This window comes from Balaenoptera ricei, chromosome 20, assembly GCF_028023285.1.
Source record: "Balaenoptera ricei isolate mBalRic1 chromosome 20, mBalRic1.hap2, whole genome shotgun sequence".
NCBI lineage: Eukaryota > Metazoa > Chordata > Mammalia > Artiodactyla > Balaenopteridae > Balaenoptera > Balaenoptera ricei.
Genome location: NC_082658.1, coordinates 21,470,604 through 21,537,357, shown reverse-complemented (window position 1 = coordinate 21,537,357; position 66,754 = coordinate 21,470,604). Strand labels below are relative to the sequence as shown.

Here is a 66,754-nt window from a genome sequence, read left to right as displayed (position 1 = left end):
AGAAGCTGGAAAGAAGGAGAAGAGGAGGGATTATCATGCAGGCGCAGGGAGGGGGGCCTAGAGAAGAGCTCATAGATTATCTCCCTCCCAAAAAATGCAACCAGGATCATCCACAAAGTATCGGCTCAGAAACATGCAGGGGAAGAAGAAAGGAATCAGCGTTGGGGGGTTGGAGCGGAAGGAGCCAGGCTGTCCAGAGTGTATCCTGTGAAGGCTGCGAGGAGCAGATAAGGGCAGCCCCAGACAGGCGGTGAGGAGAGCAGGGCAGGGTGAGGGGGAGCTGCAGATCTACCCGCAGAACCTGAGAGAGAATGGGGCTCACCGGCCAGGGACTGTGGGAGCTTGCTTATCAAGGGCTGTAAAATGGCTGAGCCAGAGGCCCCTGTACCGTACTTCAGGGATGCCTAGCTCCCTCCAACAGGCTTTAAATCTGCCCATACCAAGGAGAAAATTAAAGAAATGGATCTGGGCAAATAGAAAATTAAGGAGAACTGTGGAGAGCAGGGATTGGGGAGGTACAGGAGGAAGCAGATCCTGAAATGAGTCTCAACGATCAGGAAAATCTAAGTAATGGTTTGAGGGGCTGGAAGAAATGGAAAAACAGGAGAGACTCCCTGCACGTTATGGGGGCCAGCAAACAAGAGCTCTGGAGACCTAGTTTCAGGGGCCCAGAATGATAAGGCAGTTTAACGTGCAGGTTAGGACAGTGATTCTCAAACCATGGTCCCCTGATGGGGAATGGGGTGGGGGGTGGGGGGGGCAGGCAAAACCTGTTAGATATGCAGATTCCAGGGCCTCACTCCAGACCTACTGAATCACAACTAGGGGAAGAGCCCAGCAGTCTGTGATTCTGAAGCAAGCTCAGGTTTGAGAACCACTGGCTTTAGTGTAAGGGGCTGCTAATTGGTATAAAATGTTACCTACGGTCTATTCTTTTGTCTCTAGGAAGATCTTGGGCCTGTTAAGGAAAACTAAGGTTCCCATGCTGGTGAGTGGTTCTTATCTACAAAGTTGTAGCAGCTAGCTCCAGTTGACTCCAGAATGGCTCTTTAAACAAATACAAAGCAAAGGACAAAGACTAAATTATATTAGCAACCTAGGAGCAGAAGAGCCAGACTGCTTAAAACAACAGCTAGAGGTTTAGGAGGTTTTATTAATATTTAAATTGCAGTGAAACCACAGCTGCAGCTTTTGACTCCAGCATAGAGATATGCAAATGTGGCTTTCCAAAGAAAGGCAATTTCAGACAGCCCTCCAGGTAATGAGAACAAGTAAAACAAATGATTTTGTAATTTACCTTTATTGACTGATGGAGATCAAGGTACAGACAATCTTTACTCAGCGAGAGTCGAGTCGAGTCGGCCACCCGGCGGGCCCTGTGAGGGGAGAAGAGAAAGCTGGCCTGGAGGGAGAAAAGCAGGGAGACACAGAGTGATGACAGGAAAGGCCCAAGGAGGGCAAAACAGGAGGCAGGTGGGAGATGACTCAATTAAAAAGGAAGAGAAATGGGGTCTGTGGACCATCGATCTTGCCAGCTCTCAGGAGCAACAACAATAATAATAAGCGACTGTCATGTGCCACACTCCTAAGTGCCAGGCGCTATTCCCAACTTACCAATGAGGAAAATGGCACTTTGAGAGGTCAAGCAACTTGCCCAAGATCACACCACAATAGGAGGTGGCAAAACTTTGATGCAAACAAAGATTTGTGTGAGGCTCAACTGTGCTGGGAACCAGTCCTAGGAGGTGATAACAAGGTTAATGACTGAGGGGGCGACTACGTGCCCAGTTTCGTGCCCAGTTTCGTAGTGGACTCTGTGTATGCTAGGGTGTGGAAGGGAGGGAGGAGGCGCTTGCTATTCAATGGGTGGAGCAAGGAGGCCACCGATAACCCTTGCAGAATTGTGTCTTCTGGTTCAGAAGCCCCTTGTGGGCTGTGTGGTGGGCTCTGCCTGCTGTGGAGGCACCTCACGCCTCCCCATGGGGGCCAACAAACAAGAGCTTTGAGACTTAGTGTCGGCACCCAGAGTGCTAAGGCAGTTTGACATGCAGCTTAATGCAGTGATTCTCAAAGCATGGTCCCCTGATGGGGAATGGGAGTGGGGGCTAACGACGTAGTCTAGGAACTTGTTAGCGAGTTCCAGGGCCTCACTTCAGACCTACTGAATCAGAAACCGGACAGGGGGCCAGCAATCTGTGATTCTGAAACAAGCTCAAGTTTGAGAACCACTGGCTTAGTATAAGGGGCAAAGCCTCTCAAGCTGGCTCTTGGGTAGGATTTGGCCAGGTGAAAAGCCAGGAGATTCCAGAAGTCCCAGTTAAGCGCCCCCAACTAGCAGAATTAGGGGGAGGATCCAGAAGAAGATTTGGGAGAATCTTTTAAGGATCTATTTCTCTGACCCACCCAGTCTCCTCAGGCTGTCCCTTCTAAGCCAAAATCCATCCTCACCAGTGCCTCACAGTGCTGTTTCCTTTCAGGCACCCTGGCCACCAAATATGGGGACCCACAGATTTTGCTCACACTCTGGCTTGTCCTCAGTGAGTCCTGCTCTGCCATCTCTGCAGGCCCCAATACTGCCCACCCCACCTCCTCCACAGAGCCCTCCCCACTTCCAGGCCAGAATCTCCCCGCTCTGAGCATCCCAGAAGCTTTGCTTTATTTATGATACTTTCTTCCCTCAGTAAGTTATTTCATACATACTCTATTGTCTCTATTTGACTAGAAGGTCCTTATGGGTAGGATTAGTATCATTTTATCTTTGTTATAACCCAGCTCTGTTCCTGGCAGACACCTTGTTGGGTACTCAATGAATATTTGCTGAATTCAAGAGTTAAAGAATGAATGAATGGACGCATTGAGTAAAGGCCTTATCCAGCTGCTAGCCCCACCCTCAAGAACTTTAGTCCTGGAAAACAAGCCATGTTCTGCCACTGAGAGTGCTAATTCCTTTCAATCCCTCCCACCCGTTTTTCTAGTACCCAAATTTACTCCAAAACCAGTACCAGAGATCTAAACGTCCAAGAATCACTCTTCCTCTTCTAAGCCCACACCTACAGATTTCCTCCTTGATTCTCTTTTGCCTATCATGAAGCCTACTGCTTTGTGATGAATCAAACCAACACCCACGCAGACAGAGAAGGTGTTTCCCCTCTCCATGTGTCCTCCAGCAGGGCCTCCTCCAGGCTAGATACTCAAGATAGATAAACTGCTATGTCGCCATCACTGGAGAAATAATTAGGATGCTCATGATAATCTCTTTGCAAGTTCAAAGCCCTGGCACAACCATTATTTCTCTCTCCTTGCTTGTTCCCTAGGAGGCCACTAGGGTAGAGATTGTTATCCCCACTTTATAGGTAATAAGACTGAGGTCCACGGGAATTCCCTGGCGGTCCAGTTGTTGGGACTTGGCATGCTTTCCACCGCCGACGGCCTGGGTCCAGTTCCTGTTTGGGGAACTAAGATCCCGTGAGCCAAGCCGCACAGCAAAAAAAACAAAAGCAAAAACAAAACAGGTCCAGGACCTGGTCAAAGGTCACCCAGTGAATTGATGGCAGACCTGGAGCTGACTAGCCCAGGACTCCCTATTCATTAGAACACAAGATGAAAATGCTCTCATTATGGTGTCTGGGCTGTGTCTTGTCTGAGAGAGGGAGTGTGGACTCCAGTTGAGTGGGGGTAGGGGCCAGAGAAGATAAAAGAAAGTTTGTGACCCTGTAAAGTTTTTTCTCTGCTATTCTGCAGCAGTTGGCACTGGTTACTTCCAGAAGAGTTTTTGTGGGTTTTTTTGTTTGTTTGTTTAAAGCATTACTACATGTCCCAAATTAGGGAGGAGGGAAAAAGAGGTGAATCCAAAGGTAACACAGACACACAGGTAAGCAGATGTTTGCCATCTTTTGAAAACAATCTAAGACCAAATGGCAAGAGAAACTCAAATTACAACTTATGTGGGTCTTCCCAGTTGTTAGGCTATAGGACTTCTGCAATAAACTAGTGCCAAGTGGGTAGAAAATCTTCCCTTGGTGAAGCCTGGGGCTTGGTGAGGAGAGGTCTCTCCTGGAGGCAAAGGGCTTTGGGGGCTGTCTCATGGCGCTCCACAGCTGCCAAGGTGAGACGCCTGCTGGTGGGGCCATCCCTAAGTGCACAGAGACTCTGAAAGCCATGGAAGCCAAGATTTGTGCTGGAACCTCCTCTGGTTTCCAACCAAATGTCAGAAAAATTAAGGAAAAAAAATCTCTACAGCAATTCAAGAGGCCATTTCCTAAAGATGTGGCCCCAGGGCTGTGCTGGGGAAAGCAGTGATGATCTTTCCCTTCCCACCAAAGCCCGAGCTTTCTCCCTGGGCTCCATCCTAAAGAGCAGGCCTTGTCCTCTTCACAGGCCAGCTCTGGGCTTTTCTCAGCCTTTAGCCCAACACCAACCTCCATTACTCCTCGACCCTTTGCTGAGGCCTCCGCAGCTTCCCCGTGCCACTGGAGCTTGTAGGGTGTGGAGACGGGCAGAGGGGCATGATGCCCACGCCCAAAGGGGTGGTGGTTGCACAACAGTGTGGATGCACTAAATGCCACAGAATTGTACACCTTAAAATGGTTCATTTTATGTTATGTGAATTTCACCTTAATTAAAAACAAAAACTGAGGGGGCTTCCCTGGTGGCGCAGTGGTTAAGAATCCGCCTGCCAATGCAGGGGACACGGGTTCGAGCCCTGGTCCGGGAAGATCCCACATGCCGCGAAGCAACTACGCCCATGCGCCACAACTACTGAGGCTGCACTCTAGAGCCCGCGAGCCACAACTACTGAAGCCCGTGTGCCACAACTACTGAAGCCCGCGCGCCTAGAGCTTGTGCTCTGCAACAAGAGAAGCCACCACAATGAGAAGCCTGCGCCCCGCAACAAAGAGTAGCCCCCACTCACTGCAACTAGAGAAAGCCCGCGTGCAGCAGCGAAGACCCAATGCAGCCAAAAATTAAATAAATGAATAAATAAATTATTAAAAAAAAACAAAACAAACAAAAAAAACAAAACAAAAACTGAGCTGCCCTGGGAGCTCTTTGTGGGTGGGGAGAGAAGCTGGGCCTCAAGGAAGCTGTGAGGGTAGAGCCCCCTTGCCGGGAGTGGCAATGAACGACAATGGGAAGGGCAGTCTGGGCCTGCCCCCTCCTCCTCCAGGACCAGATGGGAACTGGGGCTGAGGAGAAAGGCCCAACTGGGGCAGCGCTGAAGAGAGGCACTCAGTGAAAGCGAGGAGGCCGCAGCCGCCGCTCATTTGCATCATAAGTGATTGGTTTTCCCTGCTCGTCCCTCATTAGGACACAATGGACAGTTGTTTGCTGGCGCAGCAGATCTATTTACCAAGGGAGGGAGGACACAGAGCAAGAGTGACTGATGGGCCATAGTAAGTTGCTGGGGGGGGGGGTGGCGGGGGCGATCCTGCCTCCTCTCCCCTGCTCCCCCCACCAACCCGCTGCCACTGGGACTCCTGTTCTCACACAGTGAGAAGGGACCCAGAGAGCAAATCAACCCCTCATTTTACAGATGAGGAGACTAAGATGCTAAGAGGGGATGAGACTTGCTAAGGTCAAACAGCGAGCATGGCAGAGCCAGGGCTTCTGGAATCTACAGTGTAGATTCTAGACTCTCATTCCAGGGCTCATTCCACTGGCTTGCAGTACCTTCTCCAGTCCCAGCTTGCGGCTCTGTATCTCTGTGGTCTCTCCTTCTGTTCCAGGCCTTGGGTTCCATCACTTCTCTCTCCTGTGTCTATCTAATCTCTTTCTCTGTTCCTGCTCCTCTCTGTATTTTTACCCCCAGGTTTCTAAGCAGCCAGGATAATTACTAAACTTCTAATTCGCCCCTTCGCTAACGAGCGTGTGTCTGGCAGGAGAGGCAGCAATTTTGAAACTGTCTTGGTGTGTTTTGGGGATAGGTGGGGAGAAAACAAATATGTGTGGGGGCCTATTGTAAACCAGGCACTAAGACAGACACATGACACATTTTATCTCATTTCTTCCTTTCAGTCTTGCCAGGTGGTGTTCTTGGAGACGGGAAAATGAGAAGCTCAGAGAGGTTGGGTAATTTGCACAAGAGCACCCAGCTGGCAGATGGCAGCTATCTGACTCAAAAATCTCCACCTCACACCCAGGCACAGGGGCTAAGCAGGGTAAGGGCGCCCTGATTCCAGGCTCATGGGAGGTAACAACCTTGCTGAAGGAGGCCACTGCTTTGTTGCTCCTCTCTGGGCAGCACCTGCCTCCCCCCTCCCTACCTTCAGGCTCCCACCTTCCTCTGGGCCCCTTCTGCATGGTGGTGAAATCTCACAAATGCAAGCTTTTGCCCCTGGTGGGAGTGGGGGACTGGGGAGATAGCAGTCAAGAGGGAGAAACCTGACAGACCCAGACGGTGGCAGTCTCCCTCCTGCTGACGCCCCCTCCCACTTCCCTGTCTGCCCCTCCCCTTTGTGGTTCAAGCTTGCCAGCAACTGCCTCTGTCTCATTGTGCTCTGGGGGAAGGGGAGAGTCAGTGAGTGGGTGTCTGTGTGCATGAACATAAGGCCTCTGGGTTCATTCTGACACTGAATGAAAAACTCACCAATTATTCGTCCAATCTCATTAATATGCAGACAGACATCTGTTATTTAGGAGTCAACAGCAGAGGCATTTTCTTGGGGGGAGGGGCACTTATGTACATGTCCCTCTTGTCTCTTTGGCTGCTGGCCGGGGTAGCTGCTTGGGAATCACCCCACATGCCTGGACCTGGAGCCTCCCCTCTCTCTGACCCTCACCCCCAGCCTTGAGGAGAGGGAGTAGGGGATTGGCTAGAAATGGAGAGAGACCTGGGAACCCAGCTGGAAGGGGGAAAGGGGGGAGAGGGGCTGCACTGTGTAGAAGAAACTCCTTTGTTGGCAGAGAGGGAGGGGGGGATACTCAGAAGAGCTGAACCCCTTTCCTGGGGAAGAGAGAGTAGTGTAGGGGACGACTGTACCAGGACTGCCTGCCAGGGTCCTGGTGTCCACCGGGAACCTGCGGGACATGACCCCTTCCCCCCACCTCCCTCAGCCTGCAGGACCAGTCTGCGTGTATCGGGACTGGGGTCACTATGGCAGCCTGGTGCCCTCACCCAGACTTCAGAAAAGGTAATGGGGGGAGTTCAGAAAAATGGGGAACAGAGGACATCCTTTGGAGGAGTCGCTAGACCTCTCTCTCTAGCCCTCAGGATAGGTATGGGGACGAGACCCCTGACCTGCCCCTTCCTGTCTTCTGGCCTTCCTCCACTCTGAATCCCAGCACAAGAGGCCCTCTCCAAGAAGCCTTTCCTTATTCCATCAGGCCTAGTTCAGAGGCACTCAAGCCTGGATGTGCACGTTGTAAAGAATAAAGGTCAATATCAGTTCAGCCCCCTTTAAAGGGTCAAACAACTTTTCGACATCCTTTTTCCTCTCTGAATCCTCCTCAGCAACACAGTGAGGCAGATGTGGCAATCAGCTCCCTTTTCCAAGTGTGAAAACTGAGGTTCAGACGCCTGCAGGGCCTCACTAAAGGCTCCCCAGGGAGGAAGCAGCAGAGCTAGGACCCAGGCCCTCGGACCTCTGCCTCCAAATATCAAGCGCTTTTCATGACTGTCCCTCCTGGAAAGGCTGGAGTCATAAGGGGATGACCCTCTGTCAGCTGAAGCATTTCAGGTGTTTGTTAGACCAAGACCCCAACCCCTAACCCATTCCTTCCTTCCCCCTCCTCCCTCCAGGGCAGGCTGATTGCTGAGGTTAAGAAACACTGGCAGCATCACAATGTGATTAGTTGTTTATTTCATTAAATGATTAACGAGGCTACATTGTTTCCCAAAGGGGTGTCCAATTTGTGGGGGAAACAGCTGCAGAGGAGGAAGCTGGGTCTGACTCCTGCATCTGGGATGGGGTGGCGGAAGGTCCCCTCCTTCCAGCCTGCAGGGGCCTTTGAAGATCTAGGAACAGCCCCATTCCCTCCTCTCACCCTTTGGGCTCCTCAGCCCAGAGGCACAGCCCGCTCTGTGGAAATAAAACGTCTGGCAACCCAGACCTGCAGAGGGGACCAAAATCTGTTCCCGGTGGTACTGGAAATGTATTAAACTTTGGGGGTTCCTCCAGCTGATTTATCTTCCTAATTATGTTTGTTTTAGGCAAATATTTAAATGTGTTTGCATTCCCTGAGCATGGCAGGAGAGGGAGGTTGGGAGAAGAGAGGGGGTGCAAACACTCCGTACTTTGAGCCTGGTTTGTACCAAAGTCCAAAGTGGAGATGAGAAGCCACAGACAAAAATCCCAAGACAGTGGTATGTCAGGCCCCTGTGGGGGAAGGGTCAGGCCTCTGGGACCAGACTGAGATCCACCTAGCTGAGCCCCAGCGCTCTCCAGCACCCTCAATCCAGGACTCAGTATCCTTGCAGGGGATCTTGGAGTCAGCCCCTAACCAGGTCTCAGTTTAAAAGGGTAGGGTGCCCGGTGCCCTTGAAGCTGTCCCAGAATCCTTGAGGAGATTGGCTGAGATGGACCAGGACAGGGTCTTGGAGGAAGAGGGAGGATAAGGAGTGTTTGATGAGCCAGGAGTGGGTGGGGATTTCCTTTCCTCTCAAGACTGGGCCCTGGCATAGGGAAGAGAGAAGCTATTTTATTTATTTATTTTTTGGCCACACTGCCTGGCATGCAGGATCTTAGTTACCTGACCAGGGACTGAACCCGTGCCCCCTGCAGTGGAAGCGCAGAGTCTTAACCACTGAACCGCCAGGGAAGTCCCGAGGGAGAAGCTATTTTAAATGACACATCACAGAGCCAAACCCCCTAGACGCCCTCCCTGCGCCCCCCACCCCACCCCCACCCCAGCCCCCCATCACCTCATCCAGATAACCATCTATCCAAAAACCAAATCTGGTCCCTTCATTCTCTGCTTGAAATCCCTCATGCTGCCTCACATCCTCAGAATGAAGCCCTGGTTCCTTTGTGGGCCCTGCAGCGGCCCCCCTGTACCTTCCTAGCCTTGTCTTCCGCTCTCCCTGCCATGGCAGCCCCAGTCGTGCCATGCTCTTCCTCATCTCCACGTGTTTGCACATGCTGTACCCTCTGCTCAGAGTGCCTTTCCTACCCCTTCCCTGCCTGGCAAACTCCTCTTCAACCCTCAAGGACCTGGTTCAGAGGATGGGCTTCTGAGGCTGTAAGGAGCTTCCACAACCAAGGAACCATCACACCTGGGGTACCTCTCTTCCCCACCGGGCTGGCCTCCAGAGCACAGAGACTGGTCCTTTCAGAATCCCAAGCCAGTGTCTGGCACACAGTTGGTGCTCAGTATACATTTGCTGAATGAATGAGGGAAAGATGGGCTGTGAATTAGGTGGGGATCCCAGCAGATGGGAGGGTAAGGTCTGTGCTCTCTCCCAGAGTGTGTCTGAAGAACTGGCTGGGGCTGGGGGAGGGGAGAGCCATGGATGGTTCCTGGGGGAGAATGTCACCGAAAAGAGGCCAGTGGGATCAGAGCCAGGGAGGGAATACAGGACAATGTGAAACCAGACTCCGGAGAAAACAGACCAGCACTGTCTTTCCTGACAACAAGTGCTCTGGCTGGCCCCTCCACCGTCTTTCCTTCTGTAGGGGGTTGGGGAGGTGTGACCCTCAACTCACATCTTGTGCTCCCTCCAAAATCATCAAGGCGCTCAGGATGGAAAGAGGGAGAGAGCCCCTGCCCCAGCCTCCAAGGAGACCCCAGAATCAAACTACTGTTCCCTTGGGAAACCACTCTGTAAAGGGTCACGCTGATGTGGAGGCTTTTGATGCCCTCCCTACACCCACAGCTCCCAGGGCACCGGCAGATTCCAAGTTGGGGCTGGACATGGTGAGCAAGGGGCCTGGACCACTTCAGCAGGACCCTTCCCACATTAGCAGGGGGCCCCAGTTGGGCTGAGTAATGAATTGCACATCAGTCCACTTTAAAACCCCCTAACGGCTTTAGGATTGTCTGGCTCATTAACTGACATGAATATTCCCAAGATATCTCTCTCTCCCACCTCTGGCTCCTAAAAGGACACTGCTGATCCAACCCATAGCTTCTTCCTCTGGTCCATCTGTGGGCATCGACAGGGAAGTTCTTACTGAAGTCTAACTTTCCCTCCTGCTGCTAGAGACTGGTAGACAGATTGGTTTTTTAGAAAGCAACAAAACTAAAGCCACAGTCGTTTTCCATGGACATGGGCTTTATTTGGGGACTCTTGGGGGAAGGGAGGGAGGGAGCTAAGACTGGTGGGTAAATCGGGGGAGAGGCTTCTCAACTTGCTTTTTAATTTAGTGCATGTTGCCTGGAGGTTAGGATGAGCGAGAACAGCTGTAGAAGTGAGAGGAGAGGAAGAGGGAAGGTCAGAGAATGGAAACTTTCCTTGGGGAAGGAAGCCAGGACTAGGATATGGGAACTGAAGGTGGGGAGGGAAGGCACCCTTCATATATTGAGACTCAACCAAGGTCACTGCTTGATGCCAGCTTCCCCAACCCCCTGGCCCCATCCCAGCTTCCAGCCCAGATGCCTGCTCTGCTAGTTCCCTCAACTTGCCTTGGAGAGGAGCTGAATGAGGATGTGGGGAATGGGGGTACCCTTCTGCCTCCAGCTTCCCTGCCCAGGAGAACTGCTCACTCGCCCGCCCTAAAGTCCCAGCCAGAGTCAGGAGGTCAGGAGGCTGGGGGCCAGCAGGGGGACAACTGTGCCTACACCTCCCCTCCTCACAGGCTGCCCACGGGGCCCTTCACATGAGGTTGCAGCTCTTGGCTCTATCCTTGTGTATCTCGCCCTCGTTTCCGGTCCCATTCCCGTTCCCCCGGTCCGGCCGTCCTGCCAGCTGAGTAGATCGCTGAAGTCCCCGGCGTGAGTCAGTACGGCGCAGCTGCCTATGGCCCCGGCCGAGGGAGGCCACTGTGGCCACGTGGAAGACATCTCTGACGCTGCGCTCAGAGGACCGGGAGGAGCACTCCACGTAGGACACGGCCCCCACCTGCTTGGCCAGCACAGTGCCCTGGAAGGATGGAGTGAGTGGAGAGAGTTACAGGGAGTAGCCTGCAGCTCAGCAAGGGGCAGGGAAGCTGAGGGCAGGGGGGGGTCAAGGGATCAGGTCAGAGGCCAGGGCAAGGGATTAGCCAAATAGGGTGTTTTCAAATCAGAGGCTGAGAGGGGCAGAGTTGAGAGGTCTAGGCTGGGACTAGGTCAGAGATCAAGGGTCCCACCTGTTCATGTGTAACAGGGATAAGCCTCTGCTTGGACAGCTCCCTCAGTGTGGCCAGGTCGGTCCGCATGTCTAGTTTACAGCCAACCAGCACAACCTTGGCATTGGGGCAAAACTCCTGAGTCTCCCCTTGCCACTATTTGGAGGAAGAAAACAGAGTTATGCAGGGGTAGAAGGCGGCACAGGGTGAATCCTTGCTCACAGCATGCAGAAACCACGCACCTCTCTGGGCTCTCCCATGTAAGCAAGGAGGTGAGAGTGGTGGGCTTGGGCTGAAAGCAGGAAGGGTGTGGGAGAAGGGAAGGGCGGAGAGGGCCAGGGTGGGGCCCTGCTTCTACCTCAGTGGCCATGAAGGGTCTGCCACCCCCTTTTCCAAATTTGCTCCTGGGAACAGACCAATTCCGCCCTCCCTTCCCCTCACTGGGAACTGGGGCTGCCTTAGCCGACTTCTGTCCATTCACCATGGGCTTTTCTCATGGAGATAGGGGCCTGGAGAGGAGACCACAGGGCTTTCCTGATCTCCAGCAGCAGCATTCCTATCCCCTCCATCTGGGGCTCCCACACCCAAGGAGATGGGGAGGGTGGATGAGAAGTCCCTTGAGTACTTCTCCCTGTTGTCCCCCATCTCCCCCAGATGCCATATCCAGCTCTGAGGACTGATTTCCAGGAAGTCAGGGGGGGATTGGGAAGGGTGAAAGCTTCACACACACTCTCCCTGACGGCCATGCTCAGCTGTAATTCCCTCCTCCTGGCCCATGTGTTTTCTGGTCCCCCTCAGTCTAGCTGTCCTGCTTCCCTAGGCTCCCACCTTCTTGAGGACACTGTCCAGTGTTTCTGGTCGGCTAATGTCGAAGCAGATGAGCACAGCATCCGAATCAGGATAGGCCAGAGGCCGGACGTTATCATAGTAAGAGGAACCTGAGAGAAGACAGGGAGGGAGGGGACAGACGAGGGTCCTGAGTGTGCAGAAGGCCTGGAAGGGAATGGGAGACCTTAGCAATCCTGGTCAAGGGATTCTGAGCAGAGAATGGAAAAGAGCAGGTATTAATACCCATCAAGGAGTCTGTGTTTCTCCAAGGAAGGGAGTAGACAGAGGGGAGGTTAGATGGCAGAAAACAGCTCTCCACTTCTCTAGGGGGTTCTCTAAAAGTAATCATTCTTAATCTTTTCTGAATCTTTGAGAAGCTCATGAAATCTCTCAACATTCTCACAAAATTTTGCATGTGCTTTCTGGGCTTTGATAGACATCTTCTAAAGCTCTCCAGGGGAGCCAAGTAAAAATTTAAAACAAAACAAAAAACCCCTCCCTTTTTGTAGGGGAAGGGGCCGGGGCAGAGCCCTCCCACCCTCCCGGGACTTGATCTCAGATTTCTATAGTTCAGTCTAGAGAAGCAGTTTCCTGCCCCCGAAAGAAATTCTAAATGTCTTTCCTAAACCCAGCCCTATCTCCTAAGAAACATGTTCCAAAATAAAAGCCATTCCTTCCCAACTTTCCCAGGTATGCAGAATCCAGCTGAGGGGATGGGATACTGGGCTTTCTCCTTCAGGACAAGGTTTCTATGTGTCTCTGAAAGCTCTGCCTAGTTTTCCTGGCTTTAAGCAGAAAATTAATTTTCCTTCCTCCTAGAATAGGATGGATGGGCTGGGTTGACCTGGAGCCTAAGGGTCTAGCCCGGGGAGGAAGCAGGGTGGGGGCCTTGGAAGTCAGGGTGACCCCGAGGGACTTGGCTACCTGAAGTGTCCCACATGTTGAGCTCAATGCGGCGCTTGTCGATCTCAAAGCTCGCGGTGTAGTTCTCAAACACGGTGGGGACATAACTCTGCAGACACGAATGGCTCAAGATGAGATCCTCCAGTCCTCACCCCAGACAAATGCCCTCCTCATTCCCACACCCCGTGCAGCCCAGCCCGAGGACACAAGTTGGTCCGGTGTTGGGCAAAGGGGAGATCCCGGGAGCGGCTGCCTCAGCGGAATCTCTGCTAGGCTCCCGGACCCCCTCCCGGTCCTTTCAGGCCCTAGTTCTTCGCCTCTCCAATGCCCAGGACCCCCGACATTCCCCTAGCGCCCCCTCCGGGATCCTCCGGTTCTCCCAAACCCCATTCATCTCACCCTGCTACCCAATGCCTCCCACCCCAAACCTCTGCAGTCCTTTCAGAAACCCCAACGCTTTCCCCAGTCCTCCAAGCCCCTCTCTCTGATCCCTGGTTACCCCAGCACCCATTTCCGTCCGTCCCCCAGGCCCCAGTCACCCACCCCCGCGGCCTCAGCGCCCCCCTCCCAAGACGCCGGTTCCTCACCCCGGGGTAGGCGTCCTTGGCGAACACCTGCAGCAGCGCCGTCTTGCCGCACTCCGCGTCCCCCACCACCACGATCTTGCAGCGGCCGCCCTGCCCCTCCATAGTCCCGGCTACGCGCCGGCCCCCCGCGCAGCCCCCCTCCCGGGCTCCGCTGCCGCCTCCCCCGCCGCTGCAGCTGCAGCCGCTCGGGCCGCCGACACCGGCATCTCTCGGGCCCGCGCCGAGCCCCCGACCAGGGCCGCGGCCCCCCCTGCGCCCCGCCCCCAGCCCGGCGGCCGCGCCCCCGGCCCCGCCTCCCGCCCCGCGCTGCCTGGGGGCGGGGCCCAGGGAGCGGGGCGGAGCCCCGAGGGAACAGGGGCCCAGGAGAAGGGTTCTAGCGCGCGGGTGTGGTCTAATGGGTCCCTTCGGGTTTGGGATGTGCTGAACCGGGTTATTTGACTGAGTTGACTTCCTTAGGGATGGGGGAGGGGCAGAGTTCGGGGAAAGTTCTGAGGGGTAGGGTGGGAGCTGCACAAGCGCGAAGCTTGGGCCTTCTGCGTACCACACGTGAACGCCGGTGTGCTAGTGCGGACACGCGCGGGGGAAGCCATCCACTTTCTGAACAGAAGGGGGCGCGAGAAGGTAGGGGGAAAAAGGGCGTCTTTTTGGTTCGGTCTCCCTCCCCCACTCTAAAGTCCCGGCAGGGAGTCTTGGGGATGTATAGGCAAGGACTCCAACACACCCACCCGGACAATGGTGACGCCCTGGCTTTCCGTTCCCATGGCAACGGACTGCCTAGCCTGGGGCTGCGGTGATTTAACCGCGGGCCCGGGCGAGCAGGGAAGCAAGGACTGAGTTTCTCCAGCCAAGCGCAGGGTGGAAAGTTTTGGGGAAGCTGCGTCCTCTGGTGGATGCTTCGGGGAGACGGAGACGGGGACAAAGAAGAGGAAGATAGAACTGCCCAGGGTGACAGCCCTGCTGGAGCCAGAGACAAGCTCTAAAGTCATTTCAGGCTTGATTCGGAGTCTAACAATAATCAAACCTCTGTTTTGCATTTGCATGGCATCTTTTACCGTTTAAAAGCGCTTCTTTAAATAGAGGATACTCGATTTAATTTTATCTTTACCCTGTAAAGATTAACTAGAGCAAGCAACACCATCACCATTTTACAGAAAGGACAATTGAAGCACAGAGCTTTAACAAAGTCAGATGGCTCGGTCACCCTGCTCCAAGTTTGCCACTGCAAGCAAAGAATGGGTCTCATATGGGTCGTGTCAGAGCCTGAGGAACAACTCGGTTGGGTTCCGCTCCACAGGTGGCTGGCTCCCCACATCTGATGTAAGCTCAGGTTTTGGGATCGTCCTTCAGACTGTCCCTTAATATATTTTTAGCTTAATTATTATGAATAAATAAGTAAATTAACTCGCAGTCTTCATGATCCCAAGAAGGACCTCGCGTGGGCCCGTACCCAATAAGCACCTCCTCTCCATTTACAGCGCTCGCGCCGCACCTGCACGGTGGCCCTGGCCCTTTAAGTCCGCGCTCGAGGCCCCGCCCCCATCGCGGCGCCCCGCCCCGCCCGCTCCGAGTCCGCAGCCTTAGCAAGTCCTGACTCGCGCCCCGCCTTCCCCAGCGGTGCACTCTTGGTCCAGCTGTGCGCGCACGTCGAGCGTCCCAGCCATGTCCGCCGAGAGAGAGGTAGCCGAGGCGGCCACCGTGGTGGCGGCGGCCGAGGCAGGGGCTGGAGAAGATGCCTCTTCGCAGCTCCCGAAGGCGGAGGCAGCCGGCGACGCCCAGCCACCCGCGGCCTCCGAGGGGCCTGTCACCCCTTCGCCGCCGCCGCTGCGCTGCCTGGTGCTCACCGGCTTCGGTGGCTACGACAAGGTGAAGTTGCAGACCCGGCCGGCCGCTCCCCCGGCCCCCGGGACCGGCCAGCTGACGCTGCGCGTCAAGGCCTGCGGGCTCAACTTCGCCGACCTTATGGCCCGGCAGGGGCTGTACGACCGGCTGCCGTCGCTGCCCCTCACTCCCGGCATGGAGGGCGCGGGCGTGGTGATCGCTGTGGGAGAGGGAGTTAACGACCGCAAGGTGAGCGGGCCAGTGCAGGGCAGGGCAGGGGGAGGCGGCGCAGGCCAAGGGGCAGTGGGGCACGAGTGGGCGGGCGCCATAGGTGTGGCAGAGCGGGGGGAAACTGGCACGAACCCGGGTAGACGGGCATGGAAGACGTAGGAAAGGAGCCTGTATTCTGAGGCTCCTGGAGAACTGAATTTATATTTGGGGGTGGGAGATTGAGATGAAGTAATTGCCCGCTCCCCAAACACTTTAATTGTGGCCGCCGCCCCGAAACGGTGCTGGTGCTGGGTGGGTGGGGAAACAATAAGGAGCCTATGCGCATGCGCACAATGACCTTTACGGCCCCCTCCCACCACCCGTGAAACCTATCCTGTACCCTTGCCCACTAAACACTCCGCGGGTAATTGTGGTCTGTGACTCTGAGTGACTGTCGGTACCTTTTTCCCGCGAGGGAGCTATGTAGTCGGGGTTGGGCGGGGGCGCAGGGCCGTGCCAGAGCCCTAGTCACATGCAGCCCCGTGGTCTGTGGGGGTGTGAGGCGGCCCCTCCCAGAGCAGGGCCTTAGAGACAGGCACGCCCATCATGGAGGAGAGGGAGTCTGCCACCCCCTCCTCCCGCGCACCGGCCTTATCCTGCCAGTGTGATGGGGGTGGGGACGGGGTGGGTTGGGGTGGGGGGCGAGATTGGGTGTCTGGATCTTTGTCTTGGGCTCTCTGTCTCCCGTGACTGCACTATCTCCTCCGGTGACTCAGCCAGCAGACCACGACCCCGGGCTGCCCTTGGGAACTTTGGGCGGAACCCACCTCTGTCTTCTCGTAGAGGACCCTCTACTCAGAAACCGGGCCGGTGCCCATTTGGACTGGGGAGGGGGGTGTGGCACCGTGAGCAGGTCGGCCCAGCTCTGCCGGTCTGTGACTCCTTTTTATTTATCATTAATCTTGGCGACAGCCCCAGGCACCGGAGAGTTTCAAATGGCCAACTTTTTGAGAGACTTGGGGTGAGGCCTTTGCACGTCATTTGTTTAGGGGTTTGTTTTCAAATCTGGTCCCTGCAAGAGAGACTCATCAACTGCAGACTTTCTTCTTGCCAGACCTGCGGGTCCCAGATCTCAGAGCTGGAATTTTTGGATTTATTGTACAGGCATACATCTCCTTCCTCCTTAAAGGGCTTCTCCCTGGAGTCAGCTCTGGCCCCACCCTTTCCACCGACTTCTAAATAATCCTACTTTAAGAAGGTGCTGAGAAGAATTTTTTTTTTTTTTTGGTGGGGGGAGTAATAGTTCATGTTACTGCTGAAGGCCAACCACCTAACCTCTTCTCCCCACACTTTCCGCTTCGTAAATACAGGATATCCTGTCCAGGGTAAGAATATGATGTAAGAGCCTGGATTCAGAGGGGAGAGCCCTCCCTCCCTCCTGATATCTGGGCTGGGGAAGGGTCATGGGCCTTCCCTGTAATGGGCTGAGGGGTGAGCATTAGCCTGGGTAAGTGGACCTTGTTCTGGGCCAAATCTGCGACTGGCCACCACCTGGACTGACCACTACACTTTCCCCAGCTCTCCTGGGTTATTTCTGAGTCCGCTAGTCCTGAGTCCTGGGGTGGGATGCTTCCATTCCTCAGACCTCATCTCAGGCCAGTGCTTGCAGAGAAAGATCCTACTCTGCCCTCAGTACTCCTCCTCAGTGGAGTGTGGACATGAAAAAGGGTATGTGTGGGAGTCCCATCCCCCTGCCGCATGGATCCCAAGTCTCGTTAATGTACAGAATTCCCATCATTCCTGGCAGGGACCAAGACAGACTCGGATTGTCCTGGAACAGCACCCACACCTCCCTCTCCATGCTCTTCAGAGGACCATGAGAGGCCTTCCTCCGGAGACTGCCCCCTTTCCCCTGTCCTCCCCTTGACCCCAGTTGTTAAACTGGAGGGGAAGGTCCTGTTTCCTTTGCTCCCTTTCCCTCCTGCAAGGAGGCTCTTGTGCAGGTGGCTGAGGGTGTGGGGAAGGGGAGGGGGGATGCCTTTTCCTGGTAGGTGGGATTGTGTGGCTCTCCTTGGCCATCACTCCTCCCCCCAGTCTCTGGGTGAAGCTTCTTTCTGAGCCCCCAGTGGTGGCTCAGATACTTCTCCTGAGGTAACAGCCCTAACTGCTCAGAGACCTTTACCTGCACTTTGGTATGGCCCTTACAGCATACGGCCCTCTTCCTTCAGTTATTGGATTGGTGACCTCCCCTCCTTGCTTCTGATATTGTCGTCATTGTTGTCCTTATTATTAGCTAACACTACAAAGTTCTTACTATGTGTCAGACATTAGGCTAAAAACCACTGAATGATTTTTTGCTACTTAATCCTCATTAACTGCCCTATTTTACAGATAGGAAAACTGGGGCTCAAAAAGGTTAGATAATTTTTATTTGCCCAAGGTCATAGTGTCAGTAAACAGTGGAGCCCATTTTTTTTTTAAACCAAAGCAGTTTGGTCTCTTCACCAATATTTCATGCTGCCCTAACTGTAAGCTTCTTGCATTCAGGGATCTTACACAATAATAAAGTGTAAGATCTGTAAAATGGAGATAAAGATAGTATCTTCCTCAGGGGGCTGACGTGAGGATTGAGTGTTTATATGTAGAGCACTTACAATAGGGCCTGGCCGTTGGTAAGCAGTCAATAAAGATAAATTGTTATTGATGATATTATTATTACTATTGTTATTATAATAACCATTACCACGAGTACTGCTGCTGCTTGTACTATTACTTCATTGCCAGGAAGAGGGCCTTGTGCATAGTAGAAGGTCATAAATTACCAGTGGGTGAATGAATGAGTGAATGAATGATGCGCTTTTTCCATTCTTTTTTTGTAATTAAAGTATAGTTGATCTACAATGTTGTGTTAGTTTCTGCTGTACAGCAAAGTGATTCAGTTTCTTTTTCCATTTTTCAAGGTAGGGGACCGGGTGATGGTGTTGATCCGGTCAGGCATGTGGCAGGAGGAGGTGACTGTGCCTTCGGCCCAGACCTTCCTAATGCCTGAGGCCATGACCTTTGAAGAAGCTGCTGCCTTGCTGGTCAATTATATCACAGCCTACCTGGTCCTCTTTGACTTTGGCAACCTACGGCCTGGCCACAGCGTCTTGGTACACATGGCTGCAGGTGACAGGCACCCTCCATTTATCCCCTTTCCTTACCCCACCCAGATCTCCTTCCAGGCCTCTTCCCTGCTGCTTGTCTGGACTGTTGTCATGGCAACACTAGCTGCCTCGGCCTATGGTGCCCAGAGGCCTCTGCAGTGTTGTTGCCGTGGTAACATTCAGGCACCGGGTCCAGCCTGGTGTGCTATCCATAGCAACGTGCCCTTGCCCAGCACCTCCTCCTTGCCAGCCATCCTCCCCCCAATACTCAATCTTGGAAATTAGACATGGGATGATGGGAGAGAGCCTCAAGATGAGCCCAGGCAAAATGAAGGTGATGGGCTGGATCCTTGAGAGGTGAGAATGGAGAGTGGTGGCTGGACGACTCTGTCCCCGCCTTATGAAAGTGTCTTGCTTTAGGGGGTGTGGGTATGGCTGCCGTGCAGCTGTGCCGTACAGTAGAGAATGTGACGGTGTTCGGAACGGCCTCAGCCAGCAAGCATGAGGTGCTGAAGGAGAACGGAGTCACACACCCCATCGACTACCACACGACTGACTACGTAGAGGAGATCAAGAAGATCTCTCCCAAAGGTGGGGTCAGGGAGTGGGAAGGGGTAGGATGGCATGGGACAGGGAGGGGGGTCTCCAGATCTGTGGATCCTAATGCTGTTCCTGGGCCCCCTACTTTGTGACAGGAGTGGACATCGTCCTGGACCCTCTAGGTGGGGCAGATACGGCCAAGGGCTACAACCTCCTCAAACCCATGGGCAAAGTAGTCACTTACGGTGAGTTAGTGGGCCGGGGCTGGAGGGGGGAGTTAGGGGAAGCAGGGTGGGGTCTGAGGGGTAGGATATAGGGGCCCGGGGCTTTTGAATGCAGAAGGGACAGAGACTCCGGTGCTCTGTAGGAAGCATCACGGTTAGGATGGTGCTGGATGTTGCATTCAGATTGCTCCCTCCTGGGTGTAGCTACTGTCCTTCTCGTTCATGAGTCATAGCAAATTCTGTGTTCTTTCTGTGTTCTTGTTTGGGGATTATTCCTGATGCAATATCAACCAGTCTGCTTTCCTCTGTGCTACCTCCTGGGCTTCTTGGGCAAGTTGCGTTTCCATTTAAAGAAACTACTTCACACCAAAAATAAACAAATATATAAAGATTAGAGCAATCTTTGAGTCGGCTAGAGTCCATCTGGGCCAGGTAGCCAGCAGGTGGGAGGTTCTCCTGTCACTCCCGGGCGCCGGTATGGATAATTGTAAGGGGCCCGCAGGGGGCAGATGAGCTTGGATCCAGACACACAGGGATGTGCCTGGCACCTGGATTCACAGGCTGTGTCTCCTCGTCCCCCAGGAATGGCCAACTTGCTAACGGGCCCCAAGCGGAACCTGATGGCCGTGGCACGCACATGGTGGAATCAGTTCAGCGTGACAGCTCTGCAGCTGCTGCCGGCCAACCGAGCCGTGTGTGGCTTCCACCTGGGCTACCTGGAGGGCGAGGTGGAGCTGGTCAGTGGTGTGGTGACCCGCCTCGTGGCTCTGTACAACCAGGGCCACATCAAACCGCACATCGACTCCGTGTGGCCCTTCGAGAAGGTGAGTGTGATGGCCCTGCAGGGAGGGCCTGGGTAGGACCCGTGAAGGCTGGGGTCCCTAGGGGAGGAGTCCTGGGAGGAGGAGGGCTGACTCCTTTAGGCTGGCTCCCTGGACGGGCCGAATGGCGCTGGGAGCAGAGTCTTATCTTCCTCTCCAGGTGGCGGATGCCATGAGGCAGATGCAGGAGAAGAGGAACGTGGGCAAAGTCCTCCTGGTGCCTGGGCCGGAGAAGGAGAACTAGGCAGGGGTTGGGAGACCCTCAGGGCCCAGGGAAGAGAGAAGCTGGGAAGCCACGTGCTGTTGGCCACCAGACCCTCGCGGTTCATCCTCTATCACGATGCGCTGCCCTCTTTTCCCCCAAGGTCTCTGCGGTGATGTCCTCTCCCCTGCCCTGTTCTTTCTCTTTAGTCAGGGCTTCCCCCTCCCCGCTTCCTGCCCTCTGAAGAGGTTGGGAAGTGACCACTTGGATGTCTGGGCCCTGCCAAGGGGACAGGGAGGGTCAGAGGGAGGCCGGCCGCTTCCTGCCCCCACCCTTTCCCCGGGCCTCGCTGTGCTGCTTTTGTGCCAAGGTTAGCCAATCCCTTCCCGTCCTGTTCCCTGTGCTTCCGCCTCCGCCTCGTCTCCCCTCCTGCCCCCGCCCCACACCTCCCCAAAGAATCGAAATGCCAGCTCAGGATATGGGGCCAATCTGTGTGAATCCAGCATGTCCCTGTGTCGCCCTAGTGTCCCCTCAACCCGGGCCAGCCAGCGCCCACCTTGTTGTAAGGCCTCGTCCTCTTGTCCCCAATTTCTCGAGCACAATCGGGCTTCTCCCACCTCCAGGGGTTCTGCCACTCTCCACCAGGGGTGCCTCTTCCAGCAGGGGCGGGAGTCAGACCTGCTCCCCTAGGTCACCACTCTGTGGGAGGGACACGGAGCCCCCTCACCCTTCACTGAGTTCTCTGGATTTGTTCTCAGTGCCTTAGCAATGGAAACCTTGCTTGTGTGTGTAGGGGTCCCTGCCTCACACCTCCTCCCCCCGTCCTCCCCAGTGCCTTCCTTGTTCTGCTGGAGCTGGGGTTTCACTGCTCCCCAGTCCCATAGCACTGCCAAAAATCTGTGTGTGTGCCGGTGTGTGGGGGGCCAGCCCCTAGCCTCCGGGGGCCCGTGCCATGTCCTGTCTCTGGGGCTGTCATTTCTCTATGGTGGTTGAGGCGAAAGAGGCGGGGAAGCTTTCTCAGCCTTGCAGCTAAGTGTGGCACTTACCAGCCAGAGCTCTGAGAGGCGATGCCATCTGTCTCTTGTTCTGGGACCAAAGTAAAAATCGAAGCACGTTCCCCATGTAGTCACGGAGGCCCACTGTCTCCTCAGAGCAGGGAGGCAGCTTTTCAGACTCAGCCCCAAACTTTGTTTACATGGGTGGGGAGATGGAACAGGGGGTCAAAGCGGGGGTTTAGGACCTGGGCCACTGGAACCAAAGTGGGGACTTCCCGGGGCTAGGGGTGCAAGTCCCTCTGCCCTTGGATCTGGAATTAGGGCGGGTTATTGCCCAAGCCAGCGCCAGTGGGAGGTGGGGGGAGGGGCTCAGCCTCTTCATCATCTGAACGAGGCCTAAATGTGTGAAGTGCGATTTTCACTTTTGTGTACCCACCCCGTTACCGAAGCTGCCTTTGTGTTTGTGTCAATAAAAAGCCAAACCCTGGGTCCTGGATGTTGCCTCTGATAGTGGAGGGGAAGGGGAGCTTGTGGAAGGCCAGTACTGCTAGTGGAAGGCTAGGGTTTCTCCCTCCCCCCAGCCTTCTTCCATGGCCTAATCGAGTTTCCTTTCTTGAAACAAAATGAGGAAGAAGATCATGCAATGCAGGCGCTTTTACTGTTCTCGGGCAGCGTTTCACAACTCATAGTCCCTCCTGCCGTTGACCAGCATGATCTCTCTCTCCTGTATATGCGTCCAAGCCCAGCCTGGTTTGAGAACCTTGGCAGAGGGGCGGGGGTAATGAGCAGGGCAGGCTCCTAGCCCAATTTGGCAGTGAAGACTGCCAGGCCCTGCTGTCCCAGGGGCATGACTGTCACGGCTTCCACTTCCCCGCCCCCACGGGTGGGCTTCTGGAAGTGGATCTCCAGGACGTCTTGTAGCTCCGGGCCATCCAGGACATCAGGAATGTTGAGCACCAGCACCGAGTGGGGCACTGGCTGGGACCTGACCTGGAAAAGGAACCGGGAGCTGGGCAAGGGCTCGTGCAGGTTGGGCTGGGGGGTCGGGGGGGCAGAGGTCGGGGCAGGTGGCGACCGTGGGAGTATGGGAGGGGGCAGGAGGCCTGGAGAGGTTGGCAGCGGGTAGGTCGGTGGGGTTTCGGGGCTGTGATCCTTCCCTGGGCAAGGCAGACAGGTTACTGGGTCCAGTCCCCATCTTCCACCTTCCCACTTACCTCAGCCTTCTGGATCTTTCCACTCATGTAGGGAGAGACTCTCAGAGGGAACTGCTGCTTACCCAGTGGCACTGTGAATTGGCCCATCTGGCACAGGTGCTGGGCCACTGCAGGGACAGGGAGCGGGGGCCCTTCAGCATCAAGGGCTCTCCCCTCCCGTGGCCTGGTGCCTCAGCTCTCATCTCGCCGACAGGGCCCTTACCTGTATCCTTAGCGAAGCCCAGCATGACACCGCCTTGCAGCAGTTCCCGCGTCTCCACATCGCCACCCCCGTTCTTGCTCTTGCCAAAGAAGATCTCCAACTTGTCCAGCAGCTCCTCCTCACTTAGCTTAAGCCCGGCAGGAAACCCACTGACCAGTACTCTCTGTTCATTCATCTGGCTGGACACCTAGGGGGAGGCAGGAGGGAGTCATCCCAGGCACAACCCCACTCCCTTGTGCCCAGGGGCATGGGGCCCCGTGCAGATCCCAGGGCCCTGCCATTCTGTCACCTGGATGGTGGTCAGCATGGGCAGCTCCAAGGGCTGGACCTGCACCCGCAGTCGGAACCCTTCCACATCGATCGTGTGCTCCGTTTGCTGCAGCACCTGCTTGGCCACTGGGTCGGGGAGCAGGGTCAGTACTTAGGAAGCCTCCCAGCCTCCCTCCCAAGGTTTCCCGGAGCTCACCATTGGGGTCCTCAAAGGTGACCAGAGCAGAGCCTCCAGGCAGAGGGTAACAGATCCGCAGGTTAGAAACCACAGACTTGACCGTATCCTTGCCCTGCTGAATGTTTCCTCGGAACACCAGGGGGGTCTCAGGCACTGGGAATGGGACCTGGAGGTGGGGGAGGAGAGGCTGATGCAGATTTCAGGGTTGGGAGAGTGCCCCACTCCCAGGAGGAAAGCACCCCCAATTACATGCGACTGATGCTGAGTGCCAGGGATGAACACTGAAAGAAGAGCTGGGTAACTAAGTGGATGAATGTGGGTCAAGCATGTACTGGCACTTTACATGCAAAATCTTAGTTTGTCCTCACACAAACCTGTGAGATAGGTAGCTCCACTTTACAGAGAAGCAGACAGTTTCAGAGAGTTCAAGTAACACACTCGAGGTCACACAGCAAGGAAATGGCAGAGCCAGGAGTGAAACCAAGACCTCCCCAGCTCTTTCTACCAGGCCATACCCCCTCCCAGCTTACCTTGTCTTGGGGGTTGTCCCTGAGCTTCCTTTTCAGCTCCTGTAGCCTGGTCTTTAGTTTGGCCTGTTCCTCCTGAAGGGCTTGGAGGGCCTATTGGAGCATAGGGGAACAACCAGACCTCCACCTGCCTTTCCAGAGAATGAATGAGCCAGGGAAAGGGGGCCGCTATTCTGGACACTCCAGGAGCAGAGTTGATGCTCAGCCTGAGAACAACCCCAACCCATTTACCCTGCCCTGGGCTCGTCCTGGCCCAGCCTGGCTGCCCCCATCTCAGCTGCTCTGAAAGGCAGGAGCCTTTGCAGCAGCCACGGCTGGGTCATTCCTGGAGACCTAGAGTTTAACAAACACTGATTGAGCTCCTGCTATGAGGTACTGGGCACGACACAGGCAGTGGAAGAAAAGGGTCCAGTGCTTAGGCCTGTATAAAACGGTACTCAAGGGACTTCCCTGGTGGTGCAGTGGGTAAGACTGCACTCCCAATGCAGCCTGTCTGGGTTCGATCCCTGGTCGGGGAACTAGATCCCGCATGCATGCCACAACTAAGAGTCCGTATGCCGCAACGAAGACCCCACGTGCCGCAACTAAGACCCAGCACAGCCAAAATAAATAAATAAATATTTCAAACAGACAAACAAACGGTACTCAAGCCAGTGCACAATCACACGACTGATGGTGGAGGAGAGGCTGATGGTGGAGGACAGCGGGAATTTGGAGGAGGGACTGTCCCAAAGGGGTTAACAAAACTAGGGAGGCCTCAAGGAGTAGTAGGGGCTTACAGTTGCAAGATGTCATAAGACTATCAGCTAACATGTGCTAAGCCCTTTATATGGATTATACCACTCATGTCTTGCAACAACCTTATGAAATAAACACCCTCTTCTTATTTTGCAGATGAGGCAACAGTAGCTCAGAGAGGTCAAGTGACTTACCCGAAGTCATTTGGCCCTAGGCAATCTGACTCCGAACTCTTAATCTGTGCTTTACGGTGAAGAAATCAAACTCAGAGTAGGGGAGTAATTTACCCCACATCTCCCAGCTTGTCCCATGACTGCCACCCTTTCTGCTGTACCAAGCAGCCTTTCAGGCTGGGTGTGATTTGGAACAGATCCAGAGAGAGCTGACAAATGGGCAGGGGAGTGACACCAGGGATGGGAATAAATGCACCTTTGTTTGTGGGATGGAGAGCTCACCCTGTGGTTGGAAGCCTGATAAATAAGGTCAGCTCGGGGAGGTGTGAGCTCACTGGGGAGGACGGGACTCTGTCCTGGCCATCTCTGTGTCCCAAGTGTTCAGCAGAGTCCCTGGCACAAAACAGGCATGCAGTAAACCCGTGTTGAATGAATGAATGAAGTGAGTGAATGAATGAAGTGAACGAATGACAGAATGGGAACATATTACAGTGGGTGTTGAATAATTCAGTGTGAGTTCACTCTATTTTAAGCAGAGGAAAACTAGGGCTTGACCAAATAATGCCGGCTAATGAGTAGTGAGAAATAATCAGTGACTTTCAGGGGTCAGTTACATGACATCAGTGAGTCAGGGGAGCAGGTGCAGTGTGATATGGAGAGGTGGGGACTCTTACATCCTGCAGACAGCATGTCCCAACTAAAGTGGCAACCCCTTCTCGGCTCTAGCCAAGTTTTTTCACATGGAATGTGGTCTCAGTATCCTATATCTTCCCATTTCTAAGGGAAACCAGAAATCTGGATTTTTATTTGAAAAAGATGGCTTGATTTTAAATAAATATGAAAAATAAAAGTTGGATTCAGTCTTTAATCCATCCTCTTTTTACTTCTGCTTTAAATCTTGATCTAATTATACATATTGTTTGGAAATCTAGTAATTGGCAATGCTATTTAATAAATAGCTTTAAATAAGTAAATTTATTTTTAAAAGCTTCATAAATACAATTTTAAAAAAACATTAAAAAACATCCATCCACCGGTGAATGGATACAAGGAAAAACAAACAAACAGACAAACAAACAAATTCAAGCCAGAGAGTTTATCAGTGGGAAAATGGGGAACTAGTGAAGATTTCTGAAAGAGGGAGTGAGGTGATGGACACAGTGTTGAAAAGAGCGCAATCCAGTCATCAAAAAATGGACGGAAGACCTAAATAGACATTTCTTCGAAGAAGACATAAAGGTGGCCAACAGGCACATGAAAAGATGCTCAACATTGCTAATTATTAGAAAAATGCAAATGAAAACTACCATGAAGTATCAGCTCACCGGGTCAGAATGGCCATCATCAAAAAGTCTATAAATAGTAAAGGCTGGAGAGGGTGTGGAGAAAAGGGAACCCTCCTACACTGTTGGTGGGAATGTAAATTGGTGCAGCCACTATGGAAAACAGTACAAAGGCTCTTTAAAAAACTAAAAATAGAGTTACCCATATGATCCAGCCATCCTGCTCCTGGGCATATATCCGGAAAAGACAAAAACCCTAATTCGAAAAGACACATGCACCCCAATGTTCATAGCACTATTTACGATAGCCAAGACATGGAAGCAAGTTAACTGTTCATCAACAGATGAATAAAGAAGATGTTATATATATATGTGCGTGTGTATACACACACACACATACACACACACACACACACACACACACACACACACACTGGAATATCACTCAGCCATAAAAAAGAATGAAATAATGCCATTTACAGCAACATGGATGGACCTAGAGATTACCATACTAAATGAAGTAAGTCAAGATGAGAAAGACAAATACCATATGATATCACTTATATGTGAAATCTAAAAAAAATGATACAAATTAATTTATTTACAAAACCAAAACAGACTCACAGACAAAGGAAACAAACTTATGGTTACCAAAGGGGAAAAGGGGTGAAGGAGGGATAAATTAGGAGTCTGGGATTAGCAGATGCACACTATTATGTAGAAAATAGATAAACAAGGACCTACTGTATATAGCACAGGGAACTATATTCAATATCTTGCAATAACCTATAATGGAAAAGAATCTGAATAAGAATACATATATGTATAACTGGATCACTTTGCTGTACACCTGAAACTAACATAACATTGTAAATCAACTATACTTAAAAAAAAAAAAAAGAGCTGGCAGTGATGGCAGGATGAACTGGAGGAGCAGAAACTGGGGAGTGAGGAAAACAAGCCCAGACCTGTGGCTCTAATTCTCACAGACGTGACAGGAGCTGACCTGAACCTCTGGCACCGGGCACAAGGAGCACACACAGATGAGTACATCTCAAGAGGAAAAGCTGCCAGACTCCGGATGTTGTATTAAAGCGACAGAGGGGACAGACTGGAGAGGCGATGCAACACCGAGGTTGCAGACTTGGGTGTCCAAGGATTTGGTATAATGTCATTGACCCAGCAGGCAAGGGAAGAGAGCCAGTAGTTACTGGGGACCTGCTAAGTGCTTGGCACAGTTGGACTCCATCCCATTTAAGTATCACAAAACTGCCTCCTGTCTCCAACTCCCAACTGAAACTTCTCTATCACAGACTTCTTAAGGACAACACAGGCTGATTGTAGTCACTTACTTGAATTCAACTATACGTGCTATTTATTTACTTAACATGATAACTTGGTCTCTAAATGCAAGCCAGTATCCATCTGGTACTCAACTGAAAAAAAAAAAAAAGGATCTGTTTTACACTGAGCTCATTGAGAGACTGTAAATTCCGGATACTTAGGGGTGAGTTAATGATTTGAGGTTCATTTGACTACATGCATTCTTCTGCCTTACTTGCCAAGTTTAGAACCTAACCACTCCTAAGATAAAATCTCATGCTATCTGTGTTCATCATAGCAGTACTGGGAGGCAGTGTAATATAGGAGTTAAGAGCACAAGTTCTGGGGCCAAATCTCCAGGGCTTACATTCAGCTCCTCTTACTACTGCCAAGACAATGGGCAAGTTATTTAACTCTCTGTGCCTTGGTTTCTTCATCTGTAAAGTGGGAATAGCAATTTCTACCTGTAATTTTATTTGGAAAAGTAGTTCCCGGCATATGATGAGTGCTATGTTAAATGTTTTGTATTTTAATAATCCCCATTTGATAGTTGAGGAACCTGAGGTTCATCAAGGTTAACTAATGGGGGGAGTTCCCTGATGGCCTGGTGGTTAGGATTCCAGGCTTTCACTGCCGTGGCCCGGGTTCAATCCGTGGTCGGGGAACTGAGATCCTGGAAGACATGTGGTGTGGCCAAAAACAAAAAAAACCCCACAAAAAACAAAACCAAACAAACAAAAAAACTTTGGCCCTAATGGGCCAAAGTAAGTCAAACCCAAGGCTGTTGAAGACACAGAGTGTCAGGGACAGGACTTGGTGGATCGGACTCTGGGTTAGAACAGTATGTGGTAATGGTAGAAGCCAAGAGGATGGAAGAACTCATTCAGGGACGGAGCCCTTAAAAATGTGATCTTTGAAGATACCTAGTCAGGAGTCAGGAAAGATAAAGGAATGCAGAGAAGAAAAAGAAGGCATGGGGACTTCCCTGGTGGTCCAGTGGGTAAGACTCCACGTTCCCAGTGCAGGGGGCCTGGGTTCGATCCCTGGTCGGGGAACTAGATCCCACATGCATGCCGCAACTAAGAGTTCACATGCCACAACTAAGAGTCTGCATGCCGCAACGAAGATCCCATGTGCCGCAACTAAGACCCAGTGCAGCCAAAATAAATAAATAAATGTTAAGAAAGAAAAGAAAAAGAAGGCATGGTCAGGGTCAGGGCCAGGATTAGGTAGCATCATAGACACAAAGGAAGAGGAGTGATGAAACAGAGGCAAAAGAAAAGGAGGGCTACAGGAAGTCCCCTCCCTCATTTGCTTCCTCATTCACTCATGCAACGATCAGCTACCAGGCATCTACCATGTGTCGGGCCCTGTTCTAGCCTCTGGGGATACAGTAGTGAACCAAACAGACAAAACTTCCCTGTGGAGTTTACATTCTAGGGGATGAGCCAGATAATAAACACAATAAATAAGTAAAATCTGCAGTATGTTAGTGATAAGTGTTATGGACAAAAACAGAGAAGGGAGGACAGAGAATGTTGGAGTACAGTTTTAACTGGGGTGATCAGAGTAGGCCTCATTGAGATATTTGATCATATACTTGAACAAGATAAAGGAGTCAGCCGTGTGTATACGTGGGGGAAAGTTTTATGCAGAGGGAGCGGCAAGTGCAAAGGCCCTGAGGTGGGAGTTTGTTGTATGTATTTGAGGAACATCAAGGAGACCAATGTGGCTGGAGCAGAGCGAGTGAGGGGGGAGTGGTGGGAGATAAAGTCACAGAGAAAACGGAGTGGGGCCATGAAGGGCCTTTCACATAAAGTGAGGTGGGAGACTGCAGGCAGGCTTAAATGCTAACAGGATAACTTGGCTGTTGTGTGAATAGACTGATGTGGGGAAAGGGCACTAACAGGGAGACCACTTAGGAGGCCATGACAGGGTCCAGGTGAGCAATGCTGATGGCCTGGATCAGGTGGTAGCAGTGGAGGTGGTGAGGCGCAGTCAAGAGTTTAGATTGATTGAGGGAATTCCCTGGCGGTCCAGTGGTTAGGACTCCACACTTCCACTCTAGGGGGCATGGGTTCAATCCCTGGTTGGGGAACTAGGATCCAGCAAGCCGAGCAAGCGTGCCACAAAAAAAAAAAAAAAGAGTTTAGATTGATTCAAGTTGCTGATGGATTGGAAGTAGGATGTGGAAGAAAGAGACGAGTCTGTGATGACAGTAAGCTGTTAGGCTTGAGCAACTGAGGGGAAGGAGAGCCACTTGCCGAGATGGGAAATACATTGGATGGAAGAGATTGGGGTTTACTTTGAACATATTAGGGATGAAGTGCTTATTTGACATCCCAGTAGAGACGTAGAGTGGTGGTTGCCTCTATGATGTGGCATCCAGGGAAGAGGTCCAGGCCATGAGTATAAGTTTGAAAATTATCCAAGCAGAGATATTTAAAGTCACAAAATTAAATGAGATCAACACGTAGAGGTCCAAGGGCTGATTTCGGGGGCAACCAACACTAAGAGATCAGGGGAACAAGGAAGAACCAGCTGAGGAGAATGCAGAGGAGGGGCTAGTGAAATCTGAGGGAGAGCAGGCATGAAGAACAACACATTTAAGGCAGAGGAGCCCGCAGCTGTGCCCAATGCTGCTAACAAGCCTTCTGCCAGGAGGCATGAGAATGACCGCTGAGACTGAGCAACAAAAACAGTCCTGCTTATCATAAGGAGATGGTCAGTTCACGTGCAAGGATGATTATTGTAGCCTTGTTTACAATGGAAAAAAAAAATATACATGTCCAACAAGAAACAGCTAAATATAAAATATTTAGCAATTAAAAGACAGTAATAAAGAACATTTAACATGAAGAAATGCTCACAATAAGCAAAAAAAGCAAAATATAAAGCTGCCTGTAAATACATTCCCTATTCTGTTGATTTAAAATGTTTTAATTCATGAGGATATTTATTAACGCATAAAAATGCATAAAAATTCTGGGAAGATAGACATCACAATGTCATTAATAGACACTGTCTCTCAATAATGAATTTAGGGTGATTTTTTAAAAATACAGTTTCCTGAACCCACCTTCCTTCTTTCCTTTCTAATATGTAAAGGCCCTTTAAGAGAGCAGTTTTAGCAGAGTGGGAGGAGTGAGGGGTGGCTGAACTGGGTAACTGGGGATATGAAAAGGTTGGCAATATTAACAATAATGAACATGTATTGAGCACTCAGTATGCGCCAAGCAGCGTGCTCAGTTTTTACTGTGTATTTTAGGGATTGTTTAGTTTAATTCTAGCAGGTAGGTATTCTTGCGTGGAAGTGTCACTATCATTCCCACCAAACAGATAAGGAAATGGGGCTTAGACTGTAAACTTTAGAGAGGCTAATAACTTACCCAGGGCCACACAATTGGAGGAACCAGGATTTGGAACCAGGCAGGCTGGCCTCTAGAGCCTGTCTTCCTTCAACATTTGAGGGGCAAATGAAAAATTTCCAAGCAAGAGACCTACATATTTGTAACAGACGGGGTAGTATCAGGGAGAAAGACTGAAGAAACTAGGGAAATGAGATTCATTCACTCAACAGCTGTTTATTGAGGGCCTACTGCATGCCAGGCACTGTGCTGGGCACCGGGGATCAAGGGTGAACAGGCTGAGACAGAGGACCAGCCCGCAGAGGGCTTAGTCTAGCACGAGCAGGGGCGATCAGGGGTCGGGAAAGGGGGGGACCACAGCAGACAGGGGGAAGGTTAGGTCTCAGAAGAGGAACACTTCTTCCCCTCGCCCTGAAGAGAGGCCAAGGTGACATTTAGATGGAAATATAAGGAGGGGAGGAACTTGTTGAGGAAGATCTCAGGAGATAAAGGTGTGAGCAATTCTTAAACTTTTTGGGGTCACAGAACCCTTTGAGTATCTAATGAAAACGATGGATTCTTTCTCCAGAAAAATGCACATCCACACAAGGAATTCATGATCCCCTGAGATGCAGGTTATAGAACTGTCTCTGAGGCAATGGATTAGGGGACCAGCTCCCTAGCGGAGAGGTCATCCCAGCCGTCTCTCCCCAGACCTGTAGCAGGTCTAAGAGATGGGCAGGGAGAGGGTTGCCTGCCAGGCCCTGGGATACCTGTAGATTCCTGGCCAAGAGGAGCATTCCTCTGATTCTCCCCACCCCCAAGACCCTCCTCTCACCATCATGGTCTAAGGTCCAGTTAGCAAGGGCTGAGGCTTCAGAGCTGGCACAAAGTGGCAGGGTCCAACGCGACTAAAGTCTTGCTTGCACTTTGAGGAGTTTTAGTCTCCCCAGCAGAGCCTGAAAGACACTTCTTACGGTTCTTATGCAGGCTCTTTGCTTTCACTTTCATTTCAGTGAAGTCCCTGCCCTTCCGTACTCCACCCCTGGGTGGCTTCCTGGTCTTCGAACTTCCCCCAGCTGTGAGGCCTCAGGGGAAGTTACCCCACAAGCAACTACAAACTGAATGCTGGCCCCAATCAGCCATTCATTCCCAACCTAGCAATCCCAGCACAGGCCTACTGGTAGAATTTTGTCTGCTTTGTTAATGGCTATTTCCCAAGAGCTTAGAATGTTGCCCAGAACATGCAGATGTTGATAACTGAATGAGAAATGCAACCAGGACAGATAAAGCCCCATCAAGTTGATGAAGCTGTAGCAATAGCCAGCACTTGAGAGCTGTTATGTGCCCAATACCAATTCTGCTTTTCATGAATTAACTCAACCTTCAAAACAACCCCTTGAAGTTGGTTCCATTTTCCCGATGAGATTCTAAACTTGTGAGGCATAGAAGTGTAGAAACCTGCCCAAAGTCACATTGCTAGGAAGTGATGCATGTATACAAATCTGGTTGGAAGAGTATTTGAACTTGAATTTTTAGTTAAAGGAGGGTTTAAATATAGTTCCATTTGTGACTGTGAGTAGGCAAGCTACTTATTGGAGACATCGAACACTTAAGGGTGAGGGGCTTCCCTGGTGGCGCAGTGGTTAAGAATCCGCCTGCCAACACAGGGTACACAGGTCCGAGCCCTGGTCCAAGATCCCACATACCGCGGAGCAACTAAGTCCCTGTGCCACAACTACTACCGCGGAGCAACTAAGTCCCTGTGCCACAACTACTGAGCCTGTGCTCTAGAGCCCGTGCTCCGCAACGAGAAGTCCGCGCACTGCAACAGAGTAGCCCCCGCTCGCCGCAACTAGAGAAAAGCCTGCACGTAGAAACGAAGACCCAATGCAGCCAAAAAAAAAAAACAAACCCAAAAAACACTTAAGGGTGAGATGAGTCGAATGAATATACATAAAACAGTGCAGGATATAAGTTTTCTATTTTCACCTAGTCCAGGGCTTCCTACTCAGAGTAACTTACTGAGCCCCTTTCTCAAGCCCCCACCCCTCACCCCAGCTGAAAGTGTGCCAAGTGTGAAGCTTGGCAAATAGGGCCATTTGAATCCTAGTTCCATTTAGTGACTTAGTACCAGCTTGGCTGGAGAACCTATTTCATCAGTAACACCAGTCACAGTTAAGTATCCAATGAGAGGTAAAATGCTATAGAAGGGCCGAATGCCTTTCCTGTAACACAGTGGTGACAATCCAGAGCCCAAACCCCTTGAATCACACCCTTTCTTGCCTGTCTCTGCTAGCCTGACCATTTGGGGACCTCTCCTTGGTCCCACTAGGAACGGCTGCTTTGGGGCTCAGGTCTTCATTGTTGGTGTCCATCCCCATCTAGAGCAGTTCTCCAGTGTGGTCCTCGTCCAAGCAGCACCAACATCACTTGACAAGATGCTGAATTCTGACCTACCAAATCTGGCACTCTGGTTTAACAAACCACCTCAAGTTAGTGACTCTTAATCCAAAGTAGATGGTGTCCACTCAGAGGGGCCTTTGGTTGTCACAATGGGGCGGGGGTGGGGGTGGGGGAACAGTTCTCTAGGTATGTAATGGGTTGAAGCCAGGGATGCTTAAACAATTCCACACCTAAAAATGTCTAGAGTAGCTCTTTTGGGGAAACAGTTCAATATCACATTTTACCCATTGAGCTAGACCATTAAAGGATTATGAGGCTATGGACAGAAGTAGCCCATGTCTCACAAAGGCAGATTTACCTTTTATTTTATATTTTCCCACAGTACCTCATCCACCACCCAGTGTCTCTCACCGTATGAATGTTCTTTCCCAGTCTAATAACAAGAAGCAGGCAGACACATGGATTTTTTTTTTTTTTTTTTTTTTGTATTTTTAATGACTGAAACAAGACAGACCTAAAACCGCAGCTTCTGAAAGAACCATTTGTTCTTGCCGGTCTTGTACCTAGAGGGGGTAAAAAAAGGACACTAATGAGGGGAGGAATCACAGAAGACAAAACTGTCTTCATGGAGAACAGGGAAACCATACTCCAGACTACCAAAGCCTACTTACCTCTCCTCAAACTTGACCTTGGCCTCTCGTCGGGCCTTGCGTTTGAGAGCAGGGTCTCTGAAGACATCCTTGTTGACAACAGTTTTGTCCAAGGGGATATCCACAGAGTACCTGGGGACAATGGCAGGAAGGTAGGAGCAGCCCACATGCTGCCAGGGCCTTCACCCCGCCACCCCACTCCTGGGACATTGGCATGTTAAGGTCTGACTCCATAGGAGCTATCATCAAAACTGTGCTAAAGTCCTGATGATATTCTTTGGAAATGCCCAGTTTTAACAAACTCATTTACATAGATTCAAGCCACTGAAAAACTTCACAATTCATTCTCAGTTTCCCACAACTACCCTACCCTATAATAACTATTATCCTTGAGAGTGGAAGAAGGCAGGCCAGATTCTATGCCTGTGTTTACTGTGGCTGGAAACAAATGTAACAACCTTTACTCAACACTTCAAATAATTTTCAGGTGAGGAGAGAGACAGATCGAGAGCAAGTTTGGAAGAGATTTTTCAATCCGGCTCTGCCAAGTCAGGGAAATCAACAGAAAATGACAGGAAAGTGAACACTTCCAAGATGGATTAAAGAGGCAACACTGGAAACCACGGCCAAATGACAAATTGAAAATGATGTCTCTTCCACTGGAGTGGCTACAAGGTTGTCTCCGTATTCAGCAGGGCAGAGAGAGGGAAAAGTTAGAAAAAGTCACTTTCATTCCCATTCTTGAAAGGCTCACCTTGTGGGCATGAGGTGATTATAATTATAAACTTTCACGAAAGACTTGATCTTTGACCTCTTGGCAATTTTCTTCTTGCCCATGGCAGCTGTCACTTTGCGGGGATAGCGATCAATTCCAGCCACCAGAGCATGGCTGTAGGGTCGGTCTGAGGTGCCATCATCAATGTTCTGAATGAGCAAGAATTACATGTTATTGCTGTTTAGGCCCTTTGCTAGATGTAGGGCGTGTGTAGAAAGAACACCCTCAACCCCTAGGCCTCTGAGACCCAGTATTATAAAAACCACACAAAGCAGACATTCTAAGTGCTATGCTAGATGCCCAAAGAGTAACAGGGAAAAGGGTGGTATCCTTCCCACCAGGAAAAATCCGGAAGGGTTCCTGGGAGGTAAGAGATTTAAAATGTAACAACAGTTAACAATTATGAAGTGACTGCCATATGCCAAGCACTAGTTCTCAGGACTTTACATCTCTTAACTTCCTCCAGGATTGCACTGCTAGGAAGGGTTAGAGGCAGGATTCCAAACCTGGCTGCCTAACTCCAAAACCAGCCTCAGGGAGACGGAGGAAAGGGAACCAAGGGTGCCCCGGTGTCCCCAACAGTCAACAGCAGTGGTGTATGTGGCCAGAGCTTAGAAAAATCTCATTAAAGGCTAAAGACGTAGGTAAAAGGCTAAAGACGTAGGTAAAAGGCAAACAGTGAACGACTAGATTATGCTAAGTGACCATTTTAACTAGAAACAATTTCTCCCCTTTTTACAGAGTCCCAGCTGCAGCACTTACTACCTGTTTGACCTCAGGTGAAACTTAACATCTCTAAACCTTCGCAGTAGAAAGTAACCTTATGGTTACCGCAAGGATTGCACATGACGACACCTATAAGACAGTGCCAGGCACCAAGCAAGCGTTCAATAAACGTCAGTCATCAGTATTATTAAAAACCTCTTTGATAGAGAACGCGTTGAGTGTTAGCTGTCCAATTCAACTCCCATTTGTTATTTTGCGTCTTTCTCTCTCAAAAGCTCTCATGCATTCACCACCCCCACCACCATTCGCAATGCTCAGTGGGTAATGCCCCCGAACTAGGTCTTGAATTCCAAGTTGCCCGCCCGCCCCATTAACGGGATACAAAGGGGCACAGGTTCGCGAGGCTGGTACCTTCACGATGACCGCTTTGCGTCCGGAGTAGCGACCGGCCAGGACCAGCACCACCTTCCCGGGTTTCATGAACTTGCCCATTTCTGCAGAGGAAAGAGAAGGGGCCGCTCAGAAACCCGCCAGCTCAGGCTGTGGGCCCGAAACTTCAGCGGCGTTCACTGCCGTCTCGGCTCAGGCCGCTCGCAGGTCCTGCTCGCAGGACAGGATCCGCTACGAAGCCGTCAGAGACCGAGGAATGAAAAGCACCCGGCACCACCCCGCAACTCGACCCCCAGGCCGCGGATGGCTACGGATTGTAATAACCTGCTCCAGCCTCTACTCACCGGCAGCAACCTCTCCGGACTACAACAGAGAAAGAAAGATCACTTCCGCTTACCTTTCACCCCGGGGAGGGTGACCTCACTTCCTGTCCCGCCCCCTCGGGCTTCTCCCCGCCTCTTGCGTGGCGCTCAGAATCTGTGTTGAGGGCGGAAGAAGCTCTTGAAGGGAAAGGAAGGCCTGGCAGCTTTTTTATTCAAGTCAAACTTTATGAGCAGCTCCAGCAGTAGTCAGGGCAAAGGAGTTCTGCCTCCCCCAGAAGGCTTTTACGTGGACGCAGCTGCTCTTCTGCCCCCTTGGTTGTAGTTCCTTTCTCTGGCGCTAGCGAGTTGGGGAGGCACAGTTTGAAATTTACTTTTTTTGCTTTGGAACAGTAAGAAACAAAATAGGACATTTATTAGTACCAACTATGTACAGTTACGCATAAGGAAGAGACGAAGATCAAACAAGGGAACTTGCCCTCAACATTTAGAGTCTAATGATGTCAGAGACATTTCCGACCAGAATAAAGGAGGGAGATGAAGGACGATTATGGCGGTACTAGCAGCCGCGTACCCTGTGTCAGGCCAAGTTAATCTATTTACATGTATTATCTCTTTTGATCCTCATAATGACACTAAGAGATAAGTAATGTTATCTCCATTCCACAGTTGAAGATACTGTGGTCTGGGGAGGTTAAGTAATTTGGCCCAAATCCACAGCTAGTACGTGATCAAGCTGGGAACTCAGATTCAAGCAGTCCTCCTGAGCCCATACTGTTTACCCAGTCACCAAATTGAGTACCCACTCTGTGCCAGGCAAGATGCTAGGCACTTTAGGTAAGTCAACTGCTATTTAATTCTCAGGAATCTGCATCTTGGGTATTTTCCTCCCATTTAGACATGAGGAAATTGAGATTTAGAGACCCTAAGGCTCTGATCATCAAATCTAGGTTTGAACCCAGGTCTAGTTGGCTCTCAGACTGAATTATTTCCCATCACTTACTGGAATAGTGTTTTTAGATGGTTCCTTAGGTGTCTTCCGAGTTCAAGAGAAAGAGAAACCATCTTATAGTTTTTGCTCATTTGAACACTGACGAATCTATAGGGTTGGTCTTGGGCAAGACGTGGGAACAATCAGGGTTTCATCATTTCTCTTCTTCAGGCTCTCCAGGGACCAATTTCCCCTGCAGCCCTCAGGACTTCATTCCAATAGTTTATCACACTAATTATGTACTTATATTTCTATATTTAATGAAAATGTTTTGTTTTAATTTGTAATATGACATTGTAGAGTTGGAAAGGAACTCAGAGATCGTCTACTCTGTCATCTCAAAGATGAGAGGACAGTTCTAGAGCAGCAAAGTCACGGAGTTGGTGGCGCAGATCAAGGTTCCCCCGTTCCCAAGCCTGTGCTCTTGCCACGGCACCACACGACTCTGTCCATTTCCACCTCCATGGTCTTCTTTCAGCCTCCTTATCTGCTTCTGTCTCTTTTGTTGTTTCTCTCTTGGAAAACAGAAACCAAACCCTGAAATCTTATCATTGCCTTGAACTCTTAACACATACTAAAACTCTCCAAATCAAATTAGTAACTAAATCCTGTGAATTTTGCCTCATGTCTTTTAAATTTTTTCTATCCTTTTACACCTGCTCCCTAACTGATCCAGCTTCAGTACTTTGTTTTCTCCAGTCCCTCCTCAAAACTTAGGGTGGGTCAAAAATTGCTTGGGATGCTTATTAAGCATGCATTGCCAACTGAGGAGATTCCAATTCAGGTCTGGTGTGGAGCCATGAGCTATAGATCTTATTTTTAGAAAGTTCTCTAAACACAACTCTTAAGTCTGTCACTTACCTGAAATCCTTCATTGGCTCTCTGTACCAAAGTTTGAACTCTCACTCCCTTCCTCTCTATCTTCCTTGCAGTATAAGTTCCTGTCTCCTCCACACCCTTCACATACCACCTGGGTTCCAGCCAGCTCAACTACTCAAAGATCCGACCCCTTCTGAGCGCCAGGGTCTTCATGCAAACTGTTCCACGTTTCGTTATTCTTCTCCTCCACTGTAGCTGGGCAAAATCCTATCCATCCTTCAAGGCCACTCTAGAATTCTCCCAGGCAGAATTCACCTCTTCCTTCTCTATGCTCCCTCAGCAATCCAATCCATACTTAATTTTACTATAGAACATATTTCAGTTGGTTTGGATCAGTGGTTGTCAAAGTGTGGTCCCCAGACCAGCAGCACCAGCATAACAAGCATGGGAACTTGTTAGAAATGCAAATTCTCAGAGCTACTGAATAAAAAACTCTGGGGATGGAACCCAGCAATTTGTGTTTTAACAAGCTACTCAAATCTCCAATTGGCTTGCTACCTCCTTTGCTAAATCTTGTGTTCCTTGAAGGCAGGGAGAGAGAAGTTCTGAGCACCTAGCCTGGCCCAAGCAGTTGGTGGGTGCTCAGTAGTGAATGAATGAAGGCAGAGCACCTTGGGAATCTTTAACGATGCCTTGCAGATCATACAATGGACCCTGCACTTTCATTTGATACATATCCATGGCTTTCTTTCATTCTGTTCTTGCATAGCCTTGCATAGCCTTAGACCTCGGCTGACAGTCCCTCCTCTTCTCCTTCATCCTGTCTGCCTCACCCCAAGCCAAGCACTCTGTCCTCAGTTATACAGCAAATGTTATCAGTGACTAGCAGGTATGTGATTGCTGGCCTGCTGGCAGGCTTGTCTCTGTCTCTACATGTCTTTAAGTTTCATGAAGAACTTGGCAGAGCAATGGCTGTCTGCCCATCTCCCTGCAGCCTAGTCCTTTGGCAGCTGAAATTTCTGGCAGGCATGTGGAAAATACCTGTTCATCCACAGTGATGGTGAAGTGAGGGGGTGGATAAAGCAGAGAGAAGAACAAAATATCTAGAAGCAGCATGATACAATGAGGTAACATAACAGTATAAAGACCATAGGATTTGGATTCAGGCAACTTGGGTTCAAATCCCAGCTCTTCCAACATGTAAACGTGGACAAAATATTTAACCTCTGCAGTTCAGTTTCCTCAGCTATAAAATGCTGATAATATTGTCCTGCCTTACATGTAGTGAGAATTAAATTAGGATGGCACACACACAAAATGCTTCTCATGATGTTAGCATAAAAGCCTTAATACCAGTTTTTGTGAGGACTGGAAAAAGATAATACTGGGGTGATCCAGGGCTATGCCATATGACTATAGCACTTATCACCCACCCTAAATGGTATCCAGACAAGTGAATTTAAAAGCGCCAATTCCTAAAGTGGCATGTGTGGTGAGATCTGTTGTGGGGATAGGACTGCAGGCCTGGGCAAGATAGGATGATAACGCCAACGACACTTTCTCACGAATTTGTTCAAGGGGGGTGGGGGGGAAACACCACCAAAGCTGAGTTGATCCAGCGCAGGGGGCAGAGAACAGGCAGAAAGGCCAGGAGCCAGGCATTGCTCAAGGAAATACTGATCTGGATCAGATACGCTGACAATGCCCAGACTTATAAACCAAAGCCAACAGTCTCTAAGGTCTTTGCAGAGAAGCTACACAAAATACTGATTTTATTAGCAACCACAGATACCATTTTTCACAACATTTTACACTTATCCTGTTTCACATGAAGGAGGACTAATTCTAATGAATTATCAAGAATATATCTTAAATAATATCTTACTGAAAAAATTAAGTTAAAATGCACTACATAATAGTGCAGACACAAAGTGCAGCTGGCAATTTAATACATGAAACGATGCTGAATCATTAGTGTTGGGAACCCATTTGGCTTTCCGGAAGGTGATACACTTTGCTCATCTTTGGTCAGTCCCAGATCAGGATGCAAGCTGAATGGCAAACACGAACTAAAAAGGCTAAAAGAGACCCAATCGGACCAGTCTAGAGTCAGTTTTACAAGGAAATGCCGAGCCCCTTCTTTGTCACCAGTCATCTGCCACAGTTCCTACCCCCGCTGTAGTATGATCACGTGGTCAGACCTCCTCCACCATCCAGCCTCCAGGACACGTGGAACACACCTTGGACACGTTTCCTTCTGAGGAGCTGGGAGGTGTGCAGAGGAAAGGTTACTCGCCAGAGGACATGGTACCAGATGGTGGCTGTCCTGATAAACCAGCTCCAAAACCGAAAGACCATCATCTGGGCTGTGAGGAAAGGACCACGTTGTCAGGGACAGATTTCAGTTCTTACCTCTACATGAAAAAGGGCTCATATTAAAATCAACTGTGGGGAATTCCCTGGCGGTCCAGTGGCTAAGACTCGGCGCTTTCACTGCTGTGGGCCCGGGGTTCAATCCTTGGCTGGGGAACTAAGATCCCGCAAGCTGCTCGGCGCAGCCAAAAAAAAAAAAAAAAAAAAATCAACTGTGGTAAACACCCTTAAAATGCTGTTCTGATATTCCCACTCCCGGTTTTAGAGGCAGCTATGGAACACACACGGCCTCCCCTGACCTTGGGGTCAGGAAGAAAGAGGCATCAGTATTCACAAAAGGAATGTGAATTCTGACCTAGGACTCTCTCAAACCTGCTTCAAGTGAAGGAAGATGGCTCGCAACTTGACTGACAGGAGCCCTAAGTTGAATGTCTTCCAGGACCAACAACTCACTCATGCTGTCCCTCACCACCGTGAAGAGCATGGTTACAGCAACCCGGATTTTCTACAAATCAGACATGACATGATGAGTGCGTGCCATGACTGACTTCTTTCCAACAGGTTCAAGTATATGTGCTCCCATGTACACCGTGGTTACACGCCACGGCAGAACCTTTTAACAAGAGGGTCTCCAGCATATCTTTCTGAGATGCTAAGTTGATGGGGGAGAGAGACTTTGCATCATCTGGCTAGGGAAAATGTCTTTAGCCCCTCCTCCTAATTCTTGCTCTTATCCTAGAAGACTAACCATCTATCCTTACTGAGCAAGATGCTGGTCTGGGGCCAGGGCATCCTCATCAAAAGGCATCTTTGATGTTCTTGAGCTGGCGCACAGCCAGGTCTACAGGGAGGCTGAACTTGAGGCTGCTGAGGCGGCTAAGCAGGTTGAGGGCGCTCTCAAAGCCTGTGTGTGCCATGTAGCTCCAGGGCTGGTAGTGGGGCTCGATGAGCGACCCCGACTTGCAGATGAGGTTCACCCAGGACACGAGACGCTGCTCATTCAGCGCCATGCACACCAAGGCCTTCAGCTCCGAGTCTGCACTGCGCTTAAAAGGGTCGTGCTCCGTCAGCACCACATGGATGGCTGTCAGCAGGCTCTGCTTGGGCGTCACCACAGTGCCTCCCATGACAGGCAGGGCGAAGGACTGTGAGAGCTTCCGGGCGGGGGATTCCACGTAAGCACGGCCGTTCTTAGCGTGGTAGTACTTTACAAAGAGCTCCCAGGGGTGCATGGCCTCGGGGGCCGAGGAGAAGGCCGGCAGCAGACAGGCGATGGGGGCCATGACGAGGCTCATCCCCGGTGAGGAGGCGTACAGTCCATGGGCCAGCAGGTCCCTCACGGCCACAGTCAGCTCCTTCCGCACAGCCGCGGTCAGCTCGTCCTTGCCTCCCAGAGAGAGGTCCTGGAGGCCGGCGGAGCTGATGAAGTGGTCGTGCGCCTGGTGCCTCAAGGCCAGCTGCTTCACCCTGTCTACTGACACCTCCAGCCTCTTCAGTAAGGGGGAGTAGTCCCTGTCAGCCTGGTCCCTCTGCCACAGGGTCTGCGGGATCTGGCCTGTGGCGCAACCGAACTGGCTGACAGCAAAGATCTGGAGCACTGCCAGCACTCGCCGCATCAGGTGCAGCCCTGTCTCCCGAACTCTCTTCATGTCTTCTGCCTTCGCTGCGTAGAAAACACAACGACTCATCAGTGAGAGGCCACAGTGGTCAGAGGGACAGTCAACAAGTCACAAGCTGAGATCCAGTCTTGCTTCTGAGCCACAGCATGGGTCCCACATGAAGCCAAGAGCCACCTAGGATGTCGCTGGGCTTACTTTTTTTGGTTAGTAATAACTATTTTGAGATATGATTCACATAACACTCAACTTACCCATTAAAAGTGTATACTTCAGTGGTTTTTCGTATATTCACAGAGTTGGGCAACCATCATCCCGCAAAGAAACCGTGTACCGTTGGCATTTCCCACTCCCTACTTCTCCCCGATCCCCCAGCCTAGGCAACCCGTAATCTACTTTCCGTCTCTACAGATTTGCGCATTCTGGAAGCTGTACTTACTTCTGCTGTTTCCTGGAGGTGGTCTGCTGCTGCCAGTTCTGCAGGAGCCGTTTCCTGTCTTCCCACTGGCCTTGCACTCACAGTGTCCACTACCTGTCTGTAATGGGCTTCCTACTTCATCTGCAATCAGAAGTTACAAAGAGGAGACATTTATTTAGCCTCTTTTTGGCAGATTTTTAAAGGAGAAATACTATTTACTAGTGCCTACCACGTGACAAGACTTTTACAAATAGTATTTCATCGTGTGGAACAGTGACCGGCATATACTAGCTGGCTCAATAAATATCTGCTGAGTGAAGGAAGCATGAATCATCATTTTATGGAGGAGGAGAGCGGGACTGAAGAGGTTAGGAACCTGCCTAACCTCATTAGTCTACAAAGGACACGAAGCCAGTAAGGGGCAGGGCTGAGATTTTAACTCTCTGGTTTTACAATCCATGTCCTTTCTACTCCACCATGCTGGCTCCCTTACCGAGTGATCAAACCTCTTACATATACATCAAGGACTGGCACCTTTAGATGTTAGTACTCAGAATACATATAATTATGATGACATCCAGCCACCCTTCTCTTTCCATGCCTCCTCTGACCTTGGATGAAGCTGATGAACATCTCGAGGTCTCGGATCTGAGTTTTCAGCTGCTCAACCAGCTGTTCTTTCACTCGGGCTGGGTTGACGATCTGAGCTACAGCTACATCCACACGCTGCCGAAGCTCCTCGGTGGACAGTGAACTGAGGTCCTCATTCAGGTTCATGTCCAGTTTCTTTATTAACTCATCGATGATCACCTATCAAGACTACAAGCCATGAGCACACCCTTTGGAATTTTCAGGGAGAGGGTTAGGAAGAAGGAGAATCTTTACTAGTGTGCCTCCCTCCTACCCTTAAATGGAAATCAAACTTGTGAGAAAAATGGTGCAACTGCTGATCAAGGTGAGAGCACAGGCCTTTTACTTCTCTTATAGAAACAAGGACCCCTGGTTCCTCTCTGACAGAAATGGCTCCTCTCACTGCAAATTTTCTACCAGGCCAGGTAAATTTCACTCAAGAGAACAACAGTGTGAACGATCCAAAGTGGCTGATGATCCCAAAAGCCCCATAGTTAGCTTCCCCCATGGCCTCCAAGAGAATAGATACTGATTTCCCTTAGTTTCTAGCCCTTCTCATCCCTTCTTGCCTTACTACTCTAGGCAACTAAAGGAAAAGCTCTACGAAACATCCAGGCACGTTACAGCCAAAATATCCTAGTGACAATATGAAGAACAATTTGAAAACCAGATAATGTATAACTCCAGCCCTGCCAGAAAAACAGCCACATCACAGCTCCAGAGAGACAAACGTGTAAAGGAGATTGTGTTTTGACTAGTAGATTTACCTGTCTGCCCAGGTGTTGCTTTAATAAATACAGCATTAAAGTCAGGATTCCTGGAATATTTATTGACTGGTGCTGGGGGAGAAAACTAGTTTACATCGTATGAAGTGCCCAAGTAGAACGGTTTCAATCATCAAATGAAAGAAATTATTGCTGTTATTATTATATATTACTACTATTATTAATAATAATAGCGACCAAAAAAAAAAAGAGCTCAATCATCATATTAGAAAGCTTTGGCATGTGTGTTTCCACGTGTGAATAAAGACTGGTCCCAGGTAGCAGCAAAATTTCCCTTTGATATGGGCCAGCAGTGAGGCCGAGGGTGAGCAAGCTGGACAAGGCTGTCCTGTGAACGCTGGAAGGGACAAGGTAACCCGAGGCAGTGGAGGAGGTGCCTCTGGATCTGCTCACCCGCTGCCTTTCCAAGACCACCGACTGTGGCAGGGAGTCGTAACTGCCTTCCTGATAGGCAAACGTCTCCAGGTCATCGAGCTGGGTTTTGAGCTGCAGTATCAGTTCCTTCTGCTTCTCCCTTTGGGTTTCCAGATGTTCCCGTTTCTCCTGCTCACTCTAAGATGGGAAAAGATTTGGGTTGATTTCACAGGAAAAGAAAAAGTCAGGACACATTATGAATTCTCTTAAGCCAATAATGACTAGTAAACATAAAATGTTTCCAAGTAACCCGAATGAAATACAGAATTCATGGGACAGGTTCAAAAATGAGAATAATTATTTCATCGGGGCTATTTATCAAATGCGTGTTTTCTTTAAGAAAGTATTTGTGGGCTTCCCTGGTGGCGCAGTGGTTGAGAAGCTGCCTGCCAATGCAGGGGACACGGGTTCGAGCCCTGGTCTGGGAAGATCCCACATGCCACGGAGCAACTAGGCCCGTGAGCCACAACTACTGAGCCTGCGCGTCTGGAGCCTGTGCTCCGCAACAAGAGAGGCTACGATAGTGAGAGGCCCGTGCACCGCGATGAAGAGTGGCCCCCACTTGCCGCAAGTAGAGAAAGCCCTCGCTCAGAAACGAAGACCCAACACAGCCAAAAATAAATAAATAAATAAATTTATAAAAAAAAAAAAAAAAAAGAAAGTATTTGTCCTTCATTGGAAATAGGATATGAATACAATGGGGCCTTTTGTTAAGACTGCTTCCCACCCCCTCAGGTCTAGTTAAGATTGACACAATTTATCTCAGCCAAGACAGCCTCCCTGGAATTAAACATGCCATCCTCCAGAGCCAATTATCACAGAACAAGTCCTGAATACTTGCTACAGCCAAATTTTGCGAGAGAATCTGGAGGTAAGGGTGTAGAGAGAGGCTTTATAACCCATAACCAGTTTTCTTAAGGTCCAAAGCGCCTCCAATGTATTGCAAAATCAAACAAACACAGGTACCTGGGGCAGTGAAAAAAATTCAAAACCAAGTAACAGGAGTGAGAAGGTAATTAGGTTTAAAAAAAAAAAAAAAAGTTCGGTAAGGTTCCCTGACCAGTGACGCCTTTTCTCCCTGTTGGCCACCAGGTAGTTTCTGCATTTAAATGATGAAAAACCCTTCGGAGAGGTAAGGTCTTGCCAATGTATTCTCAAAAACTGGTTCTTCCTTGCCTTTTTTGAGTATCAAAAACAAAACAAAGCAAAACTAGGAGATCATTTACAGGTGTAAGGCTGCATTTTAAACTAGATGTCTATAGGATATTAAATTTAATCTTAAAATGGTACTTACCAAGGCCTCCAGAAGTAACGTATGAGAAAGAACAAATGAAAAACAACAAATTAACTTTTTGTTTAGCTATTGAAAAAGCAATCCTCGTGCTTTAGCTTTGCTCAATATGAAAACAAGCCTTTTCTCAGGGGATACTGCCTCTCCAAAGCTTTCCCAGTGTCCTGGTTTTTTCTTAGAACCCTGTTCTTCTCCCCCACTTAGTGAAGGCCTAGCTATTCTTTAAGAGGTTTCCTCGATTTCCCCAGGCAGAACCAGTCACTTCCTCTGTATTTTGTACACTCTTCTACTCTAGCTCATGTCACATTATAATGATTTGTTGAGGATTCTGTCTCCCCAAGTCTATGCACTCCTTAAGGGCAAAGGCCCTGACTACCCCGAGGGCCTAGCACTGTGTCTGGCACAGGGTAAACTCTCAGTACACATTTGCTGTATGTTACTGAACGCAATCAGGTCCAGAAGGACACATTCCAAATAATGAACTGTTATGGAAAAAGTTGTCTAACCAGCCCAAAGGGAAAGGACTAGGGAAACTTTTTGTTTTCATTGTATCCCATCCCAACATTATGAAGCCAAAGAAGAAAGAAACCAGCCATAGATCCTGATTCCATTTTCATGAGTGTGTCTGCTGAACGCTGTTACCTGCCATGGTAATTACTGAGTATGCGATTTACGGGAGTGTGGGCAAACATGTTTACTAGGTGAGAACAATGAGCTCTGGTGCAAGGCAGGAAATAACAGAAATAATTTCCAGTATGAAGCGAGAGAAAATACTGGTTAAAAAAAACAAAAAACTGGAACTGATAAGTAGTAAATCGTTTGGTTCAAACATGTCTCCACTTTGGCACCACCTGTTCATGTGTCAATATATACACACAAGATTACAGCTGCTTATTAGGTGTTTTGAGCGCTACAGTTTTTTGTTTTTTAAGTTGTACACTGTTTCTAAAAGTAAAAACGGACAACCAAAAGAGCACCACATCCACACCAAACCTTTGGTGCTCCTCACTCTTAAACAGGGCCTGACCACAGAAATTCTTTCTGTCCTACCTGTTCCTTAAAAGTCTGACAATCTGAGGACTTGTGCAAGGAGCTGTGGGTATATGGAGAGAAGGGTGGAACAGTAAACACAGGACTGCACTGGAAACATTTCAGATTAATATAAGCAAGTCAATATCTGCTACTGATAAGTCTCCTTGATTAAAACCAATTTAAGTGGGAAGAAACCCACATATGGGTTGTAACCTAAACAATAAGACGGTGGAGGAAAAACAGCGAGTCTCTTCCAACAAGCTATCTACAACTGTGCACTTCCAGAGGTTCAAAGACTGTAAGGAAACGTCCCCTGGGGCTGTCATACAAATTCTCGGCATTTAGTGTTGACTAACTGAATGAATCTTGTCACAGTTACCAAAGGGGCTTCCTTTAGAATACCTAGTTATTAAGTAGGATGGGGAAGGAGTTTTAAAATACCAGCATTAGGAAATTCACATGATTAGGACTTGTTTCTTACAATTACTAAGAGACCTTGCTGTTCACCAAAGCTCTCACCCAGACAAGAGTCTGAAGATTAAAGACATTCTCTAGATTCTAGGAAAGCACGGACAGGGAGTAGATCTAAATTTCCACGGATTTCAATTCACTTGCTCTTCTCTAAGCAATTTTCTCAATCTCCTGGGTCGGAGGACTCTGTCAGCAAATGTGCTGAGGACTTAGGTTCTTGAGGCGACGGCAAGGTGAGTGGGAGTAGCACTGTTTCAGTCGGCTGCTCTGTTGCCCTCTGAATACTCTCCTCGCTCATCCCTCTTCTGCCTCTCACCCCATCACACCTGCATCTCTTCCCACACCTTTGGTGAACACCTCCCACCATCAGCTTCCCAGGCCTCTCTGTCCTCTTGTCTTTCAGCAGGCCCCGAACACCTGTCTGGTCTCCTCTTCTGGGACACGCATAGCCACCTAGACGAGCCGGCTTCTCACCAGTGTGCTACCTCCGTCCGCGTTAGCATCGCCACCCACCCACCCCTCTATTCCCATATCCCTCGGGGCCCGGCCCCAGCTGTTCACCTGGTCCTCGCCCCGCAACCGTGGCCGGTCTCCCGGCATCCCGTCGCCATCATCGCTGGCGGGGTCCTCTGGGCTCCCGTAACCCAGGACGTGAGGGCAGCCGCGGAAAGCGAAGTCCTCGAGCTCGCTCAGGAGGCGCTGCTGCTCCGCCGGCGCCCCGCGCACCACCTGCCGCAGGCGGAACTGCACCTGCGCGAAATGCGAGGACAGCGCGAGCAGCGCCGAGTCCAGCCGCCGCCGCTCGGCCCGCAGCCGCCGCAGCGTCCGGCCCGGCGAGTCCGGCGGGGAGCCCGGGGCCGCTCCGGGCTCCTCGGCCGCCGCCTCTTCCGAGAACGCCGCCGCCCCGGGCCCGGCCTCTGCCACCGCCCCCACCGGCGCCCAGCGCACTGCCTCGCACGGCGGAAGCGACTCCTCTTCCTCCTCCTCTTCGTCCTTCGCCTTTGAGCCAACGGCCGCCACCCCCGTTAGCGGCTCCGCAGCCGCTTCGAGAGCCGCCATGTTTTAGGAAGCACCGCCGCACGTCAGCCACGCCCCCTGCTGTCATGGCAACGGCGCGCTGGCTGGGAAACCCGGAGGAGCGGATGGGCGGGGCCCAGACGTCACCTAGTTCAGACGTCATCCAGGGCCGGCCTTCCCTCGGGATTTAATTCTGGCCAGTGGTTTTTTCTTTTTACTGAGCGCCTGCTGTGTGTCGGGCACTGAGTGTACTAAGCATTGGAGAAACAGGTGAACGAAGCCGGGACAAGTCCTTCCGTGTGTATCGACCTCTAATCCTTGCCCTGGTCCGGCGGGCGGGTCGTCTATTCCTAACGTGTGTATTTCTGGAGACCCCAAGACGTGAAGGGCTGCAGGGACTATGCTCCCCCAGAGTCTCTTCGGAGTGCGGATCCCTTGGCTTAGGCCACGTTCCCCGTTCCTCTAAACCCTTTCCCCAACCATGTAAGGAGAGGCAGCTGTTGGGGGCGTTCCCAGGATCTAAAGATAGCGGCCCCTGCCTTGGATTCCAAACGCCTCGGGGCAGCGGGAGCTGCCATGGCACGGTAAGTGCTTCTGGCCGCCTCTTTCACTAGAGATTCCTTTCCCCACGTTTTCTGGGCGCTCCAGGTTCTGCGAGGTCCCATGGGAACCCCGGACCCCAGGTCTCTGTATCGTTGGGGTGGTGAGGGGAAGTGTGACCTGAATGTTCTCCATAACTCCCTACCTCTCTACTCTCGCACTTTCGGTTCTCCTCAGGTTCAGGTTCATCTTCACCGCCCACCTCAGTCTCGTCCCTCCCCTTCCACCCCCTTCTGTCTTATTTAGCTCCGCTTTGACCGTGCTATAGCATAAAACGTCCCTGTATTTTCCCCGACCTTTCCCAAATGCCCTCAGTCTTCCCTCTCGCACCCCTATGAAGCCCCACCTCAACTCCTCTTCAGGCAGCATGCTCGGACCCTGTGGTACGACAGGCCCAAGTATGTGTTCATGGAGTTTTGTGTTGAGGACAGCACCGATGTCCACGTGCTCATCGAAGACCACCGCATTGTGTTCAGGTAATCCCCTCCCCCTCCCCCACCGCCAGGGCCTGGCTTCTTGGGAACCTTTCCCTTCTCCTAATGCCCCCACACTCCACACTCAGCCTCCTCGTCTCCTTAGCTGCATTGTCTCCTCAGCTGCAAGAATGCCGATGGAGTGGAGTTTTATAATGAGATTGAGTTCTATGCCAAGGTGAACTGCAAGGTAAGGGTGGGGTGGGGTGGGGCAGTAAGGGCTGGATGGGAAGGCTGCTTGGGAAACGGAGATTCATTCTAAACCTCAGACCCTAAGAATGATGCTCTCTATCTGGCAGGACTCCCAGGATAAGCGCTTTGGCCGCTCCATTACGTGCTTTGTGAGGAAATGGAAGGAGAAGGTGGCCTGGCCCCGACTCACTAAGGAGGATATCAAGGTGGGTGTGCAGGAAGTGGCCGCTTTTTCTCCTGTGCTCTCTGTGTACCCAGGTAGGCAAGTTAGGTCTGGGACTCACCCTTGGCTCCTTTCCCACCAACATTCAGTTACTCACCAGGTCCTGCCTATTTGACCTCCTAAATAGAATCCATGATTTAATCTCTTCCTAATTCAGGCCTTATCCATTACTGGGTGAGGTTTGTTGCATATTTTCAGCACCACCCTCAATCCATCCTCTGCATTCCTCGCAGGATGGTCTGTTTAAAACACACATTTGACCCTGTCACTTTTCCTCTTAAGACCCTCCAGTGGCTTCTTTTCCCCTAAAAGTTGAAAATTGGCTGCATGCTGGCTGGATCTGCCTCTCAAATTTGTTTTAGCAGTCTTCAAAGTGTTAAAAATTATTTTGATGGGCTACTGACATTTAAAAATGTGGAGATTTCAGACATCCCTGATGGCTCAGTGGTTAAGAATCCACCTGCCAATGCAGAGGACACAGGTTGGAACCCTGGTCCTGGAAGATCCCACATGCCGTGGAGCAACTAAGCCTGTGCGCCACGACTACTGAGTCTGTGCTCTAGAGACCGCGAGCCACAACTGCGGAGCCCATGTGCCACAACTACTGAAGCCTAGAGCCCGTGCACCGCAATGAAGAGTAGCCCCCGCTTGCCGCAACTAGAGAAAGCCTGTGCGCAGCAACAAAGACCCAAGGCAGCCATTAGTTAATTAATTAATTAATTAATTAATTAATTTTTTAAAAATGTGGAGATTTCACCTTTCAGCCGGAACCGCCATTTTCCAGTAACTCACCAAAATGACCAACACAAAGGGAAAGAGGAGGCCACCCACTATATGTTCTCTAGGGCTTTTAAAAAACTTGGAGTTGTTCCTTCCATGTGAATCTACAAGAAAGATGGTATTGTAGATATCAAGCAAATGGGCTCTGTTCAAAAAGGAATGCCCTACAAATGTTACCATGGCAAAATTGCAAGTCTACAACATTACCCAGCATGCTGTTGGCATCGTTGTAAACAAACAAGGGCAAGATTATTGCCAAGAGAATTAATGTGCATATTGAGCATATTAAGCACTCTGAGAGCAGAGATAGTTTCCTGAAATGTGTGAAGGAAAATGATCAGAAAAAGAAGGAAGCCAAAGAGAAAGGTACTTGGGTTCAGCTGAAGCACCAGCCTGCTCCACCCAGAGAAGCACACTTCGTGAGAACCAATGGAAAGGAGCCTGAACTGTTGGAACCCATTCTCTATAAATTCATGGCATGATAGCTATAAAGAAAATAAAAGATCTAGATTGTAAAAATAAATAAATAAATACATAAATAAAAATTAAAAAAATGAAAACGTAGAGATTTCACCTAAAAATCCAGATTCTCAGCTTCTCTTGGAAACTGGAGACTCTGGCCACACTGGTCTAAATTCCCAAATGCCTAGAGTTGGAGCTTGAAATGGGGCATGCATTCCACTTCACTTCACTCCTTTTTGTTATCTCTGACACTCTCAGGCATTTGAACTTGTAGCTTCTGCCATTTGGGTTAGAGTCTAAGCACCTGTATAGCATGGCATATAAGCTGATGACTTGGCTGTTCTTTCCTTCTGCAGCCTCACACCCCTTTACTCTCTGCCTCAAATGTCACATTCCAGCCACAGCAAACTGCTTGCAGCTGTCTTCCACACACCAGGCTATTATGCACCTCAATACCTTTGCTCAAGCTATGCCTTCTTCCTGGAAAGTCTCCATCACCACTACCTTTCCCCACCTAACCCCTGCTTATCCTTCAAGGCCCTGCTACTCCAAGAAGGCTGGCTTCCTATAACATCCCCTACAGAACCCACCGTCATACTTTCCACACTGTATTATAATGATTTATTTACATTTCCCTTCCCTACTTGCTTCTTTTTTTAAAAAATATATTTATTTATTTTTGGCTGCATTGGGTCTTCATTGCTGCGCGCGGGCTTTCTCTAGTTGTGGCGAGCGGTGGCCGCTCTTCGTTGTGGTGCGCGGGCTTCTCATTGCAGTGGCTTCTCTTGTTGCAGGGCACAGGCTCTAGGCGCGCGGGCTTCAGTAGTTGTGGCACTCAGGCTTAGCTGCTCCGTGGCATGTGGGATCTTCCTGGACCAGGGCTCGAACCCGTGTCCCCTGCACTGGCAGGCGGATTCTTAACCACTGCACCACCAGGGAAGTCCCCTACTTGTTTCTTGATGGCTGGGACTGTGTAGTGAACACTTAAAAAATCCCAGTGCCAACCACAGTATGTGTTCAATAAATACCTGTTAAATGAACAAGTAAATAACTTCTTTCCTTGTCTAAATGTGGGGACTTGGAATATGGGCCTCAAAGGGTTGTATCTGATTCCAGGGAATGCTGCTTGGTTGACTCCTAGGATGCTTTATGATACAGTTATCTTTCTAGATGTGTTACCTTTCTAGTCAGTTGGCTCCTGGAGGACAGAGTTTCTATGCTTTTCCATCCCCTACAATGCCTGGCATTGTGCTTGGCACTTTGTAAGTTCTTGGTAAATCTTTGCTGCTGCTGCTGCTGATGACGTGGCAGCCTGGAGGGGGGTTAACTAAAGGGGTGCTGTTGGGAAGACGATACCCCCATTGACCCTCTTTTCCCCAAGCATGCTCCCACACACATACCCATACTCATTTATGCACTTCTGCTGCTGCCTTCCTGGCCTGTGACTCTCTGTGCTTTCCTCCTGCAGCCAGTGTGGTTGTGTGTGGATTTTGATAACTGGAGAGACTGGGAAGGGGATGAAGAAGTGGAGCTGGCTCAGGTGGACCATTACGCAGAGGTAATGCCGTTTTCTGCCTATCTCAATCATTCTCTGTGACTCCCTGCACACATTGCTCTGGAGGATTGTCGTCAGGGCTAGGCAAAGGGATATGATCTCCCCAGGCAGGTTGCTCAATGGTGTGATAGTCTTTATGTTTTGTGCAATGTTTATTTAGTAGGGATGAGAGAAGTGAATATTCTGTTAGTGAAATTGTATACATAGATTCATTCACTGTTTAGAGTAGAGCCTGTGTTCCGAAAAAGTTTGGCAAAAGCTTTTCCTATTTTTCTGTAATTCTTGTTCTCTCTTCTATTTTCTTTGTGTATGTGTGTGTGTTTTTCCTGAGCCAGATAGCTTCATGGGAAGCTCAAACTATGCAGTATAAAAATTCACATCACAAAATAAATCACCAGTCCCCAATAAGTTGCACCGTGCTATACGATATTTGGTTTCCGAATTTCAGCTATTTATTCAAGTTGCAAAAACACTAATAGTAACCCGGATTAGTAAGGAGGTGTGTGTGTCTAAATTTCCTTTTAAAAAGGGGGTCAATTTCATATACACACTGCTATAATTAAAATAGATAACCAACAAGGACCTACCATATAGCACAGGAACTCTGCTCAATATTCTGTAATAACCTAAATGGGAAAAGAACTTGAAAAAGAATAGATGCATGTATAGGTATAACTGAATCACTTTGCTGTACACCTGAAACTAACACAACATTGTTAATCAACTGTACTACAATATAAAATAAAATTTTTTAAGAAGGGGGTATCAATTTACTTTTCTCCAGTTCATTCCAGTGATGTATTAGGGGCTTTAAAGCTGGGGCAGTTGTTTGCCTGGGACCATTTTCCTGTGGTCCGTCGATATGCAGGTTGCTCTTCCTTTGCCCCTCTTCTCTCTTGTGACTACTTTTCTCTTCCCACCAGCTTTTGGAGAAGGTCAGCACCAAGAGACCTCCCCCTGCAATGGACGACCTGGATGTAAGTAAAGCCTGCTCCTTAACCTTTCCCTTTCCTTTTAGCCCTTAAAAATAAGATACTAGAAAGCTCCTGTCCCAGTCTCTAGCACATAGTGGTTCTCAGTGCATGTTAGCCAAATCTGAATTTGACACAGGAGGTCAAATGTTCTTCTTCATGCTCTAGAAAACCCCAGTAAGACCCTTGTCCCTTCCATCTCCCCTTCTGCTTCTCCAGTCTAGGGCAGACCTGGCCCTGTTGACTATCTTTATAGCTGTCAGGACCAGTAGCATTCGCTGAAATTCTGGCATTAAATGATGCATGGCACAGTGCTGTTTACTGAGTACAAGTGTCTTATTTTATCATACAAAATTTAAATCCTTCCGTGTTAGGCTCCCAAGATGTTGTGTGATTCAGAAAATTACCAAAGAAAACCTGGAGAGCTGGAGGGAGTGAGCAGCATTTGTGAACATAAATGTCCACTCTTTGCAGACTCTACAGGTGCTTTTGTCTTTTTTTTTTCCCCCAGGATGATTCTGACAGTGCGGACGCAACAAGTAATTAACTTTCTGTGACAGCAGAGCTGGGGAGGAAGCTGTGGCTATCTTCCAGTCACTCTAACAAGCTAGGGCCTGGGTCTTTCTCAGCTCTTTGGCTGTGCGCCAGGGTCCTCTGGGATCTCCGAACTTTCCTAGAAGCTCTTTATTAAGGGTCCTCCTTCATGCTTTATTTCTATTTCCTAGGCACTTGACTATGGCTGCTGCATCAGATGACAGGATAGGAGAGGAGTAGACAGGTGGGGCTTCTGACTTCCTACCAGTTGGCTGTAATCTTTGTGTTTGGGCCACTCATCAGGGCTTTCTGGAGTATTTGAGCCTCTGTGTGTGTGTATGTGTAAGAGCAAAAGCCATAGAAGCAGCATATAGATTATAATAAATCTGTAGGAACTGTTCTGTGTCTCTTTCCTTTTCGTACTTCTTCCTCCTAGAGGCAAGCCTCTTCCTGTCTATAGCTCCTCTCCAGTGGAGAGGTGGGTGTCAGAGATCCTGGCCCTTACTGTCAAGATTGGAAGAAGAAAGATGTTGGGAGCAGACTTGTAACCAAGCTGGGGAACTTTCCCATGCCCAGATCTTCAGAGCAGAAACCAGCCTTTCATTGTATAGCTAATACTGCCACCTCTAGAACCAGCCAGAAACCCACCTTAGCTTCCTGCATACTCCAGAAATATCTTTACATGTTTTTTTTTTTTTTGTACTTAAAAAGCAGTTAGGCCATTTATTGGCACTAGGAGAGCATTCCTTTAAATATCTTTACACTTTTAAAGCTAATTGTTACATTAGTTAATGCCTATGTCTGTTTACTACTCTATTCATCAGCTACCCCATTCATCCACAAACATTTTCTGAGGGCCCAGTGTGTACTTAAACTGTGACTTAAACAAAATGCAATACTCAGGCTTTGCCCTTGAATTCATGGTAAAGTACTGAGATTTGTTAAAAAAAATTAAAATCTAAAGTTTATTTCAGTAATATATGGACATAGTTTAAAAAATTAAATAGTATAGAAGGGTGTAAAATTTAAAGTAGAATTTGCACTCCCTCAATAGCTGTAACCACTGTTAACAGTTTCTTCAATAAATTTATATATTTATGTCTATATCTTTATATCTATATATTATACCTGTTATAAATTCCATAATACCTATAATTTATGTTATATAATTATATATAAAACATATCTGGAACATAAATATACACAATATCATGTATTGTTTATATACAGTACAATATATCAATATATTAAAATTTAACACATATAGGCAAATGCAATGTGTCTGTGTGTACACAATGGGAATCATACTATTAATATACATCTCGTACCCTGCTTTTTTTCACTTAATATGTATTGGAGCTCTTTCTAAATCAGTATACATAGATCTGACTCTTCTTTATGGCTACATGGTATTCAGTTGAATATGTTTTCCATAATTTAACTGGTTCCTTATCAAGGGATATTTAGGTTGTTGTTAGTCTTTTTCAGTTTTCAAACAAGGCTGCAAGGAACAGTTTAAAAAGTAGATCCTTACATATTTGGCAAGAATATCTGTAGGGTAAATTTCTTTTTTTTTTTTTTCCCGGCCACACCACGCGGCTTGCAGGATCTTAGTTCCCCAACCAGGGACTGAACCTGGGCCCTGGCAGTGGAAGCACCAAGTCCTAACTGCTGGACCACCAGGGAATTCCTATAGGGTAAATTTCTAGAAGTAGACTTGCTAGGTCAAAGAGCCGATAAACATTTTGAAAGCTGTTGCCAAGTTGCTTTTAGATGAGATCATACCAATTTTCACTTCCACCAAGAGTGCTCCATTCTCCAAAACCTTTTAGATATTTGCCAAGATAAAATTATACTTGGTTTAATTTGCTTCATTTTTTTCTTTCTGGCCACGACGAGGGACTTGAGGGATCTTAGTTCCCCGACCAGGGATTGAACCTGGGCCCTCAGCAGTGAAAGTACAGAATCCTAACCACTGGACCGCCAGGGAATTCCCTGGTTTAATTTGCTTTAAATTATGAGATTGCTCATTGTTTATTAGTGATTAATATTTCCTTTAATGTGCTCTGTCCATGTCTTTTGCCCATTTTGATATTGACATTAGTTCTTAAACTTAAAAAATAACAATGAAAATCTGTATTTGTATCATGCTTTACAATTTACTAAGTATTTTAATATCATCTCATTAAAAATTTTGAACTTCATATCAACCTTGTAAAATAATAGTCTTCTCGTAATAGGTGCTCAAACAGGTCACAATAAGTGGCAAAGCTGGGACTTGAACTTGTATAGCATATGTCCCCTTGCCCACAATTCTGAAAACTGAAAATTTCTAAAAACTGACTTAAAAAAAAAAAATTAACACCAAAACTCATCCGGCAGCAAAACATGACCTAAAATGATGTGAGGCTATTTATAGTCTTTGTTTATTCCATTTAGCGTATTTATTTCTCAGCATAAATATTAATACGTTTGATCACATGGAGTTGCTCCAGAGTTCCAAATGGAACACATTACGTAACACATGGGTATGGTCTGCATTACTGCCTAAAATCAGAAAAACCCTAAATTCTGAAACATCTGGGAACTTCAAGCTTTTTATTACTTGATTTAAAAGAGCAGAAAGTTAATCTTAACTTTTAATCCATTTAACGTTTTAAGGCACCGATTGCAGTTAAACTTCTGTTAACTTCTGTTAACCTCTTTATTTGCACTGTCCAATCCCGTAGCAATGGTCACACGTGATTATTGAGTACTTGAAATGTTGCTAGTCCGAACTGAGATGTGCTGTAAGTGTAAAATACATACCAGGTTTCGAAAATCTTGTACGGGGGGAAAAATACTCACTTATTTTAAAATACACATTACATGATGAAATAATATTTTGGATATGGTGATTTAAATAAAAACATTATTAAGGGACTTCCCTGGTGGCGCAGTGGATAAGATCCTAGTGCTCCCAATGCAGGGGGCCGGGTTCGATCCCTTGTCAGGGAACTAGATCCCACACGCCTGCTGCAACTAAGAGTTCGCATGCCACAGCTAAGGAGGCCGCCTGCCGCAACTAAGACCGAGTGCAACCAAATAAATAATTAATTAAAAAAAAAAAAAAGAGCTTTAAAGAAAAATTAACATATGTGGCTTGCATTACATTTCCATTGGGCGGCGTTGCTGTCTATCCAAGCCAGTACCATCCCCGCTTCGATCAGGCGGGCTTCCGCGGGGCCGAATTACGTACATCCCTGGGGTCCAACGGGGCCAAACAAAGTGCTATGACAAGTTCAGGCCGCAGTTTTGTTCTGTCTTGTCTTCTGGTTTTCTTCAAAGTCTTAAAATAGTCCCTCAACAACCCTGAGCGCCTGCACTTCGCGTTTTCAATAAATTTGTCCAAACCACACCCCGTTCTTTGCCCTTTTGCTTCTGCGCAGAGACGCGCCCGGAATGAAGATTGTCCCGTTTCGCTCTCCGTCCGGCGCCAGGCGTTTCAGTGTGCAAGGTTAACAGCGTCCTGGGAGAGCAGCGATGGCGTTCCGGTGTCAGCGGGACAGCTACGCCAGGGAGGTGCGGCCGGCGGGCGGGAAACCTGATGCTCCGAGCGGGTGTGGCGGTGCGGGGAAGAGGGCGCCGCGTGGAGGGGGCACCGAGCTGGATTCAGTCCCGGTGCGCTGAGGGTTGGGGTCGGGGCTTACTCTCGCATCCCTCTCTACCCAGTTCACCACCACCGTGGTCTCCTGCAGTCCCGCGGAGCTGCAGACCGAAGGAAGCAACGGCAAGAAGGAAGTGCTGAGCGGTTTCCACGTGGTGCTGGAAGACACGCTGCTTTTCCCCGAGGGCGGGGGACAGGTACCAGGCCCGTCCCTTCCCCTTTCCTCCTCCCCCTTCCCAGGAAGCCCCTAATTCTTTCTGAGCAGGTCGGAAATGCTCTCCTGGTCCTCAGTCCCAGCTGTAATGAATACAGATGGAAGTTAGTTCAATTCAGTTCATTTGTTCATTCAGCAGGTATTTATCAACAAATAGTTATCTGTCCGTAACAAATGCTAGGTACTAATTCAAGCTCTAAGGATAAAAGCTGAACAAGAAAGTGTCTCTGCATGCGTAGAATATTTATTGGAGAAAATAGACAAAATGGTGAATAGATAAGTAGTATGCCGGTATGATAAATGCTATGAAGAAAATTAAAGGTCGAGGGAAAGAGAGTGATGGGATGGCCTCCTAGGTAGGGGGCAAGTTATTTCAGTCGAGAACTAAGTGAGGTGAGGGGGTAAGCCATTGCCATTATCTAGTGGTGCTGGTGGGGGGTGGGGAGTATTCCGGGGAGGGAGAATAAGTGCAAAGGACCTGAGGTAGGAATTCGATTAGGGTGTTTGGCATGGACTGAAAAAGTTCCCCCTGAAGGAGCACAACAGAGGGCAGATTTATCAGTGCTGTGATGGGGTAGGGGCAAGGTCCAATGAGAACATGGGAAAGGAGAATAATAACACCAAAGGTGGGCATTGTGGGAGAGGCTTTCCCAGCCGAAAGAATAGCACAAAGGCAGGGAAGCCTGTAAGAATCTGACAAGTCTAGTTAACTGCAAAATAGTCCCATATAGTTGGAGCCTCTGGTGTGTGTTGATGACAGGCTGGAGATGGCTTTGGAAAGGTAAGTGGGGGCCAGTTCAGAGGGCCTTGAAGGATGTGTTAAGGTGTGTGGACTTCATTCAGGAAGCTGTGGTGAGCCATGGAAGTACTTAGGCAAAGAAATGATGTGAGAGAACATATTCAGTAAACTTGATTGTGAGAAACTTCCAATATTTCCCAGCATGGAGCTTTTCTGATCTGCTGAAGGAAAACCTGTGCCCTCAGGTATCCATAGCAGGTCTCATTTTATATATCACCTCTTCCAGGAAGTCTTCCCTGATTCCCCAAGACTGTTAGGTTCCTTTTCTTTGAGCTCCTCTAAAACAATGTACTTTTTTGAACTATGGCATGTTGTAGATCATATTGCAGTTGCCTGTTAGCATGTCTCTGTTCTTCTCCAGACTTTTCAGTTCCATGAGGGACCATGTCTTATTTACATTGTATTCTTGCGTAGGCACAGTGTTTTGTAAGTAGTTGATATTTTGTAATATTTGATATTTTTAATGAATATTTTTGAATTTAATTCTAGTAGCAGTGTAGAAGCTAGAGTGGAAGAAGGGAGAAAAATTCAGGTCAGTTTGGAGACTATTGAAAGATAAAAATCTAATCCAAGGCAATGAGAGTGAGAATTAAGTTTCTTTGGGTTTTACTAAAATTTTCGTTGCTGTAGTTACATTTTTTTTTCAAATTTTATTTATTTATTTGTTTTCGAGTTCCATGTGCTATACAGTAGGTTCTCATTAGTTATCTATTTTATGCTGTAGTTACAATTTTTGTATTCAGTTTGTTATTTTGTTCTGAAGAACAAAAGGTGTTCCAAGTGAAGAGGATAGAGAGAGTCCCCTCATGAACAAAGTGGACCACCTCACTTGGCATTGCTTCTCCCTTAGGGAATCTCAAATTCTGGGTGTGTTTCTCCCAAACTTTTGCTAGAGGGTCTTTGTATCCAGGAGTTAGGGTGAGCCCTGCCTGCTACCACCGATTATTTTTACTTCTTTCCCCAGCCTGATGACCGTGGTACAATCAATGACATCTCTGTGCTGAGAGTGACCCGCCGGGGCGCCCAGGCTGATCATTTCACCCAGACACCTCTGACCCCTGGGACTGAGGTACAGGTCCGGGTGGACTGGGAACGGAGGTTTGACCACATGCAGCAGCATTCAGGTAGGTGGGGTGGGATGGGGCAGTTGCTGCGTGTGGGAATGTCACAGATGTTTGAGACGTGCTTTGGGTCCTCTAGGAGTTAACCTTTTGGAAGAGACAGACATATTCAGAATCAGCTCCAGTTCAGGCAAGATGTGATAAATGTTATAAAAGCAAAATGAGCAGTTAAAGTAAAAGTATTAGAATAACTGCTGGATTTAAGTATTACTAACTTCCCACTTGATATCTATATCTGTATATGTCTCATAGCCTTCTTAAACTCAAAATGTCCAGAATGGAATTAAAAAGCCACCCCCTCCCCCAGATCTGGTCTCCTCTTCGCCTTCAGTATGTTCAGTGCATGGCATCGGCATCCACCCAGTTGCTCAAATCCTGGAAGTCAGTTCAGACACTTCTTTAGGGGTAGCCAGTCAATCTGAGTCATGTCGGTTTATTTTCTAAATACTTCTCTATCTGCTTCCACTGTCAACACAGTCAGCTCTCATTGTCTCTCCCCAGCCTTCTGTAATAGCATCCCGGCTAGTCTCCCCATGTTCATTCTTGTCTCTTTGCAACCCATTCTCCACAGAGCAGCCAGAATATTTTTTAAAAATGAAAGTCTGATCAGGCCACTCCCCTGCTTGAAAGCTTTTCAAAGGCTACCTGTAGCTCATGATGAAGCCAAACGTCTCGCCATGGGGCACAAGGCCTGCCTGGGCTGGCGCTCATCTGCCGCTCCAGCCTCACCCGGTGCTCCTGCCTCCCGCTCTCTGCATCCTGGCCACGCTGGCCTTCTCTCCATTCCTTGAACACATCCTGCTTCTTTCCTCCTTCAAGGCCTTTGGCTGTCTTGTTCCCTTTGCCTTCACAGTTGATTCCTTCTCCTCCTCCTCCTCCTCCTCGCTGTCATCGATCAGGGATAGCACTATATCTCTAGTGCCAAGCCCCGTGCCTTGCACGTGGTAGGCACTTGATAAAGTTTTGTTGAGTGAATGAATCTGGCACAATTAGAACTCGAGTTCAAATCCTGCCTCTGACGAGCTACTGTTGCCTTGGCAAGTTATTTGATTTCTCTAGACCTCGGTTTCCTCATTCAAGAAATGGCATCATAAAACCTCTTGCAGAATTCTCCTGAGGATTTTCAATAAGGTATCTCTCAAGAGTATTACCCAGTGCCAGGCAAGTCTTCAGCAGGAGAATTTCTGTGATGACATTGACATTGGGATCGTGTCACTCATGATCACTTCTCACTTCTCCCATCTCCTCCTCTTTCTGCTCAGGGCAACATCTCATCACTGCGGTTGCTGATCATCTGTTTGGGCTGAAGACAACATCATGGTGAGCAAGAGGCATAAGCCTAACTGTCAGGCATGGGTCCCTGACTGCTGGCTCCTTTCCTAGTAGTGAGTCAGGGGTAGGAGGATAAAAATCCGTTGTGCTCACCTGTTCCCTTCAAAGATGGGGTGGTGGATGACTTTGTGTTTTCCCTGAGAAACATCTCCCTTTGCTTAAAAAAGAACATGGACTTTGGAGCTCAGTGACCTAGGGGGTGAATCCTTTGAATGACCTTGATCATGTTCCTTATCACCCCTCACCTGTAAAGTGGAAATGACAGTCCCTACTTTGTGCCATTTTTGTGAGGATTAAATAACAGCATTCACATGAACATGCTTTGTAAACGATAAACTTCTTTCTATTATTAATTGTCCCCATCAGCATCCTGTGACCACTCTACTACTTCTTGCAGGGAGTTAGGGCGACTCCGGAGTGTCATCGAGCTGGACAGCCCCTCTGTGACTGCGGAGCAAGTAGCTGCCATTGAGCAGAGTGTCAATGAAAAAATCAGAGATCGGCTGCCTGTGTATGTGCGAGAACTGAGCCTGGATGATCCCGGTGTGGAGCAGGTGAGGGGAGAGCCAGCAGGGTGGCTTCTGTAGAGTGGCCCTCCAAGGGCTCCTCATCAAAATTCAGAGAGCCCTCCTCCCTCCCTTGCGTTCCAGGTGAGGGGCCGGGGTTTGCCGGATGATCATGCGGGGCCTATTCGAGTTGTTACCATCAAGAGCGTTGATTCCAACATGTGCTGTGGGACCCACGTGAGCAATCTCAGTGACCTTCAGGTAGGTGAGGAAGGGCTCTTGAGTGGGTGGGAGAGAGGGTGTCGGAGGTCGGGGATCACAGCAGGGCTGGGAGTGGTAGAGGGGGACACCTGAGGGGTCCTGAGTGAAATCACTCCGTGTTGCTTCCGAGCCAGGGGGGAGGTCTTGATCTCTCCTGCCCTTGGGTCCAACACCTGCTGCGGTTTATGTGTGTGTGTGTGTGTGTTTTACTTCCTTGCCTCATGTAGGTCATTAAAATCCTGGGCTCTGAGAAGGGGAAAAAGAACAAAACCAACGTGACCTTTCTGGCTGGGAACCGGGTGCTGAAGTGGATGGAGAAGAGTCACAGCACTGAGAAAGCACTGACAGCTCTGCTGAAGTATGCCCCCTTCCACTGCCTCCTTTTCTCAGCGCCTGGGCAGCCCGGAGCTTAGCCTTCCCACCTGTACGGCAGACAGAATACTTTATCTTTAGGGGTAGGATGCAGGCATAAATGCTAAAGTGCTTTGGATAGTCAATCCGATGCACACAGAATGGTTTCTTCCTTTACATCCTCTTCCCCAACAGCCTGAGGCTTCCTTGGAATGCCCCTGGGTCCCATCAAGAAGGGTGCCATTGATTTATGCCTGACACCAAAAGCAGTTGGAAAACTGGGCAGGCCTCCACGAACCTTTCTCTTGCAGGTGTGGAGCGGAGGATCACGTGGAAGCAGTGAAAAAGCTACAGAACTCCAGCAAGCTCCTGCAGAAGGTGATTTATCCAGAGAGGGTGGCGAGGGCGTGGGCTCTGCCTGGAATAGGCTCCCCAGACTCAGCCCCTCCACCTAACTGGATGTGCAGCATGTTAGAGGGCAGTGAGTGGGGAGGGGAGGGGTGGAGAGATGGTGCTCTCTCTGGCTACCCTTTCCCCACCTGTCAACTGAGTTATGGCATCCTTTTCAGAACAACCTGAATCTGCTCAGAGACCTGGCTGTGCACATTGCCCACAGCCTCAGGAACAGCCCAGACTGGGGAGGTGTGGTCACATTACACAGGTGAGGCCAGGGCTGCTAGGCTTAGGGCTCAGCCTCTCCCCTGTACACAGTGCAGAGTGGGAGGCGGGTTGCCCCTGGCGTTCTTAAGGCTGAGAAGACCCGAAGAAGTGTGTTGCCTTGCAGATTTCCTGGGTTTGATATAAACATCTTCACTATAACTTTCATTAGAGCCTTCCCTCATCTCCTTTGCCATCTAACAGGTCTCCACTTACCCGGGTGAATCCTGTTTAAGGGAGACAGAAACAAACGCAGAACTTGTTATAACGTGCCGAGGCTTAGCAAGATGCCAGGCTGGCCCTCAGCACTCTCTTTCTCTGGGACTTTGCACAAAAGGCAGCAGTGTGGCCAGCCTCACGAGGAGGAGCTGGGCTTCCTGCAGTTTCCTAGCTCCCCTTGCAACTTGGATCTGATGTCTTTGCCCTTTGTTTTAGGAAGGAGGGTGATTCTGAGTTCATGAATATCATCGCCAATGAGATTGGGTCAGAGGTAAGAGGAGCATGAGGTTCTCTGCCCGCCCCGGGTGGAGACCTAATGAGGGGCGTCAGGTTAGCCGAGGTCCCTCCGCATGAACACATGAAGAACAGGGAACAGAAATTCATTCAACACTATTTTCTCAGCACTGACTCTGAGCCAGGCTCTGTTTTACATGCCAAGCCCGGTCAATGGTATTGACGTTTCTGGGGCTGTGACATTTACCAGCTTCAGAGCTCCTTTTATCAGAACTGGAACTCCTCCATGCCACCCACGTTTATACGTGCTGAGGGCTGATTTCAGAAATACGGGGGTTGGCTAGTTCCTTCAAAGGCCATCCCTTCAGTTTTCCTTTGCTTCTGGCTTCAGCCACCCGTCCCGGTCCTGACCAGAGCTTAGTGGTTTCCAGGTCTCTCTTTTGCATTCACTCTGGAAACACTTTTGGGAATATTTGCTCTGGGCCAAGCAGCGTGTGTGTATCTCTCTTCTTATTTCTGTGTAGAGAGTACTGATTCTCAAGGAGCTCACTCTTGAGTCTGGGAGACAACCGTGTATGCCGACATTTATAATTTAGGGTGGTCAGTGCTAGAGGCAGAGGAGCGCATTCCCTGAAAGGCGGGGGAGGCTTCAGGGAAGGGGCCTAGAAGACTGCTTAGCGGTCATCGGCAGACAGGGGAGCCGAGATGGCCAGGCAGAGGGAAACACGGAGGTTTCAGCGATAGCAGACACAGGGTGCAAGGGGCGGTGGGGGAGTGGGGTGACCAGGCTGCAAAGTTTGGCGGGAGTCAGATCATGAAAGGCATTTTATGCTTGGTCATGGTCAGCAGCCTTCTGCCCCCTTCTTAATATTCAACCTAAGTTCCTATAGCCACTCTCAAAGTTTCTTGTCCCTAGTGGGCCCCAGAGTGGAGGGGCTGCCTTACATTCATCAGGAACATCACTTGTGGTTTAGGAGGGAAAACCTGTTTTTCTTTTAATTGAGATATAATTGGTATGTAATATTGTATAAGGTGTACACTGTTGATTTGGTATCTTTATATATTGCAATATGATAAAAGTCTGTTCTTGAGACTGAAGAGAGTGCAGTTTAGGGGGGATTGACTGCACGTCTTTTAAGTGTCAGGGCTCATCTTCTTGTCTTCCATCCTAGGAGACCCTCCTGTTCTTAACTGTGGGCGAAGAGAAAGGTGCTGGACTCTTCTTACTGGCAGGGCCAGCTGAGGCTGTGGAGACCCTGGCGCCCAGGTAATCTTCCGTGGACTGCTTTGCACGGGTGGAAGAACCTGTAAGCCTAACCTACTAATAGCACCCTTGTCGGATGCAAAGGGCCACCACATCTGCATCTCACTTTTTTAAAAAAATTTATTTATTTATTTATTTATTTATTTTTGGCTGTGTTGGGTCTTTGTTTCTGTGCGAGGGCTTTCTCCAGTTGCGGCGAGCGGGGGCCACTCTTCATCGCAGTTCGCGGACCTTGGAGCACAGGCTCCAGACGCGCAGGCTCAGTAGTTGTGACTCACGGGCCTAGCCACTCGGCGGCATGTGAGATCTTCCTGGACCGGGGCACGAACCCCCGTCCCCTGCATTGGCAGGCAGATTCTTAACTACTGCGCCACCAGGGAAGCCCCTGCATCTCATTTTCATTCACATCACAGCCATGTGATGTTGCCTGAGCAGAAATAATGATCACCACCATCATTCCCAGTTTTACAGATGAGGGACAGCACATTGTGTGCCTGAGATCTCATGGTTAAAGTGGCAGAACTGAGACTCGAGCCCAGGACTTTCGGCTCCAAATCTCACATGCTTTGTGTGTTTTCTTTTAGAGATTGAGGTTCATAAGTGATACATGAACACAGGTGCTGGATTCTCACTAGGCAGATGAAGCACCTGCTTAAGCCATCAGCAAAGCAGAGGCACAGACAAACTTGGGGAAAAAAATTAGGGTTTTGAAACTGAATCAAAAAAGGTATTGATGTAGTTATTATAGAAAAATTAGAATTGTGTTGGACTTTTTTACTCTTATATTGTTTATATTTTCTTATTTTAAATTAGATATGGAGGTGGAGTGCCCCATATTCTTTCTGGTATTTAGGGTTTTTGAAGTCCTGATTGGCTCTGATAAACAGAAGTATTTAGAGCAGAGGTTCCTGACAGGCGGCCAGCTGTGGCCTATAGACTGGTTTGGCCTGTGTACTACTTTAAATTTTCAAAATTAGTTGCTACATTTTAAAATTAGGAGATTTTTACTTAAAAATAGAGAGTTCTAGCTTTTCTCAAAAAAGGAAGAAAAAAAGGCACACTCTTGCAACACTGGACTCACGTTCCTGCAGGTTAGTATCTACGAGGATGTGAGCGGGGGCTGCCTCTTCAGACAGCACAGGCCCGGCCAGTGCCGTAGGCCCACCTTTCTCGCTCAGCCCCAGTTGCTTCCCTGCTGTTCCCACAGGCCTTTGTGTCTACAACTCTTTACTCCTAATTACGCTCGTCCTGCTCCTTGGAAGTTGCCATAATTTAGCCCGTTTCTAGACACTTCTATTGTTTCCAGTTATTCACTCTTTTTTTTTTTTTAATAATCATTAATTAATTTATTTTTAGCTGTGTTGGGTCTACGTTGCTGCGCGTGGGCTTTCTCTAGTTGTGGCGAGCCGGGGCTACTCTTTGTTGTGGTGCGCAGGCTTCTCATTGCGGTGGCTTCTCTTGTTGCAGAGCACGGGCTCTAGGCGTGCAGGCTCAGTAGTTGTGGCCTGTGGGCTCTAGAGCGCAGGCTCAGTAGTTGTGGCGCACGGGCTTAGTTGCTCCGCGGCATGTGGGATCTTCCCGAACCAGGGCTCGAACCTGTGTCCCCTGCATTGGCAGGCGGATTCTTAATCAGTGTGCCACCAGGGAAGCCCCCAGTTATTCGCTCTTAAATAAACATGGTACCCATATCTTTGTGCACATGTACAAGTATTTCTAGAAGCCATTTACTTTTTCTCTCCCCCCAGCCCAAGGGGAAAGCCTCAGGGCTTCCTTTGGTTTTGCTGTGACTTTTCCCTCAAAGACCCCCTCCCTGACTATCTCTCTGCTCCCCAGGGTGGCTGAGGTGCTGGAAGGCAAGGGAGCGGGGAAGAAAGGCCGCTTTCAGGGCAAGGCCACCAAGATGAGCCGTCGGGCAGAGGTGCAGGCGCTTCTCCAGGACTACGTCAGCACGCAGAGTGCAGAGGAATGAGGGCTCGGGTGCCTCCCTGGTTGTCCGTTGACAGCCGGCCTCCTGTGACCACAGAAGGAGTCTCTTGGACAATAAAATAGTTTGACTTGAAATGATTGTGGTACCATGTATATTTACATGATGGATATGAATTTATACGGTATATTCCAGTGTGCTTATGTGATCAGTGTCTTTGTGAATAAACAGCTTTATTTTTTTTAATTTATTTTATTGAAGTTTAGTTGATATATACAATGTTGTGTTAATTTCTGCTGTACAGTAGAGTGATTCAGCTATACATATATATACATTCTTTTTCATAATTTTTCCATTATGGTTTATCACAAGATATTGAACATAGTTCCCTGTGCTGTACAGTAGGACCTTGTTGTTTATCCATTCTATATATAATAGTTTGCATCTGCTCATCCCAAACTCCCAATCCATCCCTACCTACCCACCCCCCACCCCTACTATGGCATCCACAAGTCTGTTCTCTATGTCTGTGAGTCTTAAACAGCTTTCTAATTCAGCTCCTGTTAGGCACACCCTATC

At 49.3% G+C, this 66,754-nt stretch overlaps 7 protein-coding genes and 1 pseudogene across 11 annotated transcripts; 4 read left to right on the top strand and 4 right to left on the bottom strand.

Moving 5' to 3' along the window:
• Positions 1–10,192: 10,192 nt before the first annotated feature.
• On the bottom strand, positions 10,193–13,639 carry RND2 (Rho family GTPase 2). The gene is made up of 5 exons (XM_059907300.1): positions 13,523–13,639; positions 12,957–13,044; positions 12,033–12,142; positions 11,226–11,360; positions 10,193–11,017 (listed from the first exon to the last, which is right to left on the bottom strand). The coding sequence occupies exons 1-5, from the start codon at positions 13,622–13,624 to the stop codon at positions 10,751–10,753; spliced, it is 702 nt and encodes a 233-aa protein (XP_059763283.1). The 5' UTR covers positions 13,625–13,639; the 3' UTR covers positions 10,193–10,750.
• Positions 13,640–15,081: 1,442 nt separating this feature from the next.
• On the top strand, positions 15,082–21,965 carry VAT1 (vesicle amine transport 1). The gene is made up of 6 exons (XM_059907291.1): positions 15,082–15,589; positions 18,511–18,718; positions 19,117–19,287; positions 19,392–19,481; positions 20,043–20,284; positions 20,442–21,965. The coding sequence occupies exons 1-6, from the start codon at positions 15,182–15,184 to the stop codon at positions 20,523–20,525; spliced, it is 1,203 nt and encodes a 400-aa protein (XP_059763274.1). The 5' UTR covers positions 15,082–15,181; the 3' UTR covers positions 20,526–21,965.
• A 152-nt stretch (positions 21,966–22,117) lies between these two features.
• On the bottom strand, positions 22,118–31,749 carry IFI35 (interferon induced protein 35). The gene is made up of 7 exons (XM_059907294.1): positions 31,572–31,749; positions 23,873–23,962; positions 23,361–23,508; positions 23,184–23,290; positions 22,895–23,081; positions 22,693–22,799; positions 22,118–22,468 (listed from the first exon to the last, which is right to left on the bottom strand). The coding sequence occupies exons 1-7, from the start codon at positions 31,575–31,577 to the stop codon at positions 22,277–22,279; spliced, it is 837 nt and encodes a 278-aa protein (XP_059763277.1). The 5' UTR covers positions 31,578–31,749; the 3' UTR covers positions 22,118–22,276.
• Positions 31,750–33,593: 1,844 nt separating this feature from the next.
• Positions 33,594–36,095, bottom strand: RPL27 (ribosomal protein L27). Its single transcript, XM_059907309.1, has 5 exons — positions 36,025–36,095; positions 35,702–35,784; positions 34,544–34,713; positions 33,811–33,921; positions 33,594–33,702 (listed from the first exon to the last, which is right to left on the bottom strand). Exons 2-5 carry the CDS (start codon positions 35,780–35,782, stop codon positions 33,654–33,656), a joined length of 411 nt encoding a protein of 136 aa, XP_059763292.1. The 5' UTR covers positions 35,783–35,784; positions 36,025–36,095; the 3' UTR covers positions 33,594–33,653.
• Positions 36,096–39,594: 3,499 nt separating this feature from the next.
• On the bottom strand, positions 39,595–47,927 carry RUNDC1 (RUN domain containing 1). Of its 4 annotated transcripts, none has more exons than XM_059907278.1 (7): positions 47,402–47,927; positions 44,026–44,184; positions 43,615–43,686; positions 42,829–43,027; positions 42,239–42,358; positions 40,932–41,846; positions 39,595–40,176 (listed from the first exon to the last, which is right to left on the bottom strand). In XM_059907278.1, exons 1-6 carry the CDS (start codon positions 47,897–47,899, stop codon positions 40,981–40,983), a joined length of 1,914 nt encoding a protein of 637 aa, XP_059763261.1. In that variant the 5' UTR covers positions 47,900–47,927; the 3' UTR covers positions 39,595–40,176; positions 40,932–40,980. The 4 variants fall into 4 exon arrangements, with proteins under 4 accessions (XP_059763261.1, XP_059763262.1, XP_059763260.1 ...); XM_059907279.1 differs by having other exon boundaries at positions 40,945–41,846; XM_059907277.1 differs by having other exon boundaries at positions 39,598–41,846.
• A 140-nt stretch (positions 47,928–48,067) lies between these two features.
• PTGES3L (prostaglandin E synthase 3 like) lies at positions 48,068–54,047 on the top strand. 2 transcript variants are annotated; one of them, XM_059907308.1, is made up of 8 exons: positions 48,068–48,441; positions 48,820–48,933; positions 49,054–49,120; positions 49,230–49,328; positions 52,056–52,145; positions 53,066–53,119; positions 53,625–53,652; positions 53,839–54,047. In XM_059907308.1, exons 1-8 carry the CDS (start codon positions 48,434–48,436, stop codon positions 53,844–53,846), a joined length of 468 nt encoding a protein of 155 aa, XP_059763291.1. In that variant the 5' UTR covers positions 48,068–48,433; the 3' UTR covers positions 53,847–54,047. The 2 variants fall into 2 exon arrangements, with proteins under 2 accessions (XP_059763291.1, XP_059763290.1); XM_059907307.1 differs by having other exon boundaries at positions 48,071–48,441; positions 53,625–54,047.
• Positions 49,343–50,607, top strand: LOC132355102 (large ribosomal subunit protein eL21-like; annotated as a pseudogene).
• Positions 54,048–56,983: 2,936 nt separating the features above from the next.
• Positions 56,984–66,312, top strand: AARSD1 (alanyl-tRNA synthetase domain containing 1). The gene is made up of 12 exons (XM_059907290.1): positions 56,984–57,208; positions 57,359–57,490; positions 59,271–59,430; positions 60,690–60,747; positions 61,157–61,313; positions 61,410–61,526; positions 61,754–61,884; positions 62,189–62,255; positions 62,447–62,538; positions 62,970–63,024; positions 64,160–64,254; positions 66,085–66,312. The coding sequence occupies exons 1-12, from the start codon at positions 57,170–57,172 to the stop codon at positions 66,218–66,220; spliced, it is 1,239 nt and encodes a 412-aa protein (XP_059763273.1). The 5' UTR covers positions 56,984–57,169; the 3' UTR covers positions 66,221–66,312.
• The last annotated feature ends 442 nt before the right edge of the window (positions 66,313–66,754 follow it).

What these genes read in the sequence shown, in the direction of transcription:
- RPL27 (XM_059907309.1), bottom strand. Translation starts at nt 35,782, where the DNA reads ATGGGCAAGTTCATGAAACCCGGGAAGGTGGTGCTGGTCCTGGCCGGT. An exon ending in AATCACCTCATGCCCACAAG is followed by an intron (nt 33,922 to 34,543) that starts GTGAGCCTTTCA and finishes CATTGTCCCCAG; the next exon opens with GTACTCTGTGGATATCCCCT. An exon ending in AAGGTCAAGTTTGAGGAGAG is followed by an intron (nt 33,703 to 33,810) that starts GTAAGTAGGCTT and finishes TACCCCCTCTAG; the next exon opens with GTACAAGACCGGCAAGAACA.
- VAT1 (XM_059907291.1), top strand. Translation starts at nt 15,182, where the DNA reads ATGTCCGCCGAGAGAGAGGTAGCCGAGGCGGCCACCGTGGTGGCGGCG. An exon ending in CTTGGTACACATGGCTGCAG is followed by an intron (nt 18,719 to 19,116) that starts GTGACAGGCACC and finishes GTCTTGCTTTAG; the next exon opens with GGGGTGTGGGTATGGCTGCC. An exon ending in CAAGAAGATCTCTCCCAAAG is followed by an intron (nt 19,288 to 19,391) that starts GTGGGGTCAGGG and finishes ACTTTGTGACAG; the next exon opens with GAGTGGACATCGTCCTGGAC.
- RND2 (XM_059907300.1), bottom strand. Translation starts at nt 13,624, where the DNA reads ATGGAGGGGCAGGGCGGCCGCTGCAAGATCGTGGTGGTGGGGGACGCG. An exon ending in TGGACAGTGTCCTCAAGAAG is followed by an intron (nt 11,361 to 12,032) that starts GTGGGAGCCTAG and finishes TCCTCCAAATAG; the next exon opens with TGGCAAGGGGAGACTCAGGA. An exon ending in TCCCTGTTACACATGAACAG is followed by an intron (nt 11,018 to 11,225) that starts GTGGGACCCTTG and finishes CCATCCTTCCAG; the next exon opens with GGCACTGTGCTGGCCAAGCA.
- RUNDC1 (XM_059907278.1), bottom strand. Translation starts at nt 47,899, where the DNA reads ATGGCGGCTCTCGAAGCGGCTGCGGAGCCGCTAACGGGGGTGGCGGCC. An exon ending in GTTCATCAGCTTCATCCAAG is followed by an intron (nt 42,359 to 42,828) that starts GTCAGAGGAGGC and finishes TTCTGATTGCAG; the next exon opens with ATGAAGTAGGAAGCCCATTA. An exon ending in ACCTCCAGGAAACAGCAGAA is followed by an intron (nt 41,847 to 42,238) that starts GTAAGTACAGCT and finishes TTTTCTACGCAG; the next exon opens with CGAAGGCAGAAGACATGAAG.
- AARSD1 (XM_059907290.1), top strand. Translation starts at nt 57,170, where the DNA reads ATGGCGTTCCGGTGTCAGCGGGACAGCTACGCCAGGGAG. An exon ending in GGGACAGCTACGCCAGGGAG is followed by an intron (nt 57,209 to 57,358) that starts GTGCGGCCGGCG and finishes CTCTCTACCCAG; the next exon opens with TTCACCACCACCGTGGTCTC. An exon ending in TCCCCGAGGGCGGGGGACAG is followed by an intron (nt 57,491 to 59,270) that starts GTACCAGGCCCG and finishes TTCTTTCCCCAG; the next exon opens with CCTGATGACCGTGGTACAAT.
- IFI35 (XM_059907294.1), bottom strand. An exon ending in CACCTTTGAGGACCCCAATG is followed by an intron (nt 23,291 to 23,360) that starts GTGAGCTCCGGG and finishes TCCCCGACCCAG; the next exon opens with TGGCCAAGCAGGTGCTGCAG. An exon ending in CCATGCTGACCACCATCCAG is followed by an intron (nt 23,082 to 23,183) that starts GTGACAGAATGG and finishes GCCTCCCCCTAG; the next exon opens with GTGTCCAGCCAGATGAATGA.
- PTGES3L (XM_059907308.1), top strand. An exon ending in ATGCCAAGGTGAACTGCAAG is followed by an intron (nt 49,121 to 49,229) that starts GTAAGGGTGGGG and finishes TCTATCTGGCAG; the next exon opens with GACTCCCAGGATAAGCGCTT. An exon ending in TCACTAAGGAGGATATCAAG is followed by an intron (nt 49,329 to 52,055) that starts GTGGGTGTGCAG and finishes TTCCTCCTGCAG; the next exon opens with CCAGTGTGGTTGTGTGTGGA.